Raw genomic sequence first — 57,782 nt, 5'->3', positions numbered from 1 at the left:
TTTCTAGAAATTGATATTTAAAAGAAATGTATGTATTATGCATTGTATTCTATGAAATTATGAATCCTGTATGAAATACAAAAATTATCATCATTAACGCACGGTGAATTTATTGCAGCATAATGAAAATTTTACAGAAAAATATCCTTGAGCTAAAGTAGGCATTCTGTAGTATTGTATGTATGCATTTATAAGAACCAATTTACAATGTGAAAGAAGTAGTAATGAGGTGGGAACTCGAGACTGCTTCCAATATTTATATAATGATTTAAAAACTATTTAATAATAGCACATTCATAAAAAAATTATAAAAGTAGTACTTAAACATAACATTTAAACTTGCGAAGTGTTGGCAGCCAAACAAATGTATATAACAATAAACTTTATACTTATTTGTTAGCAATTATTATTATACTAAAAATAAACTAAAGCAAGAATGTCTAATTAATTTAAATTTAAGAAAATAGAGGCTCTAGTGTGAATAAGTGAATGAAAAGCTAAACAAATGAACAGTGTCATCTGTGAAGGACAATTTTTAGATTTTGTGGTAACATTATAATTTATTCTAACCGATAACAACGTATTAATTTTAAAGCTATGTAATCAAAATTATATGACAAAACTATGCTAACTTTAGATTGGTGAATCAAGGTTAAAACTGTTTAAACATTTATACACATGCTTGATAAAATAACCAATAGATGTAACCTAAGTAAGTAAGTAATTACAAGTTGATTAAATGAACAGTTTAGTATTTTCTTCGTATTCTTCTTGAGGAAAGGTCTTGAATGACGCAGTGCATGCACCACACAAACCTCTCTAGAACCGAATTTGTCGCCCTACTTCAAACAAATTCGGATCTACAGGGTAGATGTAGGGCACTAATAGTGATGCCGATGAGTAGCTGCAACTATCTTCATGTTGGATATGCTTGTGCCTATGTTCACGATATAACTCTAGGTTGTTAATATAGCAATTATGATCTATGCTCCATAATATAGGAGGAAGTCTTAATATAAGAAAATTTATTGAGACATGCTGAACTTATTCTTTTATACCTAAACATTTTATTAATTACCTAAGTTCATAGCGTTACTACCTTCCCTAAAATTAAATTTCGAATGCTGCATAGTTCTAGACATATATTCAGTATAAAAGTAAGCGGCAAACGGGCAGAAGGCTCACCCGATGTTAAGTGTTACCGCCGCCCATGAACTCACATTGCCAAAAGGCTCGCTAGTGCGTTGCCGGCCTTTTAAGACTTGGTACGCTCTTTGAGAGATACGAATAAGAAAAGATAAATATACCTACTAACTGTACAAACATTATTGTTATGTACTTTTACACTTCTTCAGCGTAGTAGCAGACGTCAGCTGGTTACATCTGAAAACTAAGAAAACATATAATTTATATTTAATTATAACAGAAGCATTGCTCTATAATATATGTATCAACTAAATTAGCAATGCTAATTTGACTAACTTCACGTCTATCAAAATGAAATCATGGCGTGACGTCATATGGATACTAATAGTTATAAATATTGGTGATTGATAAGGAACATTCTATTCTAAAATTTGTAGAACGCCTGCGCTCCACAGGCCTATACAAATTATACTTCTGGACATTATGGATGATATAAGTGTTAATAACTTAAAAATAATACATTTAAAATTTGGTTAATTGGCGAAAATTACAAATTAAAATAATATATATGCAAATTAATGATGTCGCAATAATTTACATTGATATGTCTAGTGTAATTTATCGTTCATATCTTATTTTATGCTATAAAATAAATAAATTTACGGTTAGGTACTGTACATCAATCAGTACCTACTCATATTGTTTTATTTAATACATTGTTAGTCGTATTATCAAACGCATTGAGGGGAAAAAAATGTAAAACGAATCGACCAATCAATACCAGCGAAATGGATTCGTCTATTGTTTTAGATTCTTACCCCTTTGTTCTACTTATAAAAGCTGCGCGTGTACTAAGTTAGAAACGGAAGACACGACATTTTCGTAAGCACGTGCTAATTATTATTCCACAACGCGTTGCAAATACCTGATAAAATTGAGATAGTATTACATCACAGTCGATAGAATGGAAAATTCTTACTATACGAATGATTCAAAATTTATTATTTAGTACCTACACTTAACGTTCACTGCAACTAGACAATATAACGATATGGAAACAAAGATTTATATGTATAAAAGAATTTGAACTGAGCGCACGAAATTTGCTATAATTTAATATGTTTAAAGAGACAGCAATTTATTTAAGCTATTAAATTTTTATAATTCGTTAAAAAAACATGTTAATTTAATTTTTTTTATCGTATCCGTCGCCATTGCGCGTCACAATGTCTGCGCGGGCCGCAAATTCTCTGATTCGCCAAGGTTGGTACGAGGCCGACCTCACAAGCGCGAAGTGGGTCATAGGCATGCGCACTCCGGACATAGGCAATCGCCGCCCCCGCCCTACACAATGAATGGCTCAGACCCCCACTTTATAGGTACCCAGGATAAGTTGATCCACCCTTTTATCAAACCTTCTCATTTCAAACCTACAACCTCAAAATTCAAGATAAAGTGGCTAACATAACAGCTGTTAGACATCTATTGTTATTCGTCTACGAAATTAAAATTTTATCCAATTATATTTTTATATCAAAACCTAAAAACACGGAAGCGTAAAATCTATTGATTTATTCTCGCGCGGTAACAGAAACGACTCACCGAATAAAATCCAAACATAATCAAACACGAAATCAAAAATCGAACACCGTGTGATCACAACGAGAGACGACTCCGTTCTGATGCGTCTCCCACACGCCGTCTCACATGAAACATTGGTGATGAAAGCTATTAGCTAGCCACTAATTGTACGGCAGCCTACATAGCCGACGGTAATTGGCCCATTTACACGTTTTGTTAGTTTGCTCTGCATAATTGCTGTCTGTTTACATGGAAGACGAGAATCATTCAGGCTCATGAAACGCTAATAGGTTTATAATTTTTATTAGAAAGCTGTGAGTCAGATCGTAATATTCCATAGCACTAAAGATTCCAAATTTAAATTTTCTTGTTTCATAACTTAAACCATGAACTGGGGTCATTGTTATAATACTCAATGCAATTTATTAGTACATATTATGGGACCGGTTTGGTCTCATTTGCATTTTACTACGCACGAGACAATGGGGCCTAGTATACCTGATTTAAAAACCGTAATGACAAACAAAGCTTATACACGTTTGAATTAAAATGATAATCACGAAGTTATTTGCAAATACAGTCTAGACTCTTGTCTTTATAATAGTATAATCGATACGTAGAGTTCTGTACATTTTACTAAAAAAATAAAACCTTGGAAAGAAATACTATTATATTTCCTCTGCGCAAATTAAGAGATTATGTTTTTAATAAATTATTTGTTGCTAAATATGTTTTAAACACCTCAGAACTATATTTTAACTATTTCTTGTACTTCAAATAGACGTTAACAACGTGATTTCGTTTTTTGTTGAATCTTCAAACAGAAAGTAGGAAATGCTAATGAATACCGGACAGGAACAATTATAACAAGAGAACCTTTGTCGTTCATTAACAGACAAAAACCCATTGTAAAAGTACCTTTAGCAAAGGCATTTTGGGCAATTTTCTAAAACCATTGAATGTATAAACGAAGTTCAACACCGGTTATTTTCTGTCGTTATACAATTTTTACACGGCGTCGTTTACAATATGTGTATAAACCGCTTCCGAGGATCGTCGATTCCCGGGGAAACAATCAAGTACCTATTACTAATTTGATAGTCGCTTTATACATAAGATTCTTTACAACCCTACAGAATTCACATTTAAACTACAGCTTAAACAGATTATCAATACTTACGAAGGAAATTGATGTCCCAGCATCCGCACTGCATCTCTCTTCACCTGAAATGTTTGAACGGCAAATGTAAGTAGTAATTCTTAATTGGAACATAAACAGGGGAATCGCTTAGATTTATTTATATTGAAAGCTTCCAGTTATGGAGACTGACCTTGTTCATCCTGCTAGATACGCGCCAAACTGGCGTTGACTGTCAGTCCCGCCAAAAATGGCTGCCGCTCGTGTGGGAAGCGGAAATACACGAATTAGTACGAGCCAGAAAGGATGGAATTATCCATGCGCATGTGCGAAAACGAGACGGGAGACGGGTCCTGGATATACCGGCGATTAGACAGGGACAGCGAAAGCACGTTTAGTTCGGGTGTGAAGGAAATAGAAATCTCATCTAAACGGTTTTTAGGGTGGAGCTGTCTGGAGTTGGGTCGGCTCGCTGAGCAGATGGCAACAAAAAGGGACCAGTCGGGAATAAAATTTGGGAATAAATTGAACGGCATTTTTGCCACATTGCTACGGAGTCCTTTCGTCGTCTGGCCTTTGGGTTTTAAGAACTCTTAGTTTTAAAGACTTCATATTGAACTCGACTAAAATTCCTTAGCTCGTCTCAAGTCTGGACAATTTAATTTGTCGAAAACAAATACGATACTATATTCGTACTGGGGAGATATAATGAGTAGTCTTTATTTTTTTGGGTATTTATGAAAATTAGGTAAAAATACCTTTAGATATACTAAACTATGTTAGTAATTTGTGCGCTAAACTAATGTATAAACGCTATTAGTATAAAGACAATTTAGTAGCCATATGTGATGAGGTCAATGACATAGAATTTATTACATTCTTCCTGTCGTACATTAAACGATATTTTTAGACAAATGTGTGTCATTTCAACGATTCGTCTATGTTGATTTATTAATGATCGAATACAAATAAGTGGATATTTAGGCAATTCTACAAAAAATTTTGGCAAAATTATTTAATTAATAAATAAATTATTATAGTTATTGGTGTAAATTGTTCATGACGACATACCTACTTGGTTTTATGACGTTTACCCGCTTGTTTTGGAATTGATTTTTGATAGATACTATTAACGTTGAAAGGTCTGATCACATGCCTATTAAAATAAGTGAAAAATACGTAAATGTGATGTAATTACCTACTGTCTAAATCACTAGTAAAGGTATAAAGCCTCAAGTCAATAATAAATCTCAAGTAAAATAATCTAGGCATTTTCTTTTGCGAACTAGTATTGTGGAATCAGCTCCCAGAGGTTTTCCCTACAAATACGGCCTCCATGTATTTCAAAAAGACTCCTGGCTGCGGTATGTCTTATAACCTGCATGCTCTTTTCCCTCGAACCAATTATTTTAATAAAACCCTACATAGTTATTGATATTACATAAATATAGTAAAGTTCCTCATTAAAAAATCAACATTTAAATTTCGAAAATCATGTCTAAATTTTAAATTTCCAAGATTATCGACTTAACCCAGATGACAGAGATAACATATTAGGGCGGAAGCTGCTGTATCTATGTTTGCTTCATAATATCATATCAAACTAGATTAAACTATGTTTGTCATTTTAACAGGTAGCTGATAAAGCTTTATTTACCCAAGATATCTTGGATTATCTGGAGAATGAGTTACGGTACAAAGTTTTAATTAAAAAGGTCCAATGCGATCTAGAAGATACTTTCTTTGATTAAATCGGTAGATTAAAAGGCCTATCTATTTAAAGTTTCCGTGTATAGCCCTAGTAACTTATAGTAGGCAAAAAAAGTTTCTGAAGACGTGTAAATCGTAACTAAAGAGACGTGTAAACTGTATCAGTCTTCTGTACCTACTTATGATAATCTGTCTCTCTTTATCATAACGTAAACACAATTGATAGAAAGAGACGATAACTTTTTTATTACCTACTAAAAATAAATGCCTTTACTTTAATTTCCCACTTAATTAGAATAAGTCAAAATCTCATACTTTTGAGAGCTAATGTAAGATAAAAATCTAATTTATTACGCACATACCTAAATTTAATTCAGGAATTGATGAATGATGGAATTTGTAAATAAATGATGTAACTTCCTCTTACACACGAAGGTTATTTTAACTCAACGGTGTTAAGGACAGGTGGCGTTTACAATTCTGAATAGGGTTTATTTTTCAAAATAAATGTTTGTTATTACATGTTGCATAAATTATGTGGATGTATTTTATTTACATATTGTATGTTGAACCTAGGTTCACGACATTGTTTTAAATAAGTATATCTTATCGCCTTTTAACTACAATTTACTGTTATACATAAGTGATTTTACTAACGCTTAAATATCATATAACCTAAAAATATATTAATAAATAAAATCGACTCAATGTTGTAGTTCGTTGTTAGACTTTTCGTAATTTTAGTTTTGGGTTCTATTTTTAAACATTGCGCTTCTGTAAGTAATGTTTGATCGTTTTGAATCATTTCTATAAAACAACTCTAGAAAGTCTGGAAGATTGATGTAAATATACTTGTTCTTATTTACTATTTAGGTTTCTAATAAAAGAGCCTTGATTAAATAGAGCCCTTGAGAGTTGAAACTTGATACGGAAGGCACGCGAGTCAATGATAAATTATTTATTTAGAACATTTTACGAACTTCGGAAGTTAATGACAGTGAGTTGCTGAGTAATAAAATACATTAATTTTGATATTAGTTTGTCACGCAAGTTTTGAACTCTTAAAAGCTTTTGTTATATTTTAAACATATCTATATACTTTAATTTTGTTAGTTTCATACCGTCTCAGCTGAAGTTAGCATATTAGGTACCGTTGCTAACTTCACTATTAATATATGTAGACTTTTTGTTTATTTTAACGAACAGTTTCGTTTACGATGTACCTACATATCATAAACGTAGTTAGGCACTATTTTATTTTTATCCCATGAATCACATTAGATACGACTTTACCGACAATTTACTTTTATAAACGAACTAAATACGGCAGTGAGGTAAAATTGTGTTAATTTTTCTAATAAAATACTAAATTATAAGGAAAGTAAAAAATGTTAATGAGTGCTAATAGGCATTTCAGAAATCACGAGTAAACTTTCAACGATGTATTATTACTTTATAATTTTCGATTAAATAAGTACGCATTTATGTTGTATGTAAGTAATATAATATAGAATTCAGTTGTCTATATCACAAAATAAATTCAAGTTCGATCGGTATGAAATGTTAATATAAAATTCGGATAGATAATGCAGAAATATTGTTGAAGGAAATATAAGGGATTGGGCGCGTACAAGATTTCAAAGGTTTCATATTAAATGCTACATTAGCATAGATAATAGGAAATAATGTAATCAAAGTACCGAGTTCCGCACATGCGTACTGAAGCTGGCTTTATCGACAGGCTGGGAGGCGTTGTTGCGCAAACTCAGAATCCTCCAATAACTAAGCATCATAAAATAATAGGATTGTATTTGTATGTACGGTATTATATAAAGTTACTGTATATAGTCTACAAATTCTGAAATATTGATATTTTATTGTCTATTGTAATAAAGTACCTACTGTAAAGAACTATAAAGTATATTATACGTATACTATACTACGTATATATTTCAATATTCGCAATATATCACAAAGCAAGTTCATGTATATAAAATAAAATATTGTTTTTAGTCAATTGTAACCTAGCTAAAAATTAATACCTAAGGGTCAATTAGGTACCTACCCGACACAAATCTAAAATTCCATTTAAATATATTTTTACATACTAAGATAATGTATATATTAAAAACTAATAAAATTAAAAAAATATAGTGACATTATTGTATATAAATTTTAGTAGGTATATAAAACACTTAAATTGCACCTATAATTTATGTTTTGCACTAATATTGACGCACGAAGATAGATTAATACATTATCTAGTTTCGGTGACATTTCAAGGTATTTTAATCTAGATTTAACAAAGATAAGCCTATTTTTAAATATAACAACAGAAGCGGGTCATTCGTGTTTAGATGGAATTTTACCAAATAAAAATACATGCGATCACATGTTTTAAGATTGATAATTAATTAAATATCTTAAGTTTCTATAATAACCAGTGTTGATTATTTCATTTAAGCGTGCGACTCCCAGAGGCGGTGCGTCATAATTCCGGCTTTTACCCAATAGATTTTTTCTTCCTATAGGTATATATTAACAGGAAACCGGGAACTTAAAGTCCAAAAAACTCGCCTCTAACTAATATCTATAGAATATAAAATGATTTAAGATATTTATTATTATTTAGTTTTTATTTAGATTATGATAAATTTCCCTTATTAATTTCACCGTAAATAAGTAGGTACGTACCTAAATGTTCGCGTATTACGAACCCTATTTCAAAGTGATATTCATATATAAAATAGCCACTAGGTCGATTGAAATAATTTTAATTGTCGCAACTGTATTTCCCTTCCCGGATTGTAAAGAGAATACTAAGACTGTGCCTCGTGTAAAGCATTGCAAGCATCAATTGACGTAATTGATTAAAAAACCAATAAAATGAGCAATTGTATACCCATATTAAATTTAAATTAAACGTAGACAGTATGTACAAAACCTCTTTCATTATTTTCTATATCATATATGTACTTATTCAAAACAAGAAACCTCGCCCAGTTGTAATCGAAAGCGCCACATTTAGTATATAAATGAATCATTGATATTTGATTACCATTTTAGTTTGAGCTTGTACTATCAGCAAAGACTAACGAACTAAACTTTATACTTTTATTGTTCCCAATTAGTAGGCTAAGGGGATAAAGGGCCACAAAAAAGGACAAAAATATTTCATAGTTTATTGCATTTCGATAAAAAGACCGAGTGGGTTTATGATACCTTTGTGTTTAAATTATTTTCTAGTAGGTCGGTTTAGTTCCAACTTTGATGCCTTATAGTGGCTCTTTAGGTATACAAATTTTACTATTTAAAATAATATGCTGAGTTTAGTGAAGATCTCTCAAAATAAAATGTGAACGTTTGTTTTGCAAGTAGGTACCTACTAAGGCGCTGTTCGCTGAGATATTATACTTTACTAGCTGACCGGGCAAACGTCGTTTTGCCATGTATATCATTTATAATAAAAAAATAGGGGTTGATCGTAGAGGGGTGAAAGTTAGGGGTTGTATGTATTTTTAATGCTGTATCATAAAAAAAATATATAAAAAAATAGGAGTGGACTACCCTTAACATTTAGGGGGATGAAAAATAGATGTTGTTCGATTCTCAGACATACCCAATATGCACACAAAATTTCATGAGAATCGGTCGAGCCGTTTCGGAGGAGTTTTTCCACAAACACCGCGACACGAGAATTTTATATATTAGATTATCCCATTCTCAATCTCATGGTAGAGCTACTGTTTAAAATATAGACCTCCTCAATACGTAGTTATTTATTACCTTTCGACATCTAAACAATGTTTAAGTTTTTATTACAGATAGTTGTGGGATTAAACTAAAATTAAACAAATAAGTATAGCAATACAGTGAGGAAATGCTGCCAGCGTTGAAGGTACACCACAGGCACCAAACTTTTTAAGTTTGTTTTAATTTTTAATTATTATTAGGTATTATTACTATGTTAGGTATTGTAAAAGCTGTATATATGCGTGTTGGAAATAAATAAATAATATATGTATTAATTGTAGACATTCATACAGACAGAATAAGAATAAAAGAAGAAGAAAGAAATCAGAAAGAATCAGAAGTAGGTAATCTTATTCTACCAAACAATAGACAGTCAGCCACCATATTGTTTGTCAATACGATTTTTATTAATTGGATTTGTAACGCGATCTCTATAGAAACCGACTAGGCATTGGTAATGTGAAGTATTGTAAGTCCAGGTGCCGAACAATTTCCTTTGAAACCTTCAAATATCTTTTACATGATTCAAAAAGTCAAAGCCTGTATGAGGATTATGTTAGCAAAATCCCTATACTACTTACTTCTTAATGAATATCACTGATACACTCCTAAAATTTAAACCACGAGAAAGGTTTTCTATTTTGCTGATCATACCTAAACTATAAACCCACATATTATAAATATTTAAAGGATATAAACGGTTGTGACATGCACTTTGCTGCTATAAAGAGTGACATGATAAATTATTGCATATAAAGTCTTAGATTCGTAATGTAGAACGTATGAATAATTGCGATTACAAGGATAAAGTTGATCAAAATATACTCAAGTTTAGTATTGTCCTTATCGCATGAATGTTGAAAAGAGAGACAGATTGAGATTTAGGAGTCAGATCCTAGAGATTCTCAAGCATATAGTACTAGTAGGGAAACAATATATTTGACATCTTTCAGAATGGCTACACAAGGCAATATTAAATAAAAGAGAATAGTGAATAACGTTAAAATGGAGTCAATCTTCGTTAAGGGATTTTAACGGGAATTTATAAAACGTAACGTTCAATGTGCTTTTTACCTAATAGAGAGAACCATAAATTAGCGCTTATATCGTATAATTTAATTGAATTTAACGTGGTGGTGGATTACCGCTGAAAAAACCTATAATGAAGAGCAGTCAATGAATGACGATTTGCTATTTTAAAAGAGTACCGAGAGTTCTTTACGCCGGCTTTTTCTCTCGGCCTACACCCTCTGTCTTCTTTGCCGATGAGTAGGGATGCCTACAAATTCAAATTTAATGACGTGGAATAAGTGATACCTGTATCTTATGTTCCATAATAAACATTTTTTTTAAACAGACGCAAAATGGCTCCCAATGGCGTATAGCGTGTAATTCGCGAAATAAATACCTACTTATTCGAATCACAAAAACCTTGTTAAACATATAAAATTCCATGAAATAAAAATGTAGGCTCGTAAAGATGGCTTCGATAAGTTGTAAGGGCATCGTTAAATTGTTAAACTTGTCACGTACCGACATTACTTCCTATTCTCTAAGCCGATGTAATGCGGAATTTTAGGCCTATCATTCAAATAAAAATGGAATTATTCCAGAATATCAGCGTATAGATAATAACTTATACATTTGTGTGAATTTCAGAAAAGAAAATTTGCGAAAAAGTACCTACTTACTTTTCTTTTCAGCGGAAGCATTGTTATAGTAAAAAATATATGCGCGATATATTCGATTTCATTCAAACATGGTATCTTTTTTAGGGTTTGCTTGTTAGCCGTTTTTTAAGTAGTTATTTCGCCTATTTTGTATCGTGCTATCCTAATTATTACTTAAAGAACAAAGTGATACAAGCTATTCCAATTATAAGAAGATACGAATAACATTTTAATTCACACTTGACGTAACGAAAACGAATTTTACAAACTATAGGTATATATATCGAAGGCCGCCATTACGTGTCCGTTTATTATCTATTATAATGATCTAACATGGTTAAATTCCATTACGTATATATAACCTCAATCAGTACATTAAGAAAATAAAAATACGATAGATTTTTTATAAAAAAAAACTTTTTTTTAACGTTTTTTTATAAGAATAATATTAGCAAAAATGTCAGTGAAGCAAATCATAAATATGATCTATACAGTTAAAATCTTAGTAAAAAAGCTAACAAGTTGTATTGAATTTGTAAGCATGCAACTTACCGGAAAGGAGGCGTGGGGAAACTGCGCAGTGCGAACGACGACTCCCGACAAAGCCTCCGTAACGCCACCCCTTCCATACCTACCCCTTGACAATAATATCATCTAACTATATTGAGGGTGAAGCGTTCCTTAAGATATGCGCGTTTGTTTTATCTAATAATTTTCTGTGACGTTTGACTTCAACATGATTTTGTAACCATGGTTGCAAAAAATAATGTTTGTTTTTGCCAAGTATGTTTTAAATATTCACCTATAGGCCTTCAATTGGGTGTATCTCTTAGAATACTATCCTGCTATCCTATTATTATGAAATTAAACTATCCTAAATAGAAGATTGTACAAAATGTATTTATATGTTGTTTCCTCTTTTCATTAGCACAATGTTATCGACGTTCCAAAGTGATTGTTTTAAGAGTGAAATGTATAAACAAATATGACGTATATTACGTAAATAATGGTTGTAGCAATTGACAGTGAAACCGTTAACCGGCCTTCGGTGACGCAACAACTCGTTTTTAACTCATCTTAAACGTATAGGTAGAACCTATACGAGTACGTACAACCAACAATACGTGCATTTTAGTAGAAAACTATTTTTTTTGAACATACACGGCGTCAAATGATGATATTAAATAAGACCAAGAATTTTGACTCACAGTTTTCGGGATATTAATTTTTAAATTTTTAAATATTGGATCGACTTAAAAATGAAAAAGTATTGAATAACAATATTTATTATTTCCATTGATTGGTCTTGTTTCAAAAGAATTATAAATATTAAATGATAATTATTTATTTATTCATACTTCGTACAACATACATATAAAAGTTACATAATTTATTTGGCAACGGGTGGGAAATTAATTGATTTATATAACGAAACTTGTATAAATAGTATTAAATCAAGATAATTAATCTTAATTCATAAGGTATATTTATACTATTTATAACTATCCAGAAAGAAATTCAAATTAACCGTATTTAAAGTAAAGTTTTTAACTATTTCCAACGAATGAATTTATTTAGAAGATTTTTTTCAAACATGGTTTTAAATTTTTACCGTTATAGGTAGGTACCTATGTATCTCATAGCTAATACACGGAATTATATTTAAATTTATTGTCATTTAATAATTGTATTCCAGACAAAAAATTATATAGGGAATTTAACGTTATAAGTTTTTAAATAAATGTAACATATTATTCATAAAAAATAAAATAACAAAGGAAAAATTTAGATACAGCGTTATTAAGCATATTAATGATCGACATTTAATCTAAAAACTTACTCAAAAACTTCAAGGCAAACATAGAATCGTGTAATAATACTTTTAAAAACATTTAGGAAATTATGAAGCCAAAAGATATTATACTACTTAAAAATGATTCAGTGTTTGACTTGATATTATCACTATTAGAACTAATATTTCCCTTTCAAATTATCGGTGTTTTACGACACGATTCACGTGGTAGGTGGTCTTCTACACAATTTACTTGTAATAAATTACCTTGTAATAATTTTATGTTACTTTACTAGGATTAAGACAACTTTGAATTATCATTAACATAAAAAAATATAAAATTAACACGTTTACAGTAAAAGTACAGGTTAGGTGATTTAGCTATTTATATATAATAACTATTTTCTTAAAATAAGAAATTGGAAAAAAACCCCTGTCAATCAGTCTAAAGGATTATTTAGCCCGAATGCGCCGGGCCAATCCTGCGCCACCCTTCCCCTTATTGGTGAATTTAAAAAAGGAATTTCAATTTAATCCGCTCCCCTTCAAAATTCGAACACAACTGACGTTTCGAATTCAACTGTCGCTAACCGATGTTATTATGTTTAACTCGATACGAAAGAAAGTTTATGGTTTCAATAAAATAATATTAAGTTTCGATATAGATGAATTATTTATCTAATAACATTCAATTTGATTATAAAGCCAAATTTATACCTACAGACTACCTACTAATATACCTTTATTTACCAAAAAGTATTGATTCAAATTAATTGCACGTGAGAAAAGTTTCTAAATAAAATACAATGCATCTTAATTATTTCAAAACTACAACCTCCAGAAAAATCATTATTATCTACTAAATTGTCAATTGCCAACATAAGGAATGTCAATTGTCATCTCAAGCAGCGCAAGTCTTCTAATTTCTGCTTGTTCTGCGCATGTTTTGACAGATCGATGCGATCTCATAATTTATATGCGTATCAATGAATTATATATAATATTTGGTAGAACATTTTGGTTTTGTGATGACCAATATTTAATATTTTCACAATATCAAGTATAATTCTGTAAGAACAATGATAAAATATTGATAGGAATTCGTCTTATTTGGCCACTGACAGATGCCGCGCATCTTTTGACAAAAGCTTGCGCAACTTCTACCACAGAATCTCGATCGAATCTAGATTACTAAAATGAGTTGAGTCTGAAGCAGAACGCTTAGGATTTTGTTTGTTTCACGGTAGTATATATTTTTATTATTTTAATCAGTCATTAAACAGGAAAACAGATAGGAAATAATATGTGACCTGTATCAAAATAATGTAAGAAATAAATCTTATTTTAAAGGATCAAAAATTTAAGATATTCGTAGCAATTGTTAGAACAATCGATTTGAGTTCGAATACCATTAGTACTCAGAGTCAAAATGCGCAAGTCCGAAAACGGCACAAGCGCATAACGTATAACGGCGGCCATATTTTATCGTTTCTCTTTTTTCGGTCAGACTTTGAACAAAAATAACACCATTCATGGGAGCCAGGTATAAATTTCACGTCAACAGTTTTTGTATTATAATTTCGGCCCATACAATTGGCTTTACTAAGAAACATTTTACGGTTTACGCGTATTATTTACTTACATAAATGGATTATAGAATCTGTATCACCTTTTGAAAATCAGAAGCTCTAATGCGGATTATTTTTAATTCGGTACTTGCCGGAAATACTCTACGTGACGTAAAACTCATTTACGTCAAAGGTGACAGATGTATCTAGTAGTAACTATAAACAAATGGATATTGATTTTTGGGATTCCTTTAAAATTTTGAACAAAGCATAATGCACAGAACACGCATATTGATTGTCAAGTACTTTAAAATCAATTGGAAATTGACGGTAATTTGGACTATGAAAATGGAATAAAAAATCGCTTTCATTAAAATAAAATGGGCTGTTAATGTAATTTAGTATTTAAAAAATCAATTGATACTGTGAAAAAATTTGACATTTCAATAATTAAATCACAATCGCTTTATTAAAGCTTTTGATCGACACAATAAAATGTCTCTAGTATAATTTCTAATCTAATTAGATGTATAACTATTATTTATTACAAAAGAATTAAAGTATAAATTTCTTACCTAAGAGATTTCCTTTTGTCTTGGAAATTTACAGGAGCTGAAGATGTGAAAATCTATTGCTAATACGGCCGTGACGCGTCCCTCCTCGGCGCGAACACTGGAGCTTTCAAAGCTCACTCGATATCCGAAAATTCTATAAAACTGTTTTACCTACAGTGTAAATCACATTAAGCGCCATCTATAGGAATAATAATACACTGCTGTGAAAGTGCTCTAGCAACGAAGATGATTAAGTTTATGCTAAATATTTTTCAATATGACAAAATGCATGATTTCTTTAAAGAACACAATATGTTAAAGTATATTGCAATTTTGTAAGTTTTGTTTAAAATTAAATAAACATTTTACTATATTTATTAAAGCGCCATCTGTCATGTTCAGTGTGAAATACAATTACAGTACAGAACGAATGTCACGGTTTGTACGTCATTACGTTCCATTCTCATTTTAGTTTTCGTGGACGTTATTTAAGTTCAAAGAAACAACGTCAGATGGCGTTGAACTGCGAATAAAAAGTAGTTGTTTTTTTGTTTACCAAGTATTACCATTTTAAAAATCAAAAACAGGATTTTAGTTGGTTTTTTAATACTAAATTTTTTAAACTCTATTTAAAATACAAAAATCTGAATGTTAACAATTTGTGTCATTGTAGATTGTCGATATTGATATCCAAAAATTAAAATACAAAATAACAACAATTTTTTTTTCAAAACATTTTAAAAGGTATTATTCCATCGTTAATCACTTAAATATCGCATCTCAAGAAGAGTAATGTTATTTATTAAATCAACAACTAATATCTTCGAGCGAGCATTTTTCAAATACCATAATCTTATCGTCAAAACAATGTCATACACGGTCCGTGAGACGCTGGATGAAAAATGATTTGCGACCACAAACACACCTTAATGTAAGCTATCTCGCGATCTGAGCCACAATCGGATGGACAGCCCAACATTAATAATATTAGTCATTGTTTAGTTTGATATACATCGCAAGTAGCTCGGTGTTCCTATTTTGAATTCAAAGGAGTATATTTGAAATCGTAACGAATAACTTGGACAACATTTCGGGCCATATTTAATTTGAAATTTTGAAAATTAAATATGGCAGGTTTAATAATAATTGTAATTGTTTTCTGATTAACGTTATTAGAAATGAAGTTAAGGTCTTACTTAGAATAATTTACGTATGAAGATAAATTCCATTTGGAGTTTTATAGGTACTTGAACAACTTTCTAACAAGTATTTAGATGTATTTTATCTATATTACTGTACTAACTAGCTAATTATAATAAGTAAAGTAGTAATAAGATAGACCATATGAAATGAATAATGGAACAAAATATTGACTACAACTGTAGAAGAGTTGCATAAGATAGAGAACAGTGGAAAGTGTTAGAGGAGGCCTTTGCCAAGAGGCACACCGAACTCCGAGATATACTGGAGTAAAAATATGTTAAAGTTCATATATATAATATTACAGAGTTTCGGAAAATTAAAGGCTATATTATTTTTATTATAACTAGCTAGTTAGGTATAATAAGATCGTTCGGGAGCCAACACCAAGCTTCTTGGAGTGTGGCGAAAAAGATGACATGGTACCGCGTTGGAGGAGTGTCCGCGGGGGTCTCAGCCCCGTCACAATCTTTGTCCCTTGGTGGCTAACAATTTCTAGATTTTCTGCACTGCTGAAAAAATGGTCGGCAGTGACGAGGTATGGGATGCAGTCGTATCATTCAGGGAGTAAGTAATTCTGCAGAAGGAGGCAGCAGAACGAGAGAGAGAGAGGACGAATCCTTGGGTTAGAAGGCGCGGAGTAAACAGGAGAAGGTATGCTCATCTCCTACCCCTATGTAGTGTGTACACCAACGGAGGTTTTGAGTGTAACAAGTATGCCGTTGAGGTCCCGGATAAATGCGAGAGTGAGTGACCCCGGAGCCTCTCTAACAGTGCCTTGTAGAAACTGCCCCTGGAGGTTTTAGTGGGTAATACTCACTCAGTCAGACTGAATAGCGGAGATTCTGGTGTGGGTCAAATCCCACATACCTCTGCAACTTTAGGGGCAGGGGGGATTCGCCAATGCATTTCCACCACGGATATTAAAAAATAGGTAGGTATAATAAGTATACTACTACCTATAGGTGAGTCAATAGTCCTTGGTTCCTATGTTTAGTGTAGATATCCCGGTTTCACAACTTTTAGTAAAAGACAATTATCAAATCAATTCATCTCTCACCAAAAATATTTTCAGAAAAACACTTTCCCGGGATGATTGATAGAATCAGCCGATACGCACTCCCGACCTACAAAACTAAACCTTCACATTTCCAAATCCTTTGTTGGCACGTACCCTGGCGCCCCCGGCTTCGCCTGTCATGTCATTGGTTTGTTCATTTATCATCACTCAAATACGGGCTCCAAATCTAACGGCGTCAAACTGGCGGTTGCAGCACGGTAGGAGAAATTCAAATTGTTTTTAAAAGCAATGACAGTCTTAGTCAGAAGTTATATATAGGTACTTAATGTTTAAACAAAAGTTACTTAGACTTAGCGAAGGCTTCGCTTCGTTCTTGTTAAATAAATCAGTGGCACTACAACCTTTTTAGGTCTTGGCCTCAGATTTCTGAATCTGTTTAATGATCATTTTTAAATCTAATAAGTAAGTAGGTGATCGGCCTCCAGTGCCTGACAGACGCCGTCGATTTTTTGGGTCTAAGACATGTCGGTTTCCTCACGATGTTTTCCTTCACCGTTCGAGCAAATGTTAAATGCGCGCATAGAAAGAAAGTCCATTGGTGCACAGCTGGGGATCGAACCTACGACCTCAAGTATGAGAGTCGCACGCTGAAGCCACTAGGCCAACACTGCTTCGTTCTTGTTGCTCGGTGTAATTCTGGTTTGAACTTATAATCTCTGTGGGTTACGTTTTAAAAGAGACAAAACATAATTCTCAATTTTGATCCATAACCAAAGAAACTATTCCTAAGTTCAGGCATTTCTGGGAATGTTTATTTTCATAGCAGTGACTAAACTCACAAGAAGCTAAGAACAATTACTGCCTTAAAATAATTAATAAATCAATAATTTCTAAAGTTTGTGATTATGATGCTTAAATTTTTTTTAGACAAGTCGGTTATGCCGGTTTCCTCATGACGTGATTGCTTACTTAAATACTGTATGTAGGTTTTTTTTTTCATCATATGTAAACACTATATTAAAATTAAACACTATATTAATATTATATTCATATAAATCACATATATCATATTATATATCTGCTATTTTGTAAGAGCTTCGATCTATCTCAAAAATATATGCCGATTGTCATATGTCATCTATGTCTATGGGCCTAGTTGACCTTCATATATACCTACGCAAAAACATCTGTCTTTTTCAAGACTTCTCAAGTATCGATACTTAGTTTAATTTTAATATAAATATTGATGTATTAGTAAGTTATTCTTAGGTTAAAAGCTAAAGTTAAAAGTTATGTCATAGTATCTGTCCGGTCTATAAAAAAACATAATTTTCTGCATAATTTATTTTATAATTTTCACCAATTTTCAAAAATTACAATTTATTCATACAATACAATAATTTAAATGATCATGTAGCATTAGAGATTTCATTTAAATTGGAATGAACAATACTTACAACTTTATTAATTACAAAATTAACATAAGTAAATAATTTTTTACAATATTTAAAAATGGGGAATAGGCCACTTCCTATTGCACAGAAAAATATACAGAGAATTATTATTAAAAGAGTTTTAATGTATTACGTAAAACTTAATTCTTTTTATATTTACAAACAATAAATAAACCAACAAATCAATCAAGGATAATTTGAAAATAATTATGATTTTACATCCAACGAAAAGAACACATTCCACTTTTAAAATAGATAAATTAAAAAGTACATGTGTGTTTATCTGTGTTTCAAAAATACCTAAGCAACGCCAAAAAATAACTGAAAGGTAAAACTTAATAATAAACAAAATATGGATGGTTAAACAACTGTGTGATTTTTATCTTACGAATAAATTTAACAAAATATCACAGTTGACCACGACATTTCTATAGAGGAATAAAAAAGTTAAGTAAATCAAAGAATAGTATTAACTATTAAGTACATTATACAGTATTTTTGGGTTTCCATTGAGACAATTTTACGTGGTTTCGTATTAAAGGACGTTTATTCTAATAATAAACAATTCTTCCAATATCAAAAGTATCTTAACAAAGTATTTTTCGATTTATGAGAAAATTGCTTTTGATAAAACGTACTACATATTGTGAGCCCAAATCCATTCATGAAATGATTGGCTACTTTATGAAATAGTACGATTTTATAGAGTTTTCCACTCAATGATCAGAAGACATACTATTTATGACTCTATACCTTTATGCGGCATGGAATCAAATATCTACGTGTTTCACTGTTTATTATAGACAAGTGCCTTGAACCTGGCAAAAATATTGTGTCCCCCGAACAATTTGCGACCATATTATATTACCAATTGGTTAGAGTTTGAAATATTGCGCTAACGCAAGTTACGCGCCGATATCAATAGACCATGTATGGAAAAGAACAATGTATTGAAATTTTGTAACAATATTATAGCCAATTAATACGTAATAACCAATTACTAGATTGTAACGCTATATATATTGTCTCTATAGAAACCCTTACATTCTAGATGTGAAGAAATTAGGTAATTATATTATCGTTGGTTGAGACTTTTACTTTACATTAATTTATCTATTACGTATAACTAAGTAATGACGTAAAACTATTTGTATTAAGACCTTAAAATTATTTGTTATTTACACTAGAGACAGGAACATAAAATAGTTCTTTAAAAGTAGGTACTACATTGAATATATTAAATTTCCAAAATACCTACATAATATGTTATTTACAGTAGAAATTAATCTAGATATTCACAAGTAATCTGAGCTTAGAAAGTCAATAGCTTTTTCAAAATTCGCAACTATTCGCATAAACCTAATAAAACAATTTTTGAGATTTCCATTTTTCGATTTCCCTGTACAATTCCGAATTTGTTGGAAAAGCGATGGCTTATCTACATTCGCCTATTAAATTGAATTAGTATTGAAATTATTTGCATATAACTCTACTTACAATATAGACATAGCCATCATATACACAGTATAGTATTTCTAATTATCTGTAACATTTCTTACGTATAACATTATGCAGATCGAGCAATCATTTCTGACTAGTTAACTTAGTTAGATTTTACTAGTGTGGGTAATTTTAAAACGTTGCACACTTTGCAATTGCTGCACTTTTCACGACTTAAATTTTTGAAATTCCTCGCATAGACTCACTAGGCGTTATATTTGAACTGACGACTTCATTTATCACTTGTCCATAGTCACTGACACTTAGAAATTTTTCGAGCAGCGAATATCTGATTCAGTCTAATTGCTGTAGTATCTGTCCTGACAATACTACATGCAACTCCGTTGACACGGCCGACTGCATATCTAGTAAATCAGTTATCCACTATTCGAAAAATTCCACTGATCCTATGCGGATAGATGGGCAAATTGGCTAGGGTGAAGGTCGAACTGGTAGGGGTGGCCATACGGGTTCATATGGTAAGGAACGATATTCATTGACGCCATCTTGTGTTCCTTCTTCCACTTCATGCGCCGGTTCTGGAACCAGATCTTGATCTGCCTCTCGGTGAGACAGAGGGCGTGGGCGATCTCGATCCGTCGTCTCCTCGTCAGGTACCGGTTGAAGTGAAACTCCTTTTCCAATTCAAGCGTTTGGTATCGCGTGTAGGACGTTCTCTGTCGCTTTGTCTCTCCGTTCGCGTTCACGGTACCTGGAATTATAATAAAAATATATGAAATACACGTCAACCGTCATGTATTATGAATTACCCTGATCGGAATACTAGATACGTTGATATTAAGGGCTGAATGTCCGTTTTAGCGGCTATGAATAGTTGGCTCGATCGAGTTCGTGCCACGCTTGCTCGATTGTGATGTACAGCTTGCGGCAATGTGCACGATTCTGAACAAGATTTCTGTTAAGCGCTTATAAAGCACCGCACAATTTATAATAAATTAGAATTCATTAAAATAAAATCAAAAACATCAGAAGAATATTATCATATCATACACAAGATAGGATGATGGAGATGGATGCAAAGGAGTCTTGTAGTTATCTAATAATAGTACCACTAACAGTCAGATTGTAATATTGTCTTAATAAATATCATTTAAACCTTTAGAATTTTTTCAATAATGTGCCTTTTATTTCCTAATAAAAAAAAATATTTATGTTTTTGTCAGCAAGTTGTAAGTGCATAGGATTTTAAAGAACGTAGTGTGAATCGTGTGCATCGTGGGTTGAATGCCGCACCTGTCACACCACGTCTCGGCGCAGCCCACCGAGCGTTTGGACGGCCGCCAGTCCATGATCGATATGCGACCTGTCTTCCAAATTAAACCGAATCATTTGTTACATTTCTTTAACCACTTTAATTAATCGTTTGCCAAATTTTCAACAATTAACCCCATCTTGATTGTAACTCATGTCTGCGAAATGAGGTGATAAAAAGACGGAAATATACGAATATGTCCTAATATTTTTATATAAGTATCTTATTTAACTCAGTTCTACAGGATTAGGACGCCACCACAATCATATCCATGCAGGTTGTAAGTGACTGAAATCTTTCAATAAAGCATGGGAAAACAACGTATACTGTTTCGTCTAGAAACGAACCCGAAAATCCGGGTTCTACACGAAATGCGATAGCCACTGCTATGACGATTAAACGTTTGTTATTATAATGAGTTGACAAGGCGCATATATTGATTTATTGGCATCGCTAAGGAATTGATTACAATATAATTAGCTAGGAACAGGCGTAGAAACCTCTTTAGAGATACTATTATTAATTCATCTTTCTGTATGAGTTGAAAGACAAACTTTAAATGTCCGCCATCTTATAATACAATTGAAATTAATAAATTGAAATACAGCAGAAGCGTACCCTTATAGCGAGACGTCAAGCTTGCGTCGATAAAGATGTTTTAAAACTATAAATATTCGATGTCCCTCGAGTACTAGGAGTGAAAAAACTTTATGATTGAAATGTTAGTGACAGCTCGATGCACAGACAATTTTAATACACTCGCTAAGAATACAATGGTAGTTTAAGTTATATGAAATTCAATCATTCAAGATTATGGTGATGAAAAGCTTACAATAGCTTAATTTGAATTGTTTAAGGAAGTGCAGATGAATAGGAAAATCGGCGAACAGGTAAATGTGATATATCACTGGAGACAAGCGATTACATTATGCCATACATCATTTGAATTATTGACTATTGATTCGTGTTAGGCGCTTTATAGATTTTTCTTTGCCTTGACGGACATTAAACCTTGCAATTGCGCGGAAACGGAAAATTTTAATATAACAGGACCCAACTTTGCACGGATGGAAATTTATTGTATAAAATATTTTGGAAATGAATATAGTATTCTAGTCAATATATTTCAGTATTTTTATTTATTAGATACAAACGTACATACAACTATGTTTTTTTATATTTTTACTAGCGGCTACTCCGACTTCTCATGGCTAGAAATTTATTTTGACTCTTCTGCTTATTAACATAGGCTTAATTTATACAATAGTGAAGCATTCTAAAGGCAAAAGAAGTTTTTAAATTGATCTAGTGGATTTAGTTTATTCGCTAATAACATACAAAAATACAAATCTTTCCCCTAAATAATAAGAGTATAGGTTAATATTTTACTATGAATTATAGGTTTGGATTTTTATAAGGCAATAATCAGCATCTTAAGGTATGAATGTATGTCAAAAGCGTATTGGATTGATTAAAATTTGATGCTTGATAGTTAAAAATTTATTTTCAACCTGCAAAGAGTCATCAAACATCGCAACATTAAAAAATAGATTTCTCATCTCATCTCATTTCTCATATATATAAAACTAATAAGGTATATTACAAAATAATGTATCGCAAATATATTCTAAAATATTACAGGTTTTTCCAGTGTAAAGAGCCTAAAAGGAAACGTTATTTTTCTATCATAAGTAATTCTAGGTCACCGGCAATTTATATTCTGTCTGGGTCTAGACATATTGCATGGTCGAATTTTAAATGAATGACGTCCTATTTCCTATGGATGAGACCAAAATTTGAAAACTAAAACAGCTAGTGTCTGGAGATGATCTTGGTTTTTCATGCATAGATATTAGGCTGCCTAGATCTTATACTGGGGTTATATTTTTAAACTATTAAACATTAAATCATTTTATAACAGAGATTCTTAGCTTTTTATAAGCGTATTGAAAATGCAAAAACCTTCATCACACTTAAACTAATTAAAAGCAGAATGAATTATTGGAAACGAACTAAAAGCTCCGGCTAATAGGTAAGATTTTAACCAAATGGCAATAGAAGATAAAATATATGCCCTTATATTTTTCAAAATACATTAGTGGCGCTACAATCCTAATTGGATCTAGGCCTCAGAATTTTTAATCTGTTTCTTAAATAGTCAAGTAGCAAATAGTAGCACGCCGTCGTCTTTTTGGGTCTAAGGCAAGCCGGTTTCCTCAAGATGTTTTTCTTCACCTTTCGAGCGAATGTTAAATGTGAAATGCGCACATAGAATGAAAGTCCATTGGTGTACAGCCTGGGATCGAACCTACGACCTCAGGAATGAGAGTCGCACGCTGAAGCCACTAACTATCATATTTTTTACACATCACAAACATCTTTTATACTTTTAAAGAAAAATATCTAATTAATCATTATAAAATACCAATAAGAAAGAAGCAGAAATTTCGCGGCTGTGGTTTACAGAAAACCAAGAATAACATTTAAATGTATTTATAAGTAGTGTTTGTTTTAGCATGCGACAGCGCTGAGGTAATGGCTATGCACCATTATGTTATGTATCATAATGAACTTTTCTTCATACGACTGCATTTAACACTCGTAAAATGAATAAAAATATCGTAAGGAGAGTGGCATAAACCCAAATATCAACGACGTGTCTGTTACATAAGGCTGATTCTAATTAGGCAAAAAATACTCTAGAAACAAATATAGTCTGAGGCCTTGAACAAGGTCTTAGTGCCAGGGGAAGGGGGCTAGGATTGAGGCCACCTTACCCACTTCAGCGCGGGATATAGGTACCTACCTACCATTGGGTTTTTGTGGGTAGGTAACACCGGCTGACACGCAGCCGCGCAACGGGGTATGCATCACGGCATTTACCAATGATGAATTAAAACAAGAGCTGTAGATAACTTTTTTTTATTATGCACTATCTACTATGTACCTACTATGTATACTATCTTTTTTTTTTATAAACTTATCATAATCTTAATAGTTGAACCAAAGGTTTAATGTAACGCACAGATTGGGAGTAACATTTCTCTTAAGCTATTAAAAACAATTCGAATTTCTTTAATCACTGCCCTGTATATAGAGAAAGATTTATAGTTTTTTAAGGCTATAAAAATAAATAGTTATTAAGGAAAACGTATCAACGCAATCCAAGTTTTAGCACTCAGGTATCAGGAGCTCCATATGCAAAGTAAAATTGTTAGCGAAATAAATAATAGGTACTTTTGCGTATACAGTTTAAAATTCCATTCATCGTCTATCTATCAACTGTGGTACAAAATAAAATCTCTAAATATGCCAACATAAAAATGTTTAGCGATAAAACATCAAAGAGCATGACTAATGATATCAAGATCAAAATAAATATGTGTAATAAATGTGTCGTGTATATTTTTTACACTCATTGCCTATGGAACTTTACGAGAGCTTAATATTTTATAGCTAATTCAAAAACTATTTTCCACAGCTGTATAGTTCTTAAATTGAGGTTATATGTTACAACAAATAAATATTTAAAAAAAAAATACCTTTATACCGTTAAGGGTCTGTTTCACAATGTATGGATAAAGTACCATATAGCTATGCAACACATAAATTATTTGGAAGATAAATTGTGCTATTTGACATTCATCAGACTCTTAACTTATGATGGACTTTATGTGACGAATAGCGCTATCAGACAGTCGTGAAACGCAAAAATTGTGTTTATCCTACCAATTATGAAGAACTTATCCGTACATTGTGAAACAGACCCTAAATCTAATGTTATTCAAAACTTGAATCCACGATTGGGTACATATCGATTTGTAACAAAAACTACAAATTCCAAAACAAAAACATTTAACCCCGATATTTTAAATAAATAAGAAATAATGGAATTATAAGTTAAATGATTACAAACATGGACCTTCAGACCTTATATGGAATTCAAGCGTAAATACTGTAATTGGTAATGCACTTACGAAAGATAAGCGCAAATAAGATTAAGAGATAATATCAATCAATATAATGTATATTTATAGATTTATACAAATACATAGTAGGTATGCTAATTTCAGTAATTTATTGTTAAAATATAAATCGTAATCCTTAGTTATTTTTGCGTTAAAATGCCTATTTTTAAAGCATAATTGCATCTTTTCATAAAAATTAAGTCAAATTTATTGCATTAATATCCGTAACTCTAGTCTTAGAGGTCCTACTAAATAGGTACAAAGCAAACTATTGTTTCACAAACTTCTAGTTAATAAATAAATCAGTGGCGCTACAAGTTCATTAGGTCTGGGCCTCAGATTTCTGAATCTGTTTCATGATAATCTTTCAATCTAATAGGCAAGTAGCCCCCTGTGCACACGCCGTCGACTTTTTGGGTCTAAGACACTTTCTCACGATGTTTTCACCGTTCGAGCGAATGTTAAATGCGCACAAAGAAAGAAAGTCCATTGGTGCACAGGGATCGAACCTACAAACTCAGGGATGAGAGTCGTACGCTGAAACTACTAGGCAAAAACTTGTCTAACTTCTAGTTAGCAAAACAAAAACCTTCCAAAATAAGTTGTTACTAAGGCCACCCAGTCGTCATTTGCTATTATAAGTACCTCAGTGCATACTCAAATAGAGGATCACAGAATAAAAACACATAAATCATAGCCACTCAATTCAAATCTAGACTTTAAGCGTAAAGGCTAGATCTCATTTATTCTAAAAACTTGAAGGCTATAGTCGGAATATGATTTTTACAAGGTTTCGCTGTTTTGATATTTTTCCTTGTTATTGTGAATTTAAAAAAGTTTTTTACGTTTGTGGAGTTTTTTTTTTTTTAACCTTAGACATACATCGTTTCTGTGTTACTAATTTTTCTATTTGAAATAACCGAAAACAACCGAACAAAAAACCGAAACTGCTCCTTATTTTGGTTAGGTCAAAAGGATACCAAATGGCTGAAGAGTAATATGTTTTTTTTAATAACAGGCTATTGATACGATACAGCCAAAGATCGCAGCAGCATTCACATCATCCGAATATCCGTTGCGTAGGCGGCCTTTGACACAAAATACGATCTAATTTGAAGTCATCTTGTACCTTGAGACCTTAAGATATTGAAAGTTCAGTGAAGTTTTATAAAAGATTCCATTAATAGTTTGCATATCAGTAGTAATAGCATGACATGATAAATTTTATATGATATAAATATATGCAAAGCAAGAAGCTCACTGAGAAATAAAACAGGATATCAAAGGCGGATTTTGCGTTAATTTTATTGCCGTTAAGGGGTAATTATTTTAACATGTCGCTTGCCTATCACGAGTCTACTTAAGATACCTGCGCGTGATTCTGTTTCGAGGCCTTTTATTTTTAAGGCCACTATCTCGCAGACTATCGCGGTAATGTGTTAAACTGTCTCGCGGTGCTTCTTTACAAAAGTTTTGAATTACTTACAGTTCTTTTTCTGATTGAATCTCGGGTCGGTCTCCGTGAAACATATATACCTACTTTGCAACGCTAACAGTGTATTAAAATAATAGTAATTGCAAATATATATTTGCTAGAACATTTGACAGTGCGATATAAAATAGTAGAAAACAAATGACGGCGCCACAATCGTTCATATAAAATTACAAACATGCTTTAACAAATCTTGAATTCATAAAGAAATATCATTGAATATCTTTAAGGTTAAAAAGTAGTAAACCAGAAGTAATCATTAACTTGATACATTATATTCAACTAATCTAAATTCTACAACCTCAATGGGCGCACAACATTTTTGGAAAACGGAATGATTAAAATGTATCAGTATAAAATATGTGGTTGTGTCAATATAACTTTTAAATGTAAGTGGGAAACAAACAAATTAACGGCATGATTTGCTTTTATGATATATTTATGGTTCTTATAAATACTGACCAGTTAAGTCGGCTGTCAGTCGGCAGACATAGTCCAGGTTAGATAACTTTTTAGCTTCAGCCATACATCGCCCAACAAGTTTCAATTTTTTTCTACGCGATTCGCCATGATTACTTTTTTATTCACGTTCAGTTCTTTTTGCAATTTTAAAAAATTACAACACGAAATGCAATAAGGTAATTACAAAAACTCAAGATTTCACAAATCGCAGAAAAAAAATTGACAAATCACTAGTGTAAGTGTTGCCAGGAAAATATATTCTTTTAGTTCAGATATAAGTACTTAATTTCTACTCTTTTATTGCGCACTGTACTAAGAGTATTACCATGAAAGTAGAGAAGAAATGTCTATTACATACCTAATATAGATGATGCATTTGAATGATATTTTCTTAGTCTTTTTATTACTTTTTTGGCTATAAACAATTTGTAATCGTAGTACTCAAACCCAAATTAAGAACTTAATCAGATATGAACTCTTGAAAATGATGTAACTATGAAATGTAGGTAGATACTTAAATAAAAAGCTATATTATATTTTATATATATTTTGTTAATAACTGCTATTTATATATGTATTTAATTTCTTCATTCACGTGACTCAAACGGTCACCGATTGGTAGAAGAAACGATGACGCAGCATGACTGACAATTAACGCACTAAAAAGTACGTCACAGAGACTGGTGCGACGCCATCTTGTATAGAAGGTTTGGCGGGTTATTTAAATTATCAATATTTAAATTCAATACTTAACAGAATTATATTTAATTGTAAAGGCGCCATGTCACAAATAAATTATTTTAACTGGTTTTTAAAATCTTATCAAATTCTTGTCTTGTCCATTTAAAATAAGTATTATTGTTACTTACTTTTGATTTTTTGAAAGTCTGTAGCTTAATATAGACTCCAAACTATTCACAGATGAAGTTGCGGGCATCGCGTACTAAATAAACAAATGAATCTAAAACAACAATGCTTGCAATATACTGAGTCATATCAATTAATCATTTCGTCTTACTATCCCATACTGACAACATCCTCTTAACACGGTGCATGCGTGTTTTAAATTATGTCATCAGCCAACCGTTCGTGTGTAGTTACGTCAAATGTCAAACTGTAAACTGCGTTTTGGCGCATTGCCTTCGAACTGTCAGAAATAACGCTTTAAATGTGCGACTGGATAAAAGAATATTAATCGACTATAACTGTCTTGTTTTGTGGAAACTATAATCATTATGTTGCATAATATCATAGGTGAGTTTCATTAAATTGGACGTAAAATATAATTTTACCTCCGCCCATAGACATTCACAATGCTAGACGGCTTAGTGAATTTCTATATTTATTGTGTACTTTACCAGCTTTTTAAGAATCTGTATGCTTGTTTCTTCAAGTTGTATTGGTTGGGAGGTACTTTGTAATGCAGCTGGTCCCACATATATAGTAGTAGTGAGGGAAAAATGAACTTGATATTTACGTGGTGGTACGAGGGGAAATGTTTAACTAAATTTAAAAAATAACCAGTGGCACTAAAACCTTCTAGGTGGTCAGCTTTCTGTTCCTGACACACGCGTGATTTTGGGTTGCCGGTTTCTTCGCGATGTTTTCCTTCACTGTAAGAGTCGAGTGTTGAATACGCACATTGACTGAAAGAGCATAGCATAGCCGGGGCCCGAACCTAAGACCTCGGGGATGAGAGTCACGCTAAAATCACTAGGCTAACACAACTCGCTGCTAACTAAATTCAATATAAATACCTACGTGATTAGTAAATAACGAAATTGAAACCTTTAATTAATATCGGATCTTAAATGATAGTTACAATTAATATACAAATCTAATCTCAACATAAAAGGGCACCGCGATTGGTCCAAAGGCTCTCAGATACTGAATTTATCTCGAATCAACGACGTAGAATTATTAAGGACGCTAATATCTTGTACACATTTACATAACACGCAATAAATCTATGCGCGGGAGTCGGCGCCGTTGATAAATTCTTATTACAACTTTTTGATCATCTATTTCTGCGACGCCATCTAAAATTGTAAGCGGTTTTGTTAGCGTTGACATGTACTATACGGCTGTACGCTACCTGGAACTATGAATACGCGTAGAATAAAATAGAAGGGATTCTGTGGAATACTTCTACAGGACTTCTATTAAATTAAGCAATGTAGGTTTAACGCTTACTTAATTAATATTTAGGAACCAGTTGGCTCTAAAGTGTTTCCTGTTCTTCACGTCCGGTCTCTCTTTTCAAAAAACGAGTCGTAATCTTTAATGGTGGCTGTACACACTCGTCGAGACACCCCGAGACAGGCCGAGAGCGAGAGTGTACAGTAGAGCTCTCGTCTCGCCTCGCTTCCTCGCAGTTGGTCTCGCCTCTCTCGGTCGCCTGTCGGTTTTTGCGCACGAGTCAAAGGGTCTCGCGAGTAAAACGAGAGCGACCTGTACACACTCGTTCAATCATTAAATTTTGGATAATATTAAAACTTTATGATCCTAATTACCAATTTCTGTTGCGGTGTATAGTGACCATCTTCTTCTTCGCCATGGCTTCGTATTTTTTTTAATGGTTAATGTGAAGAAAATTATAATAACTCATTGCACAAAGACAAACAGCAGCAGCGGTTGCCACGTCCATTATCAACGGTGTTTTAAATACAATTAACTTAACGAGTGTGTACAGGCTGCGCTCTTCTCTCGGTCCTCTCGGCCGAGACTCTCGGCGAGAAGCTCTCGCCGAGTGTGTACAGCCACCATAAGATATTAACAGGTACCACTTCTGTATTCGAAGCATTCAAGATAGGTACATATATAACAAACAAGATATACGAAATGTTATCATTATCATATACGTCTTTTCGTGAATGATAAAAGCTATAATATAGCTGTTGAGATTTATAAAGTCTGAGTTACTTAATAACCTTAAGTTTATGAGTACGAGTGACCAAAGTCAATACAATTATAACGACACTTAAAGCAGGTGGACATATGGGCAGATGGGATACACAAATACCTGTTCAATATTTAACAAATCGATCATACAGTAATATTATGTTCATAGTAAGAGTTTTATATTCACGTTCGATATATGTATTTGTGTAAAAGGAATATAGGATAAAGCGTGCTGTGTGATTGAACAATCTTACATTTATTTATAGAACATAACTCGACAATATTAGTGTCATTACCTTAAATACAATTTTAACTCAAGGAGAAATATTAATAAATATAATTTAAATCATTACCGAGCCAATAACACCGTAATAGATAATTATTCAAATTTAAATGCATAAAAGATTTCAAATCAAGATAAATGATAGTATTAATTTTCATACCCAATATCCTTTAATAACTCGTTTAAGTTGCTTCTAGCCTGATAATGTTCCTACCTATAATATTCTATGAATGGAGGTTACATAGCTATTGTCTGATACTGTGAAAATATCTATATTTATTGCTAAAATGTAGTACACCTATTGTCTACAATTGTGAGTTGTCTGAAATAGTTAGAAAGAACTGGTCTCCAACGTACCTCGACTGTTACTGTGTTACTATTAGAACAAAACACAACCGCAAATATATAATGCTTCTAGCGTTGAGAGGGAAAATCAAATTACCATCGTGGTCTAAAAAGGTTTCATAGAATTTTCTAGATAAGTATTAATAAAAAATGAAATGCTTTCAGATCGCCCGGTTTCACATGCAAAACCAAGGTCACGTAAACACCACATAACAATTATAAATATAAGAACGATGAAGATCGTTTATCTGCAAGACAAATTGCTTAATGGCTTTGAGAGGGCCTTAACCGGTAAGTAGGTAAATTCCAAGGTAGCAAGTGAGTGGGGAAATAGACATGTATGTGTTTTTGATATTATATCTCTCTTTAGTCCATAAGTAGTATGCGACTGTTGAACATACAAATTATAACGTAATTTCGTCTAGTTATTCTCACACGAAAGTTTTGTTTAAAAGCCTTATTTTATTTCTAAATTCCAATATAAAGCAAATTAAATTAAAATAATCATACAAAATAATATTTAACATATTTACTTTTACTATTCTCTTACAAGGCTAATAATTTACGAATGTTTTCCGATTACCACGAAACGTTTAAAAAAGCAATAATTTAAAAAATCATCCGACAAATGATGCCATAAATTATAGTTAATAATACGCACGCCCAGCATCATGTGCGGAAAGCTAATTGAATATTAATTTTTAAATAAATCTGGTTGAACAAGTTTACAGAGGTCACTTGTTTAGGGTTCTTTAGTATTAAGCTTATATAGCCGGGTTTTATATAACACAGGGCAAGATGTATATACATTTTTATTTATCGTCATATTGCAGCTACAAGTAGGTACAGATTATAATAATTAATATTCAGTCTATTAATTAATCTTCGCGTTTCGTAATTTTAAATTTCGAATGCATTTGAAGAAATATAAACTACAAACTTTTACACGCACGCAATTAAATGTTAAACTTCTAGAAGTTTGAGGATATGTAGGCTTCGACGAAGATAAGAGCAATAAATAATACGAAGACAATCAAAACTTATGTTCTTAAACAATTGAATCATGAACCTGCTTATTTTGTCTCCTAATGTAACCTCACCTCGGCGGCGTTACAATCACCTTCTGTTCTCGTAATTTATTACTTATATCTCGAGCAGACGCGGTCACCGAACATAAACAGACAAATCGGCCGATTACAAGACATTACCTGCTCGTGGTGGTCCCAAATGCACTCATTATTACTTTCTTTGAAAAAAGTAAAAGTATAATAGCGAAACTTAGTAGATTAATTGGTCTAAGGAAAGTGTACAATAGATGTCACATCACAATGCGACCTTGGACATTGTGAGAGGAATTTTGCGACATTTGGCGACGTTTGCAAAGTTTGATTTAGTGGACCTTCTTTGTTGATTCCCGTATTGTTTTAAATGCCACTTGCGGTGAATTTGTAGCAGAACCAATTGTATGCATTATGCGTAAGACATTGTTATTAATAACGGGGTATAAAGACCTCGACTGAGAATGTATGTAACGTAATAGCTTGGGAATGGGAGATGATATCATGGCATACCTACCACATGTACCGAAAGTGAGATACGCTTTTACTATTAAACTGTTTCAAGCATGATAAAGATTGTGTACTTATTTGACATCACACTAATCAAGGGCATTCCTTAACAAAACAAGACGACCAAAAAGTTTTAAAATAATATTCCATAAACAATGTTATTGCTAGTTATTTTAGGTCCTTATTATAAATTATCCATGTCCTTCCTCACACATTTCAATAATCACCAATATGTGATTCAATTTATTTATAATCTGTGGCTTGTTTTATTGCAGAAACATTTCCACGCGTGAAGAGGCGCGCGAGTGTTCTGTCACTGGACAAGCTTGCTCCCAAATACGCGTAGGATTAAATAAATCCCTTCGTTAAGATGAAAAGCCGTCATAGAGTATATTTGATGCGGAATAATGCGTCTATAATCGCTGCTACTTTAGTCACAATCAAATGATTGCTCTATTAAATGTTTGGTATCTATAGACATAATAAATTCAATAATTTTCATATTATTTACATCTTTAATATTGTTCGTAAAATGGGACAAATATTTGGAGATCGTTTTTAATAAATAATAGTATGATTGTTTCCGTGTTAAAATATTTTAATTTACCTATTTACAATAGCAAGCTAATAAATTTTTCATATTAACACTGCTGTCCGATGCCGACGTGCAATTCGCATAATAATTACCTAATTATTGTAAGAAAATTACAATTTTGTTGCTAAGAATAAAGTTCTTACAACATTAGCTGCTTTAAGAGTAAGTGATACTCTAAATATACCTAGGCCTCTTCAGATGAGAATCGAACCACTATTGTATGCAAGAATTTTACTAGGTTTGTGCGGTTGTATAGGAATAAAATTAATCAATTTATACGCTAATAACTGAAATATCCAAATTCCTGTTACTAATTGACCTGAGAGCAGCCAGTTCTATACGTGGTAAATAAATTATAGACGGACATAGAAAGCCTATCAGTTTATTACAATGACGCTCGTACACCATAGGTATACGTATATTGTACAATTTTCAGTCTTAATGTTCACATATAATACGATTTTCAGCGTAAGACTTAAAAATTTGTATCAAAAATTAATGAAGCATGCATCGTTTTATCTCATAATCATTAAACAAACACGCCCAGATAAGCAAACAAATTCCGAATAAAAATTACGTAAACTTTTAATAGACTTCGATATCCGAAGATAAACTTCTTCCCGCTTCGTCAGTTATCCAACAAATTAGTCGGTGTCACTACAATAATATACAATAAACGTAAGCTCCGGCCGTCGCATAAATCGCTCAACACTTGCAAGTAATGTTTTGTATAGAGTTTTCTTTCGACGGAACTACTGCCGTGTAGCGGCCTGAATCTAGTAAATTAATGCTTGAAAATGATATACGATTCCTTGAGTCTTGAGACGTAGACTTTCTATTCTTAGATTACAGGATTTAAAACTGGTTAGAACCAATAAGTAAGAAGTTTTAGTAAATTATTCTTTCAATTGTGATATATGCTTTGTTTAATTCTTTAGACAAATGACTTAGGTATGCATTTGAGGGTAAACAGGAAAAGTATTACTGAGGCCCATTGTTATTGATATTGAAATGTTATTAACAGTATCGTATGTCTCAATAAGTGATCGTCAAAGCTTTTATTATATATTATCAGTGACGCTATATCCTTCTTAGGTCTGGACCTCAGATTTCTGTATCTCTGACATACGACGTCGACTTTTTGGGTCTAAGGCGAGCCGGTTTCCTTAGGATGTTTTCCTTGATCATTTGAGCGAATGTTAAATGCGCAAATAAAAAGTCCATTGGAGCACATCGGAATCGAACTTATGACTCCAGGGATATTTAATAATCAAATTAAATTCTATTTAAAAACAAGATTTTTTCGATTTTGAACTTTTCAGTCCACTTAATAGTTTAGCATTTTGCCTGTGAGACACTCATAATAGAAGAAATACTTGCAATCTTTTGATAAGACAGATGCGTTCTATTGCCAATAAGAAAATATATAAAACAGTTTTAATACTATGGAATGTTTATATATTTGATTCATACCTAAGAATATCTAAGGATTATAATGCTACTAGCCTTTGTAAACGTTAGCGCGATCGTGACAAGAAACGAGCGGCTTGTAAGCGTCACTCACGACATGTCAAAACAAACTCTGCGCAGACGCATAAACGTTTTTCGCGGATTTTCAACGTTTGTTTATGTTTTTGGCGTTGTGTACATTTTGTAGATTTAGTAGAAAAAGATAATTGGATTCAATATTTAACGATATTATAGTATATAAAGTTAATAATTAAAGTTATTCAGAGATATTCAGAGTTTTAGAGATTTATGCAACTAATAAGGATTCAATAAAGGACGCTATCCAAACCCAAGTCTCCCAAGATATTATCAATCAATAAACTCGTGTGTAATTAACGTTAATGACATATATAACTACATAATTAACAAAAACAACAACAACAATTGGTGACTGAATTTTTTTTTCGTAATAAGCTACTACAGCAGTGCGAAGTCTACAAATCAGTCTAAATAATAAAGATACATAAACCATAGCATTTAAAAAAAAGTAAAAAAAATAGGTTAACATTATTCCCGATAACCCAACCTTTACTTAAACCACCGAGTTGGTAATTAAAAAAATTCCTTAATTTAAGTATATTTCGTGCATCACGTAATTATAAAGAAGATACACAATTAGCAATTCTATGTCCCTAAAATTAAGTTCCAAAATGCAACGTTATGAACATGAAACCTACACAGCCTTACAGGTTCTACGTGTAAGTACGTATAAGCCATATATGCTCCGCCCTGCCCAGCTGATTATAATGAACCAATTACGAAATGATATCTTATCTCCTTCGTTTTAATTGGTACTTCATTGCTATGCATTGACGTATAAATCTGTCAGTAATTACATCGTTGCAAGTGTAATTAGGTTATAGTTTTGTTCCTTGCAAAGTTAGCTTTGCACACGGTAGCTTAATACTCAGTTTAGTTTTTTTTTTCAAATTGAAATAGTGTTTGAGTTCATGTTGTATATGAATATGAAAATAAATAATTGATATAAAAGTAGAGTTTTTTATAAATTTTATTAGTTTATATAATGTCCTTCTTAGATTCATTTTTCTTCTTAGATTCTGCAAAACCCAGGCCACTTGTAGCGAATGCCAGAGATCAGGGCACCAAAAACCATAACTCATTGGATGTAACTACGGACGTAAATTAATCAATAAACCTTTTTTATTAATTTGACGAATATTTAAATGATCCTAATCCTTGGGATTGATTTGCTCCAGTTCAAACAATTTGTATGACTCAAAACTTAGTTATTAAAAAGAGTGGCGGAAAGTTACTTGCCAGTTCTTCTTGCCCCTTGACTTGTGAACTGTAAATTACCTAGGTAAGTAATTAATTACCTAATGTAATAACGTATATGAATAAAGTTATTTTGACTTTGACTTTGATGCCATAGCAGAAAAGGTCAAGAGGCAGACCCAGGAACAGATGGAGAGATTGCATCGAAGAGGATTTAAGAGTGATGAGAAAGTTTACGAACTGGATGATAGTCGCCAAGGATCGAGACCAGTGGAGGGGAAAAATACCCATAAAGCGTAGTAGCGCTACTGATGTATTAATGTAGGTATATTATGAACTTTTTTTAGTTTAGATAGAGCACGATCTATCTAGTTATATAGTCCTATCTTGCCCTAGGCTATAACTTGTGGTTCCAGTAGCGGCGACTCCTACACTTTATGTGCTTGTTTTTGTAATTGCAAAGCTCCCTTAGGATAATGTTTATAAAATGATTTTCAGTATGGAATAGTTTTTAAAAGCTTGTGTTAGTGAATTGAAGGACCTTTGAATAAATCACAAAAGTGAAGATTAGTTTCTTTTCTTACTACACGCCAAATTATAATCGATTGACTAGGTATAACGAGTGTCTTTTGTTCGAAAGGTTATATTCAGAGACGAGACGATGACTCCCGTATGACAACAAGTTATCGGATTTTTACATACGGGTGTATTTTTTTATATAACATGGGGCAAACGGGCAAATCTGATGTTAAGTGATACCACCTCCCATGGACTCTCACACTGCCAGAAGGCGCGCAAGTGCGATCGGCGTGCGGCCTTTATAGAATTGGCACCCTCTTATCTTGACGGACTTAGTCACATTGGTATAAGATCCGAACATGCTCCGATGATGACAACTTTGAGGCTCTAATCAGCGAAAATACTAGAGATCCTAGAGATAGTAATAGTTCGCGCTGAGTCTCGACTCTGGATATTTCCCTCGCAAAGCTGGTATAATTGTTTTATATCATTAGATACTTCTTTGTACCCCAACCAAGGTTCGGCCACTAACAAGCCAAGTATAATTTAGTACAATAATAACCATGAAAATGGTATTGTGATATTAACTTTAATGATTTCTAAATAAGGGCGAAACTATACTTTATACAAATTCTACCTATAGTCGCCACAAGCTACATTTCCGGTACAAATGACAGAATCTATTAATAAATCCATCAATCTGCTATTGGCGGTTTAATTGCACATTGTTTATTACGCTTTAAAAGCTAGGGAAAGGAAACGCAACGATATTTTTTCCATATAACCATTAATATCTGTCTGTTGCTTTGACGCAGCCCTAGCTAGCGGTTTGGGGTACAACTGTTCTCTTGTTAGGGATTCGAATATTAACTTAGTTTTAAATCATAATATTCTGTGGCTAGTGGTAGACGCAAGAGCGGATAGTTCGGACGTCCTGGTATCCAGTTCTGACGAAACAACACATGTTTTGGGTGAAAAGTCAATCTACTACATGCCTTAAAATTTTAAATAACAAAAGAACACAAAAATGTATTCCTTTCCATATTTGTTAGGAACCAAACGTATGTTTCAAGCATAAAGTAAAACTTAAATAAGACGTCATATTGTATTTTAGAAAACATTAATTTGACATTTGTTGTAGAAACAGCCAAAAATACATTCGCAAAAACATTTGCAAAGACGTAGGTCACGTCTTTGTAGCAATATGGTATTGATCAGTTGAAGAATTAATGAACTGAGTATGTCAACCCGCGTCACACGAAGACTTTTCAGGACCCTGTGTTGGTATGTCTTCAACTTTAATGGACTGACATTCTGTGCCAATTTGAGTAATATATTTCACATAACAGTTTCGTATAACTCTATTCTAGAGGATAGTCTAGAAGAGTTGCTATATGATATAACGAGGTAATTATATAAAAGGTGGTGAATATTGTAAGAGTTAATAACAAGTAAGATCTTTGATAAAAAAACCTTTTTCTAGGAATTATTTATAACTGAATTTAATAGTTACAATTTTAGTGTTAGGTACAAAGTGCGGTTAGTAAACATTTATAATTAATTTGATCTAATCTAATATTGCATTGTACGCGTTTATGATACAGGTATTTACTGAATGAAGGTGCATTCTATTTAAGACTGAATTAAGGTTTTAGATGAAATAAATGAAAATTACAATTTAATAATAAAATTGACTTCAAGACCTGGAAATTGTTAGAAATTATTAAAGGAAGGTCTCTAAAAATAAATTTAAAAAAGTTAATTCTCAGTAGGTAATTTAATTAAACGTAAAAATACATCCTTAATCTTATGTTGGTTTTATAAAGCGAATCAATTGTTTTTAAAATTTTCTTTAATTGAATAACCATTTATCAAATAAAATTCGTCTTTAAATATAAGGGTGAAAGTTTTATTTCGTTTGACCAACATCCCCCGATGGATTCCTGATGCCGAGACTAAACTTGTCTACAGACTATTTAAATTCCCTTTCGGTTCGTTGCTTTGCTGGTTTATACTCAGCCGTTAATTTTAAATTAATTGAATAAAACACTTTGACTCTACATAATATTATTATATATTAATGTTTGGATTAGTTCCAACGCGGCATACCTACACAAAACTATACTATTATTATTTGTCTTCTAATTAAAATTACAATATTTTATATAAGGTATACAAAACAACATGTACAATTTATTTAGATTCACCCAAACTTATTAAAATGGAAACAAATTTGTTTAATAAGTATTTGCTGACTGTATTAAGATAGTCGTCTAAATCACGCTTTAAAATTATGGACGTTTTAAGGAACTTTCTTTCGTTGTTTTAATACGAAGTTTCACTTAAGACAAGTTAGGTCGATAACTTTAAAATTAAACGTAACAATGTCTAACATCGCTGACAGATGTTTTGACAGCCTCAAAATTAATTGTGACGTCACGCTGTCGTCACAACCGGCTCACCCAGGATATTTCCGCTTCCATGTCATTAATAAAATGAGCAATAGCCGAAATATTTATCAATGGCATAATCGATACAGAAACAATTATAAGCACATCCATCAAAATTCTCAACTCTGTGCATTACAAAGGTGTTTGAATTCTTTAAACAGATATCGAAAAGCTACCTTACGTCGTAGACATAAGGTTAAGATTTCATAAACAAATCGTGGTAATTATATGTACGCTAATTTAGACTTTATCGCCTATAGTTAAGATGTAATTTTCAATGTACGACCAAAGAAAGTAAGTATAAAATAACATTAGTGTTATCGTTGGTCTGTCACACAGCGAGAACGTCAAAGTTCGAAGAGAAGAACGCATTATAATTAATAGTTGATGATACATCGAGCCGGTAAACAAAGGCTTTGATAAATGGATTATAAGCTGATAGCAGAAAGTAGAATGGATATCATATCGGTCAGTGCGTCATTTGAAGAATAAAACATATGTTTTGGACAATTAAAAGCTGAAAAATGATTGGAGTACCGAATATATTTGCATAGAAACCCTAAAACACTACGTTCAAGGGGAACTGTAGTGTTGGTAGATCGGAGAAAAATAATGTATTTGGAGCCACAGATCAATAGGGCGTCGAAAGGCAATACCCATAAGATAGATATCACCATGCAGAAACGTGTTCAAAAGGCTGAAGTTATTAATTTCAAATATAATCCTATCCATTTCCAAATACATAGATAAAACAAAACAAATCTAAATCTCTGACGTTTTTGTCACTGTTAGACATATAATTAAAATGACATATCATATGTCACGCTTAAAACCACCCCATCATTACGAAGTGCTTTTATTCATTACGTTTGACAATTTACATTCGTGTGAACTGGGACACTTATAAACACTTTCACCTTGGTGTTAGATATCGTATGATTAAAGATGGTTATAAATTATAGACCTGTTGGGCTGTGAATAGTTCTAGGTTTTGTTTTTGAATTATAATTCTTTCTGCGCGGGTGTGAGAATGAAGGTTTTATATTTTCACATTTTTAAAAATAGAATTCCTTTTTCGAAATTGAAGAGCTTCAGATATTATGAATTAAGCATGTTTATCAAATGTTATCGTATAAATGTATGCCCATAACACTTAAAATTCTGTACGGCCTTTGATGGTTCCGGTACTTTAATGTGCCATTTATTTTAACAGATTCCTTATTTATCTATATAAAATTATCATTTGGCAAAAACTCTTGAATTTATTATGTGCTACTAAACTGTTTATTGCTTATACCTACGATCGTAACTTCAGACGTTCAACACGTGTGGTTACAAAATCAAATTAAAATCATGTTTGATAAGATCGAGTGGCGGTTATGGAAATTTATGACTATATTACCTGCGCAGCCGCATCGACAAAAAGCTGGTTCGGACTACGCAATTATTTATGGGCTCCGCAAATGATTATAGTTTACGACCGTTTGACTCGATACGCCTGTGGCGTACGAACAGTGGTTCTCTTAATGGGAAAGGAAAACCGTGTCATTATAATAATTTGATTAATTGAATATATTGCGAATTGGTGAGGTCATTGGTATCAATGAACCGCATTGTTAGTGTTTTATATAACAGTTACTTAAGAGTGTAGTATGCAAATCATTAATTGTAAATATATATATTTTTTTAGAACAGGGTGCAAACGGGCGGCAAGCAACCTGATGGTCAAGCGATACCGCCACCTATGGACACTCTCAATGACAGTTGATAGACAGGGTTTACGAGTAGGTTGCTAGGACTATATATTAACGATTGCAATTGGTAAAGGTTGCAGAGTATGTACTATTTATAGGTAGCTGAATAGTAGAATTGCCAAGGTTAAACAATCATTAAAACACAATTAAGTAAGTACCTTTTAAGTACAATTGATTTATCAATAAATTGGATGTACAGAAACAGGAAATACTTTCATTTCGGTCGCCATTTAGACTACGCTACCGGAAAATGTTCTAAATGCTCTTTGATCTTCTTGAGTAAATAGGCTTTTGCACCTTCTTAGCCAAAACGAATTTTTAAGTTAGTTAAATCCTGTGGATTAAACAAACTGATAAACTAGTTCCTTAGCAATCTCCAAGAAAAGTCCACTTAATTTCTTGGTCTTTTAAACCGATACATTTAACAAAATTGTATCAAAAACGTAAATTAAAGAGAAGAAAGCATTCCCATTTCTTCATATCCGAGACGGGGCACAGACAAAAATGTGTGGCCGAAGAAACAGAAATAAATCAGACAGATGACAATTTAAAGTGGTTAACCCACTAACTGTGACCATTTTAGATACTTTGATCAGATCTTGTCGAAACCGACCTTACAATTTATAAAATAGGCGTATTTATATTCTATTTACACCCTATTAGAGTTTAATTTTCATTGACTTATAATAAAATAGTGGGTGTTTGTTCTACAGCATTTAAAGTCAGTCTAAAGATTTATGTTTTTATTTATAAATTAATGATACAGTGTGAGTAATCACCGTTATGCTAATTTGAAATAATCTCAGGTCGTAAAGATAAATAAAATTAATTACGTTTTAAAACGTCTTTCTATATCATACGTTGATTAATAATTAATTTAATAGTGGAGTGCACAATTCAAGATTATTTGATTCGACACTTTCTTAAACACAAGCAGTATTTTATATTGATAATTGCTTGTTAAAGGATTGGACCTTTATTTACAATGAAAAATAAAAATCATAATTCAACAAAGGTAAAAAAAAAGGTAAAGGTGCCTACGAAAATTTTGAATTTATTTATTTATTTACACTTCATTGCATTACAATATAAAAAATTAACATAATTCAATGTAAATGAGGGCAACTGGCGGCCTTATCGCTTTCGAGCGATCTCTTCCAGGCAACCACTTTGAGAAAAGATTTTTTTTTTAAATTTGATAAGGTAGGCAAGAAGTGAGTGCATATTACATATAGTTTATTAAATATAATCTGGTTATTCATTAATAAATATAATCTAAAGGGCCTTCTGTTTACTGAGGTATAGGTACCTACTATATATATAATGTACACGGTACTATACCTATAAGGGTAAAGGTATAAAATACATACTTAAACAAATTAGTTTCAAGTAGGTATAAGCTGTGCTATCTTAGTAATAAAATTCTTATCTTCATTAAATAAAAGGTATTCACACATTACATAATTTTATTACAGTCAACCCCCGTTTAAGCGGATCACCTGGCGCCTTACTCTACTTTACGATCTGTTAAAAGACGTTCACTGCCCAAATTAACACTAAATAAAAACGAAATCGATCCATATAAAAAATGAGCCTTACAAGATAAAAGTTTTAAAAAGGTCCACGTCAAAACATTTGATTGTATTAATATTTATAGTCGCCGCCGCAGGATCTCGAGATGCAACGAAAAAAAAAAAATGTTTATCTGCCCGTTTTAGACCGCGAATCTTTTGTATGCAGTTATTTATGGGCTCGGAAACAATTGCACTGAGTATTATATCAAATATGACAATAATTCGGACACGAGATTGAGACGTTTTCCCCGTTTTTAATGTTCCATTTTTTAGGTGCGATCGGAAGTATTTTTATGTCGTGTGAAACATAATAATTGTAGTTTGATATTGTTTTTTCAACATTAGTTTCTCAGAATTCTTTATTGCTATGTTTTAGTTATTTTTATACACAAACGAACTGTGCAGCTGATGCATGTTACGCCGAATTTACACAATCAATGTGCCATATCGTAATATATGAGCTCTTCAACAAAATATGCTTTCATATGTTTTATTAAAGCATATCAGAAATTTAAAGTTTTATTTTATACTTTTGTGTGCACACGTGTAAACACATTTGTTATGGCAACTGAATTTCTAAATACATATGATCCAAGAATTTTTGAAAGTATTTGTCAATAGCTTATATATAATATTTGTTAATTTTTTTAACAAGAATCGAGTTAAAATAAATTCACATATATAATGTTTGTTTAAATAATTCATTTAAAAAAAATGTCTAACATATTTTCCATTTCCAATAGATTAAACAATCGCATACAATCGTGAGCATTGAGTAACGAGCTGAGATGCCTATGCTAATTCAGAATACGCAATATGCGCCCGCGCATGCAACGAACCCCTGATGTTAATCAGTGTCGGCGACATGGCCTATTGAAATTGAATTAAAACTTCTCAGACGGCCTTTATTTGCATTTTAATTACATTTCAGTACATTGCATTACAATTTTAGATATGAGAAAATTCATAATGTATAGGTACCTACTGTCAATTCTTGAGATACTTAACGCGTGTTCCAAATGGCCATAATAAATGAGTGGCCCTACAACCTTTTTTAGGTCTGGGCCTCAGATACCTGTATCTGTTTGATCAATTGTCAATCTAAAAGGCAAGTAGGTGATCAGCCTTCTATGCCTGACACACGCTGTCGACTCTTTGGGTCTAAGGTAAGCCGGTTTCCTCACGCTGTTTTCCTTCACCGTTCGAGCGAATGTTAAATGTATAGAAATAAACTACATTGTGCACAGCCGGGGATCAAACCTACGACCTCAGGGACCTCTCTGTTATATTCGTTTAGAGTTAAATTTTAAATACTGTACTTTTGCAGTCAAAATTTGTTATTAATGACTGCGCATTTATTATTTGTACGGATAATCCTCGTAACTAATAGTTAGATTGTCCAAGGTTCCTAAGTAGGTAGCGAGAACAATCAGGCGTAAAATCTCGATGTCTCAGATGACTATCGTTTGTAACCTCATCCTCCATTCTTGGCAAATGTGTCAATGGTACATACTAAAATATTATTGCAATCTAAGTAAGCGGCTACGCTCTGAGTACTGGTTATGCCCTTGAAGCCACGGTAGAACCGAGAATGACCCCAGAGCCTCTGTAACGTGCTCTGTAGGAACTACTCGAGGTGGTTTTAGTGGGTATTGCTCACCCAGTCTCTGAATAGCAGAGATTCTGGTGTAAGTCGAGTCCCATATAACCCTGAAACTAAAAATAATAAAGTAGGTGTTCAGGCTCCAGTGCCTGACACACGCCGTCGACTTTTTGGGTCTAAGACATGTCGGTTTCCTTACAATGTTTTCCTTCACCGTTCGAGCAAATATTCAATGCGCACATAAAAAACAAGTCCATAGGTGCACAGCCGGGGATCGAACCTACAACCTCAGGTATGAGAGTCGCACGCTGAAGCCACTGGGCCAACAATGCTCTATCTGCAACCCCTGCAACTATCGGGGGCAAATGCATTTCCACTTAGGATATAAAAAATTTTGAGTTCTGACATTTAAAACGTAGTCTTTTTTTATAGATCCCTCAGTGTTAGTTAGCCTTAGGTTTCTTTATCATTTCTTTCTTAATTGGCAGGTAGATGATAAGGATTCTGGGTTCAACTGACGTTGACTTGTATACCTATATAAGATATTACGGTTTTCTTGCGATATTTTCCGTCACCGTCTTAATTTCGCATATAAAAAGAAAATACCATTCGGGAGGGTCCAGACTCTTATTTCATTAGATCATTTCTATAGTGTTATCTTTAAACTTATAGTTATCTGCCTGAATCATTTTATTCGATATTTATTTCAGATTCACTAAAAAGATTTAACTAATGCAACATTCCTTGAATTATCACTTGGTAAGTCTTTTTTGCATAAACGTATGTTTTAAATAAAAGAGATAAATGTAGCCAGAAGCAAGTAAAAGTTAATTAGTTAAAGTATATACAAATAATTTATATTTAAATTAAAATTTGTGTAAAAATAGAGATTACAAATCGTTTCCAAATATATATACATTTCGAGTAATATTTTAGAGAGATGATAATTGTTGTATATGTATTAAGTATCGTATTTAAACGAACTATACTAGAACTATTTAAGTAGGTATTAACCAAGAGAAATGCGATATCACCGCTATATTTTATAGAGGTTAAAGTAGCATTAATATTTGAACTTGTTTTTCCCAACGGAGTTCGGGAACTTCTGATCTATTGCACTGTTTTCAATAAGCCAATTCCAAAGTATTTTATACTAGTGACTTGCTCGTGAGATACGTTTTAGTAAAGAGGTTTTAAAAATACTATTATTTAAATTTTACTGTGTATGATTATCGTCTTATATGGAATGTTAAAGGCTAAATTTAGATTCTATAAAAAATCTATTTATAAATTTTATAAACTATGATATATTGCATATTATACGAGTAATACCTGCTATTAATATTAAAAATAAAATTTATTGCATAATAGATTATGTGAACTGTGTTTTTAAAACATAATATTTTCAACGTAATTTATAATGTTTTTAGTTGTTGTAGTTGTAGTTGTTTGTTAGTACCTGGGTAATAGATATGTATATATCTATACTAATATTATAGAAGGGAAAGATTTGTATGTAAGTATGTTTGTAACGAATTGGCTCGAAAAGTACTGGGGCCGATTTAAAAAATTGTTTTACCATTCGAATGCTACGTTATTACTGATAAATATGGTTATATTTTTGCAAGAAAAAATAAGGATCCCTACTAGAACTACAATAATGGTACCTTTAAAAATGCCTATAAAATATCTTTCATCGCATGCGGTACGAAAACTATTGATGATAGGACAATTTTTTTTTCACAATGTTAAAGAACATATCAATATCTACAAATAATGTCTAAAAAATAAATGTACACCCGAGCGAAGCCAGGACGGGCCGCTTGTAGTTAATAAAATGTATAAACGGAACAAAAATGATTTTATTGGAATTTACTTTATACTACGACTTTTTCTTCATAACAGATACTTTTGGAAACGATCGATTTCCGTAATTATATACAACGCAGTCGATAAAGATTTACGGTAAACATTATTCACATATAAAATATATATGAGAATGACTTAGCTACAAAATGTGCAATGTCATAGCCGCCATTGCAAAATGGCGACCAACCAGCGCCCGTGAACTAATCCCCATTCAACTTTTATTCATTTTAACCCGTTCGTTATTTACTTTTTGCATATGCACAAACTTGATTGCGTATCTCTAATCAGGTAGCCGGAATGAAATAAAAAGCCTTGGTGTCTTTGAAATTGGCTTTTGTAATATTTAAAGTGTTTTGGCCTGAGAAAAATTATAAAATACTTAAAGATTTCGCTCACGTTTTCATACGAAAAGGCTAATACAAGGCATCTCTTGATTACCATAAGGTGTATAGCTTTCACTCAAATTTCTCTTGTGTCATACAAATAACAAAGTTGCATTTCCGGTAATTCAACGTTTGCAATTTCCATGGATTAATAAAACAGAGGTGCAAGTTGATACCTTAGCATACGTTTAGCATAACATTATTTGAGTCATAATTTACACTGCAAGCTTTGATTTATTCACGAAACACTGGCAATAAATTTAGTGCCTTCGGAGAGGTTTTTAAGGTGATATTTAAATAATTAATTGATTTACGATATTGATTTGGTTATTTGTGAGCTTTTAGCTTATACATATAATCATATATGTATTATATTTACATTACACATGCCTTTTGTAGAAATCCTACAATTTCCTTAACCTACCTATGCAAAAATTGTGATTTTTATGCGACGCTTGATTGCGGTTTGCATACATTGTCAAGACGAAGATGTGCATATAGATTACTATTGACTCTGAACTGACAATATAATCATTGAGTCAGGGAACATATTAAAATGTTGGAAATTATTGTATGTACTAATAAAAACATTAAGTTATAATTTGTAAAGTAAATATAATTAATATTAAATGGTAAAGAGCTTTTCATAACTTTGATCTAAATTAATACTATTAACGATACTAATAGTATTGGTACTAAGTTTGTAGCACGCACCGTTGACTAATTCAACTTGAAATATGGTTGAAAAACATGGAAGTTACTTGAGACTTGGGAAAATATATAAAACGTTTTTTGATAACCCAACTCCTACTTACTGTAATTTAAAGGACACCAGGACTCGTATTTACTACTTCTTAGAGATATGAAATTATAGGTTTAATTCAAGACAAAATCTATTATTTGTCCAGTAAAAAAATAAATACAGTTACTTGGTTTTCTACCATCTGTATTGATAGTTTTGTGTTTAATAATTATTATAAACAGACACGGAATAGTCTGTCCTATGCTCCAGGGTACATACGTATCACAAGTAATAAATTAATTAAAATAAAAGGTTTCATACTAACACTATTCTAGAATGTTCACCTCATGGTCAATCAATGAACAATATTAAGGCGATGATTAATACTCAGATTAAAACCGTGAGGCAATAAGCTACTCAAAGGATTACTTGTTGAACTAAGCATGAATTAATTCGTTACACGAAGGATTTATAACCGTATCAATTTTCTGCATAAATCATAATTTCTGGATGTTACCAACGTTTGATCTAACCTAATTCGAAAATCAAGTGTGCAATGCATCACGTTCTTAATTTAAATACGCGAAAACTATGTCATGAACCAACACGATCTCACCAATTAGTGGTGACACTTTGACACGCATGACACAAAATAGTGTGACACTCATGACATTCGCGGCACTACCGAGCCTTGACAAGGCCGATAAAACAATAGTTTCAAGGAATTGAACGCAACATGTGCGCTGTCTTATCAAGCATCTATGTGTGACAGGCCGGCTGTGTTCTCGACATGGTCCCGAGTTTTTTAGGTGCCTAAATTTTTAGTTTTTAATGAAAGTCTCAATAGCAACGCGTAGCATATATAGGCCAAGAGGCTGCTAGTATAGATATATGTGAACATATCATTTACATTGTCTATGGTAATATTCTAATAGAAAAGTTTATTGTTGCAGCTTGGTAAAACTGTTAGAAAGAATAAAATGTACCTGAGACAAATATTACTAACATCTGTATATATAGCTGTATAGGATTAGCATAAAGTCTTAAGAAATTTACCGGCAGCTGAAAAGTAACGTAAATTATTCCAGTATCGCGTGATCACCGGACATTTGCTATCAAGTGTCAGGACTTATGTAATTTGGACACATTTTATGCAAAAACAAACAAATATACACATAAAATATATGAGCCTAAACATACAAATACATGCTCATTATAATTGAATTTGTAACGGTTAATTAGATCAATGTCATAGTGATGATGCGCTTTTCCTATCAAAAAGATTTAAGAAAAACGATTGGGTTATAAGCGGCCGCCAACTAAACCATTATGCCTTATTATGGCGATCATTCATCAGTCCGACGCTGCGGCATCGATCTAACATTAACGCATGCTAATGCTTTTATAAACATATATATAATTTATACTGTCTCCACCTTATTCAATTGATGAATAGTTTCCATTTTAGACATAAGTATTTGTTAAAGACAAAGGCGTGGTTGTATCACCTATAAGGAAAACATTTTATAGGACCGACAAAAAAGCGAGAATCGCAGAGATCATTTATTACATCGTTATTGTGATAAATTGAATTAAGAATATTTTAAAGTACTCACTTTGACCTAGGTGAACTCGCTTCATCCACGGGTATATTTGTGGAGGGTTAGCTTGAGAACTTCCCGATGACTTTGCATTTTTCGTGTTACTGGAACTTGAGGTGTTGGCATCATTGCTGTCAATACTCGAAGTGCTGGACGCTGGACTCGAGATATTCTGATTCACATTGGCCTTATGCTCAACTGGCGATGCAATTGGTGTGGACAATCCTAGTTTGGTGCTAGTGTTGCCAGTGTTCTGACCAACACCGAAGCCAGGAGATGTCCTCCCAGGCCCTGATGACGTTGATAAATCCTGGGGCGATGCTACGCCTGTCGTAGAAGTTGAATCAGCGAATTTACAACTAGCATTAGCAGCTTGACTAGCCGCTGACAAAAGATTGGGCGATAGTGCCCCAGGGCTTGGGTTTGAATGTTGGTGCATATGACTTGCTGTGCTGCCCAGTCTTTGTGGGTGTAACTGTGTGTAATCTATCATTGATTGAGGTTGCATGTGTGCTCCTGTAGCTGGTGTTGCGTAAGGATGCTGAGGGTAATGGTGACCGACTTGTGGCGGCGAATAGCACGCATTTGGGTATGCACTTGCTGCTGCGTTTGGGTTATAGTAATCAGCCCCTGGCGTGGGCAGACCAGGATGCCCAGTCTGTTCGACTGGTGTTCCTGTGCGTCCAGGTGCTTGGTTTCCATAGCACGAGGCTAAGGAATTGACGAATTGATAGGAACTCATCCCAGCGTTATAATTTAGGTCATTCATTGATAACAGATTATTATGTCTCTCTGGTCTCAAAATTACACGTAGACTGTCATACTTTGATGTTTACTGAATAGTCTAGTTGGACATGTTAAGTGCTGAAGATGTTCGCAGTCCGTTCAATTGTCCTCTTAGAGTGGAGCTTGATTGATGGACCTGTAATAAAATGAAACACATTAGTTGGTCAAATGCGACGCTTCGTTATGTGTGACGGATGGTTACTGGAAATATTAGTTTTTGGCAACAAAAAAAAATATCTTCGACAAATTTAATTAAACATTTATAAATGATGTGAGCAGAGTATAATTTTGTTCGCTATACATCAAAGGAAAAAGGGAGGCAATGAAAAGATTTGCGTAACACAGGGGGTCTATTAAGAAACAATAAATTTACATGGGATATTCTTAGTGGTACACATGTTAAGTCAAGTGCGGAAAAAATCCTGTCCCCGCCACGTGGTAGGGCTATAAAAGTGTCCGCCGAGGTTTATGAGAGTGCGGTAGAATGTGACTTCTGCCGATTTATGAACTCCGTCGGTGCATACATCTTTATGAGCAAATTAGTACTCATTGTATCGGATTTATTTGTCGCGTAACGAATGATGAATGTTCCCCACTTTTCTGTACGTATAATTTTGTGCATTTTACGTAATAGCGATTTATTGCAAGCGCGACGAATCGTGGACTCAAAGATCTTGAGTATTTGATACACTGGTGACTTATGAACGAAAATTATACTTGAGAATAATTTTATTATATAGACGATAAAATTTAAATGTTTCAGTTGTCGTAAAACATTTGGGATTCTTATTAATAGGTTAGGTAAACTGATGTTTTATGAGATCGAATCATGAAAAACTAAGAGGATTATACATTTTATTAATTCTTAAAAATATATAAAGTCTAATAGTAAAAACCTAGTATTTTTGTAATTTAATATTATCAATTTTACTAATTGATCAGTCATCTTAATGACGTATATTCATTGAATACCGTCGAAACTTTTAATTAATGGAGTATATAATCCTTATGAGTTAAAGTATTTGCAATTGCATTATAATACTTATCCAAAGTACACTTAAAGATATTATTTATATAAAGATATGTTCAATATCTATCTTGCCTGTAATTTATTACGAGACAATACCTTATAAACTTTATAAGCCAGATAAAAAAAAAACTGTTTAAAGTATTTAGAGATATACTAAAAACAAAATTCTATATTTGAATGTAACACAAATTTTTCCTTCGTTACTTAAACAAAAGCTTTATCGCTTCAAGGTTCTATTTAAGTTTACATAAGCTAAGTATCTAACATATTCTGTAAAATATTAATATATGTAAGAATCTTGTGTTACAGTGTAGTCGCACTCTTGCAAATAGTCTTCACCAAGTTTTAAATACCATATAGAAAATATCTCTTTCAACTATGCTTTCCTGGTTGAACGAAAATATCGGCAATTTCTAGCTCTATATAATATACTTAATTTGCTATTTAAGTTTACATAAGAATACCCATCTGTCTGCGTTCCTTATCGGCTCGAAAGGGAGGACCAAGTTCCTAGCGATCTTACCCAATAATTGCATTTAATTCCTAATCTTCCCGTTCTGGGCGTGTGACATTCAGACGACATGTGTTCAGTTTATTTCAGTAAGATTTTTGTCACTCCCGTCCGGTCCACATTAAATGGGCCGAACGATTTCATTGCTTTTTATTTTATTTTATATTAAGGCATCGTTTGAAATGCTTTAAAGTTTTTTTTCTTATGTACTTTCTTATACTTTTATATTTCACATTGTTATGTTATTATCGACGTTGGTTCAGGCTTTACACAAATATGGCATATGTTCTTAATGTATTACTGTTAATTTATTGTATATCAATAAATTATGGTAATACTAAAAATACGCAATTACTTTATGCTCAGGCTGTAAAGGTTGCAAGAGGCTTTAATTCGAGAAAATTATTTTTATTTTATTATTTTAATGCTAATTATAGTACTGAAGAAAACCAGATATTACTGATAGTAACTCCAGAAAGTGTAATAAAACTTACTTACTTATCTATAGCTTTTTCTCTTACTTTCAATTAATTATTATATTTAAATATATGATTTATCATTCAATTAAATATCTAATAAACAGTATTTTTACTTAAAGAATTTATCGTTCAGTTCGCCTTAAAAAAGTTATCTATACGTGAAGGAATGAATAATAATATGGTAAGAATTTCCTTTTTATAGATTTTAAACCCAGTAATATTTAGGAAAAATCTTACGGCGACGTAAAAATAAAAGTGTTTTTTTGAATTGTAGCAAATTTGCAGTAAGGAAATAGTTCTGAAAGTTCTGGTATTTTCAGCCCGAATATTTTTAAATTGTTTTATGATAAGGCGATAAAGTTGATCCGAATTTCAGCCAGAAACAAAATTTCCTTGGAAAATTTTATTTGAGGATACAATTTTGTCAAAATTACTTTCTAGTATGTTAAATGAAATCAAATGATAAAAATCCCAATTAGCAACTGAATATAACAACATTACTTCCGAAAGTGTATTATTCATCCTAAATTCGATTTCATGTAATTATTAAAGTCAAAAACATTTAAACGAACCTTTATTACATTTATCAAAATAAATAAAAAATACTCACAACGATCTAAAGCTTTCAGAACAGAAACTTAAAACACTACTAACACAAACATCCCACGAAACACTTCACAATATAACAAACTTGCGTTCGAAATTCGAATTCGACTCGCGGAAGTTCGCGTGGTGAAAAACGGGCCGTGTTTTCCCGCCGTTCGAGCGTCGTGTGCAGCGCGCGTCTGACAGTGAGGTGATCGCTTGGCTGACGGCTGGCTAGCAGCGGGCGGGGCGAGCGGGGCGGGGCACACCTGAGTCTCCGCCACGTGTTCCGCGCTCGCTACCGCTTCCGCTAGGCTCTCGTAATTGCCCTATTCAATTCACTGATGATCGTTGCCTCTTTTGATTTCGATTTATGCTAATCGATACGTTTTCTAATGCCTGATATTAGACCGATCGAGTAATTTTGCGTTTATAGTAAATTAATACGTGCCTATCGTACGTTTATGGACATTATAGGGTACTAATCGGTAATTTAGAAAAAGGATAATGCAAAAAAAAGATTAGAAGTTGTACGTTTAGTTTCGTAACTTTACATTCATTATTTCGATTTCCATAATTTTCCGGGTAGTGCTTTGATTTACAAACAATACATAGATGAGAAATTACAACTGATGGCAGTAATAGAACCAATATATGGCCTGAATATCAAAAATCTTTTTTGTAATTGCACTCGTAAAGATCTAAAAAATCTATTTGCAACGTAAAAAAGAATGAATATGATATGAATGTAGTATACAGATATAACACAGTGATACAAGTACACTTAGTACAAGTCAAAAAGAGCGGACATTCTCAATGCATCACAGGCATGACATGACGTCTGACTGAGGAATAAAAATTACATGTAAGTCCTCATAATTATATGAAACGACTATTTTTATGCACCCTATGACAATATGAAAAATAGCTTAGAATGTAGAAATTATTCAGCGGCATTGCAGATGTTCTGTTACGGTGGTCTGCATTTGTTTTACGAATCTACGAACATTACATTTCATCCAAAATGATACAGCTAAACACCGTCAATACTAGGTATAGGATTAAGATGCTATTTAATTGAATATGCAGTTCTATAATGACACATGAAGCAGAAATTTCTGCCTGTGTTTCACAGATCTTTGTTATTTAGGTGTTATTTCTGTTGTTTGTTGGTAAGGCCTCGCGAAGTTTTCCTTCACTGTGTAAACACGTGCAAATACAAATTAAATTGGTTCACAGCTAGAGTTAACATTGCTCATTTAGCTGTGGTTAGGAAATGCTTTAAATGTATGGTCATGGGTCACACGCTTACGTAAAAAAAATCATCTATGGAATGATTTTCTGTATTCTATTTATTTATTAACTTGCTCGCCAACTCACCATTAGACAGTATGTGAGTCGACTAAAACGTCACCACATTCTAGAGCTAGAAGACTGGCAGTAGCTCTAGACAGAAGATGAGTAGATGCTTCCAATGGGAAGTCACTCCACATGACAGCACTAGAGAAAAAAATCGCTCATAGCCTTGGGGATGATTGCAAATAACCGCAGAATTTTTTTTTATATTATTTATAGAACGGGGGCAAACGGGCAGGAGGCTCACCTAATGTTAAGTGATACCGCCGCCCATGGACACTCTCTTCATTAGAAGAAATTTATATTTAGAGTTTAACTGCGGTGAGTGTTTCATACCTATACATATATGCATATCTTTATTAATGTAAGGTCGCTATATGAGATATATATTACGAACAATACCTTTTATCTGTCCTAGAAATGAAGAAGTAATGTGGGACTGATAGATGCGTTCAATTTGTAGTAAAACAGTTTCAGAACATGTTCAATATTTTAATGAACTTAGAGGTAAATTAAACTTTATGAAGTGACTACCCATGACTACTAGAACGTGCTTCAAAAATATTGCAATAAATATAATGATAGCCAAATAATACAATATTTTTTTACCTACATTTAGCGATAAGTGTTGACCAATACAACTGTATGAAGGCCTACTCTTAAAAGAATATGTGTAGGCTTAAAATATTTAATATCCAATATAGACGTGTTCAAGATTATTTAAATTATGTAGTTTTCTTTTAGTACTGAAACGAGTGTAATGTTAAGTTACTAACGCTTTGCTATAACCTTTTTTTCTATTTAGTTTACGATCTGTTCGTACGTAACGTGACAACGTACATACCAGTCGTTTTTTCAACGGGTTGTTAGGTATATTTTTAAAGATCATTTCACAGCTGTAGATCTACAACCAACAATTTCGGTATTTTAGAAATAGGAATCAGGCCCTAAATTTGAAAATCGAATAGATCAAACGCCAACTCGCACTTGGCTTTTAATGAATCTTGTCTGTGAACAGTAAAATATTATTTTCAGTTTTTCATATTTCAAATTTCTATCTTCCCTCCCATAATTTAAATTTGGAACAAGCACCTATTACAACCCCATATTGCAACCAATGAAAACATTATGGCATTCCAGGGTCCCGTGGGCTTATGTCCTACAAGTTAATACAACCTAGCGACACTCCAAGCTCATATAATTCATGTGTCTTACTAGTAATTTATGACCTGGGGTGACCACCTTTCCTTTACTATCTACCTTAATTAGATAGAGATAGTGTAATGTTGATTTAAAAATCGTTTATTGGTATTTAATTATGACTTCGTGGCTATGTTTCTTCGGTCCTTCGAGGCTATTAATTTTGTCAGTTTCTTATTGGAATGTAAGGGTATGTGTTTGAATGTATAGAACTTATTGGGAATATGTCAGGGGAGTGATTTATGGGAGTTTAATCATATAAGTTTTTTAAGGAAGACATTTTATAACCAAATTTACATACAGAAATAAATAAAACGTATAAAGTTAGTTAAATTATGTATGCTATACTCGTTGAGTTGTATCTTTTACTGTTTTAACTAAATAAAAAAGGCGTCATTTTTGTGAACATAACACCCAAAGAATTTCATTTTATAAAAATGGGAATAAAATTAATAAACTATGAATAATTATTTTAAACGTTTTTCTATAAATTATCATAATTTATTTTTAAAACATAGGATTTGAATAAAACACTCATGATTCTTAATAGTACATAATTACTTAATTCAACACTTAATTTGCAATTGAATAAAAATTTGCATGTAACGGAAAATGATTATTGATATCTCTTTCGAACGGATGCGTTTTTCATACGTGTGAGAGAGACGGCGTGTTTGTAATAGCCTCGTCACTGTTGACGCATGCGCGTTGCATTCGCGATCGGCACGGCCCCTTGTGGCATCCTTTGGTTTTCATTGGATGAAGTTGCTTGGAAAAGAGGGGTGCGAATATATTCCAAACTTAATTTTTCGCAATGAAAACTTTCCAAATTAAAAACCATACTGTGTTTAATAGGATTATAAATGAATTTGTATTATTAAAATATTGGTAACAATGCTTATGTATTTTTACGTAGTCAAGAAATTTCTGCGTCCGCAAACGGTAAAACAACCAAATTAAAACATGTTTTTGCTTTCTAAAAAATCGAATATTTTAATTTATTAAATCATCTTAATCTTATTTTACATCAGTTTTAGGTACTATACTTTTCAGATGCGAAAGTGTTTGTTTAAGAGGATGGGTTATTTGTATAACAATCCTATTACACATAATATATATGTATGTATTTATTAGTTTTAATTATATAGGTATCCAATATATTACACATAACCTACGCAATTCCAAAAGTAAATGAGAAAAACTATAATTATATTTAATTTAACAGTTGTAATTCAAACTTCCATCTGTCAAAAACTGTTAATAAAGCTGATAAAAGTAGAGCTTAATCTTAATTTCCATTGAGTTTTTGTTCTTTTATTTACTCGTAGATTTGTGTAATGTTACTTTTATTGTTGCCTATTTTTTATGCGATTATTAGTTTTTAGATTACAAATAGAAATCACAAACTTAGGTCTCAGGTCAAAATCTCGTCTTAAGCGCAGTCAAATATGTCAAAGAAAAGTGGTTTGATAGCTCCTGAAACTAGATTTAAATTTGATTGACGTCCTAGAATACAGTTTTTGAGTAATTACTGTTTAATTAGATATACGATCTTTACATTTCCTTAGCAAGGACTACGAAGACGCCTCTTAGTTGACAAGACAACTATGAAACGATTTATCAAGGCGATAGGCAAACGTCTGATTTTTTATAATATTTCAATTTTTTTTTAAACTAACTGGAATTTTTAACAGACTATATGTCGACGAGTCAAATGTTTTGTAGATTGGAATATAATAAAAAATCCTACTTATGAGCAATAATCCCAATACGACATATCTACCTACATATCTAGAATTTTTTCTTAGTAGAAAATCTAATATTAGAATTAAGATTACTGCGTCAGTTGTTTAGTTACTGCATTTTAATACCTAATTATAATAAATAACTGTTTTTGTTATAAGGCACTGAAACCGTATCTCTAAATAAGAATAATCAGTGAAACAAAAAAACTAAAGCTGATAGCGTTTAAGCATAGATATTTAATTCTACTAAATGTTGTATAATATATTCTTTTCTTCAAAAAAACTAACACGGTCTCATTTAATTGTTAAAGGTATCTACAGTACACATCCGATTGGATCATACGTTTATGAGATAGGCGTATTCAATCTAACACTATTTAGTTTTATAAAACTAAGTATTATGATTTAGTAGTTTGATTCAGTAATAGGAATAGGAAATCTGTGCCATTTTAACATTTGGAAAATACAGATTATAAATCTAATTTTGTTTATTTTAATGCTTTTGGGTTACAGTTTGAAATTTTATAGCTAAGCAATACCTATAAATCAAACAAGAACTTTTATATTAATTTACTATGTACTTATTGGTATTTAAGAATATATGTGTTAGCATATAAAATGCTTCTTTACATCTTTTAATACAGACAATCATTACATATCTTAAACAATATTTTAAAACCATCTTATAAAATTATGACGCTAGTACGAAATATGTATAATTAATAAATTCATTTGGTAATTTAACTGCTGCCACCTACGTAGAACTTACTTAATAAAACTGGATAGTGTAAAGCTCTCATATTGTAACTTTGTTGCGCCCTCTAGATGGCGCTTAAATCAATATTGTTTCGTTTAAGGTTTTATTTTCTATCTTTTTTTTATAATACAATTTTTTTTACAAAATAATAAAAATTTAATACTACGTATTTTATGAGGGAATAGAATACAACAAATATTGGGCCTTTCATAAAATATATTACGTCACATAATAATCTTTAGATTAAAGCATTTTTTTGACCAAATTTTATTAAGGCATTAATATTTTACGGGTACTCTTTCTAATAAATTTTCAACCATCATTCTCCCTGATATGTGCAAATTCTTGTTTTATTTTCAGTTACTACAAGTTCATTGGGTGAAATTGTGGGAACCCAGAACCAGTCTATAGGTAAAAATTATAATAAAAATAGACATAATATCACATATAACAATATGACATTTAAAATGCATTTTTACCGAAAACCGATTGATTTTCATACCTACTTCTTTAGTATAACTTATTTTTATCTCAATTATGATAATCAAAGATTTAAGTACGTGTGGGCAGACACATATGTACGTCTATTCACTATTGCATTTTAATCAGCCGTATAGACTTCCTTTCTATGCCTACCATTACATAATATTCTCGTTTAGGCTATCTAGAGGGTAACATCACAACGATAACGGTACCAGGTAAACTTTTTAATTAATTTATGGACAGTACATTTTGCGTAGCACATTCAAAGATCGTAACATTATTGTAGCTCGCAAGTAAATGACGTTTATAACCATTAGTCAAAGTGTCGCCCCTTGTCAAACGTGAACTTGCCCTTTCGACACGGAACTCACTAAATGTTACCTTATATTTGAAAATTACATCTTAAAAACATTTTTTATTTTGGTTGCTTTATTATATATTTATTTGTATGTCTCAGCTGATTACGGAGAGGTTTTAGAACGAGTAATACGGAAATCGCATACCTATCGAAATATAAATTTAACCTTAGATTTTCTATATACGGCTATGTATTTATTATTTTCTGCTTTGATTCACCTTGACACTAAATGTTCAGTAAGTGCTCCTATTCCAACGTTATTTTGTATATAATTACAA

The 57,782-nt window shown here is 32.4% G+C and overlaps 1 protein-coding gene across 1 annotated transcript; it reads right to left on the bottom strand.

The window, feature by feature from the left end:
* Nucleotides 1-19,448: 19,448 nt before the first annotated feature.
* LOC125049760 (homeotic protein Sex combs reduced) lies at nt 19,449-51,822 on the bottom strand. The gene is made up of 3 exons (XM_047649207.1): nt 51,631-51,822; nt 48,230-49,136; nt 19,449-20,799 (listed from the first exon to the last, which is right to left on the bottom strand). The coding sequence occupies exons 2-3, from the start codon at nt 48,981-48,983 to the stop codon at nt 20,495-20,497; spliced, it is 1,059 nt and encodes a 352-aa protein (XP_047505163.1). The 5' UTR covers nt 48,984-49,136; nt 51,631-51,822; the 3' UTR covers nt 19,449-20,494.
* Nucleotides 51,823-57,782: the final 5,960 nt, after the last annotated feature.

Source organism: Pieris napi, chromosome 5 (genome assembly GCF_905475465.1).
Source record: "Pieris napi chromosome 5, ilPieNapi1.2, whole genome shotgun sequence".
Classification (NCBI taxonomy): Eukaryota; Metazoa; Arthropoda; class Insecta; order Lepidoptera; family Pieridae; genus Pieris; species Pieris napi.
Note: the sequence above shows the minus strand (reverse complement) of the source record. Positions and strands in the feature narration are given on the sequence as shown.

What these genes read in the sequence shown, in the direction of transcription:
- LOC125049760 (XM_047649207.1), bottom strand. Translation starts at nt 48,983, where the DNA reads ATGAATGACCTAAATTATAACGCTGGGATGAGTTCCTATCAATTCGTC. An exon ending in GCGAGTTCACCTAGGTCAAA is followed by an intron (nt 20,800 to 48,229) that starts GTGAGTACTTTA and finishes TTATAATTCCAG; the next exon opens with GTACCGTGAACGCGAACGGA.